The sequence below is a fragment of the Passer domesticus genome, chromosome 1 (genome assembly GCF_036417665.1).
Source record: "Passer domesticus isolate bPasDom1 chromosome 1, bPasDom1.hap1, whole genome shotgun sequence".
Taxonomy (NCBI): domain Eukaryota; kingdom Metazoa; phylum Chordata; class Aves; order Passeriformes; family Passeridae; genus Passer; species Passer domesticus.
In genome coordinates, this window is record NC_087474.1 from 110,475,485 (window position 1) to 110,528,291 (window position 52,807).

The 52,807-nt window shown below is 39.3% G+C and overlaps 1 protein-coding gene and 1 long non-coding RNA gene across 2 annotated transcripts; both read right to left on the minus strand.

Moving 5' to 3' along the window:
- Window positions 1–1,842: 1,842 nt before the first annotated feature.
- Window positions 1,843–9,697, minus strand: LOC135308655 (uncharacterized). Its single transcript, XR_010369034.1, has 2 exons — window positions 3,580–9,697; window positions 1,843–3,335 (listed from the first exon to the last, which is right to left on the minus strand). It is a non-coding gene; the product is annotated as an uncharacterized LOC135308655 (long non-coding RNA).
- Window positions 9,698–16,686: 6,989 nt separating this feature from the next.
- RAB12 (RAB12, member RAS oncogene family) lies at window positions 16,687–40,461 on the minus strand. The gene is made up of 6 exons (XM_064433883.1): window positions 40,071–40,461; window positions 28,513–28,573; window positions 20,694–20,832; window positions 20,103–20,192; window positions 19,080–19,184; window positions 16,687–18,798 (listed from the first exon to the last, which is right to left on the minus strand). The coding sequence occupies exons 1-6, from the start codon at window positions 40,312–40,314 to the stop codon at window positions 18,685–18,687; spliced, it is 753 nt and encodes a 250-aa protein (XP_064289953.1). The 5' UTR covers window positions 40,315–40,461; the 3' UTR covers window positions 16,687–18,684.
- Between the last annotated feature and the right edge of the window lie 12,346 nt (window positions 40,462–52,807).

Consider the following 52,807-nt stretch of genomic DNA (forward strand, 5'->3'; position numbering starts at 1 on the left):
GGACAGCAGTCACAGCCTTCCATGAAGGATACAAAATGTGGCGTCAATTTATCTTTTTTTTTCCTCCCTGAAATGACACATTTAAAGTGTTTATCCCTGAGGAACTTTCAAGAATACGTACCAATTAATACGTATATTTGAAATTTTACGTTGTATGAAATGTAGAATAGAGCCCAAGAAAAACTATCAAATATAAGGTTAAGAATTGAAATCTATATTGTTAACTCAAGGCTACCACACAGTAAAGAGCAAAGCCTTTTAAAGAATACCATACAATACATTACATATCTAAGCTTTTCAAAGCAGGATATGCAGGATTAAGGCTACATTTAAATCCAAACATGATAAAAGGGAAAAACCAAATAGGCAAAACAGGACTACTTTACAGTGTTACATAAGAACTCACATAGGAAAGTAATTCAACCCTTGATTCTGTTTTGTAATGGTACCAGGAGGAAAAACAATATTTAAATGCATGATTTTTTAAAAAATTTGTCCTTATCGGATCTGATGCCATAAATATCAAAATACTTTAATCCAAACTGTATGGATATTGCCATCACAGCGCAGAGCTTATTTTGTTTGTGAGACTCAGTCCTGTATTTTCTGTTTCAGCACATATCAGTGTCTGTTCAGTACCAGCTCAGCTCTGACATTTTGGGAGTTTGTGGCCACTGAAATACCCAGATTCGTGACGCTTTTCAAATAACCACAGCATTATCTACACTGTGTTCTATTTTCAAGCTTGTGACAGATATTCTCAGCACTGACTCAGTCTTGAAGTCCCTCGCATTTTCAGGAAAAAATGCTAAGATTACACTATCCTTTGGGACTATGTATACTGCCTACATAATATACATCTATTTTTTAAGCAGCTTAGGGTAGGAACCATGTATTATATAAAGTTGAGTGTATAGCCAATGCCCTTATTTAGTAATAACCCATGCTTCCACTCCTTCTGACTGCAGTGCCTGGTGGCAGACTGGGATTTGTTTGTGAGGAGATGAGTGGTAGCACAATAACATCCCCTAAAATGCACTTGTTATTCCTGCCTTTCTCATTCAAAGATGAAGAGGCAGCGAGCTGCCAGCGGCAAAACCTCCTCGGTAATTGATATGCGTAAGAGGCTCCTAGATCCTACCCATGCCATTCCAACTTCTACCTCCCCAGGAAAAAATGCTGTGATGGAGAGAGCAGCATTATCCTCAGGAGGGTACCACTTCTCCCTTCCTTCCCTGTCTCCCTCGCACTGTCCCCTGGGCTCTCAGAGAAATATGTTGCTTTTGAAACTTATGTGCCAGGATATTATTCAAAGATTTATGGTTCCTGATTCTTGCTACAGTCTGCTTTTGTGGCTTTGTTTACTTGGCAGGGTGAGGGAGGGAGGAGGGAACTGGATTAGCCTCAAAACCCCACAACAAAAGGCAGAAAAGCGCTGCTTTAGGCATTTAATAATCTGCATTTCTAGAGAATTACTGAATATGCTGGAATTATCTCTTGAAAATCTAGTGTATTTTAAAAGAGTTAAGAAACACTTCACATCAAAATAGATTTGAAATCAACAGGAGTTTTGTTCTGATCTGGTAACCACTGTCACATACCATAAGAAAAGAGCAAAACAAAATGTTCTGGTTTTACTTACTTTACCTTTAGAAGCATAAACATTACACCGATAAAAATAATCAGAACCACTGGGATCCAAGCACTGGGAAAAAGAAAGGCAAACAATTTCAGTTTTAGGTCAAGTGAAAAATTTTCTTCCCATTTTTAAAGACCTTTACAGCTGAGAGGAGACTACAGTATTTCCCTGAACATCCTGTGAGGAGAGAACTGGAGTATTGGTTTTGTTGACTTTTTTTTTTTTTTTTAGGAGTGGAAGAAAGCTACCTAGTCTTTGGTCATGGTATTGGACAGATATCATGCAGTGGCTGAAAATGCTAATTTGCTTAATTGCATTAGTCCACTCCCCTCCTGTTATGGGAATTCAAGCTTCAATGGCAAATTCAACCTCCTAATGAGATTATGGTGCCATTCCCAATATGAGGCTGTGGGGTGGCAAAGGAGCCCGGTGTTTCCGTGGTGACTGGCTGAGTGGTTAACCCTGGTAAGATGGGGTGGAGGGGAGAATCAGCCTGAGTGACAGTACTTCATCCTTTAAACTTCAGTTCATGGCTGAGCAAAGCAGAAATAGTGCCAAGCAATGACCATGGGGAAATTACCCTTGTTTTAATCTATGTCTCCTCCAGCTGATGTCAGTAGAAGGGGACAAGACAAAGGACCTCAAGCTGTGGTAAAGATCATTAAAACAGAAGAATATAAAGCCATGGACATGCCTGTGCCATCTATTAAATATTAATATTAGTTGAATGCAGATATTTTTCTTTGTTATGCTGTTTGATACTATCATTATTATTATACCTTTAATCCATTTCATGTCGTTTTACTCCTTTTTAAAGCCCCTTTGTAATGAAGGTGCCTTTTAGTCAGTTCCACCAGCTAATCAGATTGCTTTCCCTTCATTACTCACATTGAGCTTTTAAAGCCTGAAGCCTAAGCTAACTGGAATATATGGTCATGATTTAAGTAATGTGGAAGAGCTGAAGCTGTGCCAGAAACACAGCACATGGCTACGCTTTTATTGCCTTCATATTAAGAGCAGGTGAGATGCTTTTGAATCAGGGACTGTTCAATCAAAAACATGCCCAATTACTGTACAGGAGTATAACAGTGTGAGAAATGGATTTGTAAAGAATTCCCATATCTGTAAAGAATTCTCACATCTGTTCACATAACAGATGTGTTTATCACTCACATATTTCAGTGGAAACAACTAATACCCTTTTTTGCCATTTATCCAATAAATTTTGTGAAGACAAATGCAGGGCAATGTTAAAGAGATCAAGTCTGTGAATAAAGAACAACAATAATTTTTTGGGAGTATATTATTTTTTTCCCAAGGCAAAGATATTTCTGAGTCAGAGGACAATGCTGCCCACATGCAATTAAGGAGTCTATAACCCACACACACGGTTCCCCTGAGCCCAGTTTAGTTCACAGCAGTGCAAATCTAGAGAATTTCCATAGTGGTCAGTAAAGTTAAGCTGTTGTAAAAAACACCCACAAAGGCAAAACTGTTAACTCTTTTCCCAAGCCTGCGTATGTGAGAAAAGATTGGAGACATATGACCGTGGGCAAGGCTGAATGAAGGGATTCAAGGGCTAGATGAATTCAAAGGTGATAAAAAACTTACAGTGACCATCAAGCACCACTGGCATGTGATTTGCCTCTCTGGTATGTGGCTGCTGCCCAGGAGCGTGGTGGTGGGGAACAACAACCTGGTGCAAGGGCAAGAAGAAGAGGAGATACCATTACTACATGACACCACCAGCAGCAACTCCTAATTCCTCTACGCTCTAATTTAGTACAACTGAGAGTGTCATCAATTGCTGAAATATTTTCACTATTTTTAAACCTCAGGGACCAAATGGAAATCACATTTTAAAGATGGAAACTTAATTAGGGTTTTTGAGTAGTCATTTACCAAAGGAGAAGCGACAAGGGCAGCTCTACATTCCTTACCTCTCCTCAGGGAAGGTTTCTGATGTCTGCTGCCGCCGATCCATGTGGTGTTTCTTTTATTGTGGATTTGTTTGTGATGGCTCCCGGCAGATCAGTTTGATGTAGCTGGTCATCAGGGTTAAAATGGAAGAATCAATAAGTTTCTCAGTTTGCGTTTTTGTTTTCCTCAGCACTTTTAGGAAAGCCTGTAATTCTCATAGTCACGTCCTGACCTTGATTCCCAAGATCATCTATTTTTGAAGATACCTACACTGTAATCAAAGCTGCCATTATGGCATTGCTAGTTACACGTGTAACAGCTTTCATCTAGCTAGGCTCAGATTAAAGGTTCCTGCAACATTTAGGCTGCTGAAGCCAATGGGAGGAAGGCTGTTGCAGCAGTGGAGCCCTTATAGCCCCACAGGGGATGCTGGGCATCCACTTGTGAGGGCCAAGAGCTTGGTGGCCCTTCCAATGACAGGTCCTGCCTCTATGGCTCTGCTGGAGTCACACTTTTGCCTCCTAGAAAAACCTTGTTAGCCCCATCATGATCAATTGCCTGCAGTTAGGTCTTTAAAACATGACCTTCTTCAGCCCTTCAACCCAAGTATTTATTAAGTGCATGGACAATTTTGCTCATTAAGTTCTCACAGCCCATGTGGGGTGAGAACAGCAGCTACTGTTGTGGCTGTGACACACATTTGCAGCTCCTCCCCTTCATCTCTGGATTTTTTTTCTGAACATTTTTTTGTCTTGGCTTTCTTCAAGTTTCTTTGTTTCCTGTTGCTCTAGAGCTCCGGAGAAGCACTTCTGGTATATTTCTGAAAGTTCAGCAGGATCATTAAGTTAGCAGTTTAAGAGGCTGAGAGGCTGGGAAGAAGGCAAGATAATCAGAGCACATTTATAAGATATTTAACACATAATAAAGTACAATCAAATATTTTGATAAATAAATTAGGGGCCTAATCTCTCTTGGCTTTCCTAACAGTGACAGAGATGACTCGTTCTGATTCCACTTGGTGGAGGAACCTAATTTAAGCATCCAGATTTAGATGAGTTAGTACATGATGTGATGACTCCTTCCCACTCCTGTTCATTTTTCTACTGCTCACATGGGTAGGAAATTCAGATGTATGATACTTTTTTTTTTTACCCTGCCACATGATGTGACCCATTATTGTTGATGAGAAGAGATTAACCTTTCGAAATGTGAGGATGAAATTACATTCTTTTTCAGGACTAGAGACACAAGCTAATATAATAATGTAGAGCCTAGGAAAGAGCTACAGAGACACCCAAATCTCAGATCTGAAATTTGTTCCTATAATGAGAAAAACAGAACCAATAAATGGTTATTTAAAGAGGCTCAGGATCACAATCCCAACCAATTCTGCTTTGGCCAGGAATAAAGAACAGTTAAGAGAGTAAGGATGCAAACCCAAACCTCCACCCACAGTTTCACTGGGAAAAAAAAGACATCTTTCAGATGGATTTTGCCATTGACTAATCCTGCAACAGTAAGAATTTTTATTAGCATTAAGAGGCCTAGGAACTAAAATGATCTCTTAAAATGCAGCCCCAACACTGTCTGGAACTGAATTTTGGGTGTGTAACATGCACTCACAACAGACTTTGGCTGCACTATGTTTTGAACACAGCTGCGAGCACTCATGTAGTTATTCCCTTAGAAACATCCATCTTGGTTATGGAAATATTAGGAAATATGGTTCTGGAAATCTCTGAAAAATAACTACCAGTCCTTATGAGAGATCACTCTTATCTCATGAGATCATCTCATCTCTTCTCTTCATCAGACCAGAAGAACTGTGGAATATAGGCAATATTATGTAGAAATTAGCAAAATTTGGGTATGGAGGAAAAGAAATACCAGGATATACCTTTGTTATCCTGCATTATCATAAAATATAAACAAACGGGAGAAAATGCTTTCATTTTTCCAATTCAGAATTTGAGGGATTCCTAAGTTACAGCTCTGCCACGGGCAAGGGGTCAAGGACATTTGTCCCTTCTCAATGCCAGCAACATTTTCAGACTACCTGACATATGCTTAGGTTCTTGTGTATCCACAGGGGAGGAAGAAAAGGGTGTAATGCAATGGGCATTAAGTAGGTTCATCCAATTGTTGTGGTTTACCCCCAGCTGGCAACTAAGCATCACACAGCCTCTCAACCACTGCCCTCCCTATCAGTGGGGTGGAGGAGAGAGTAGGAAGACTCAGACTCATGGGTTGTGATAAAGACAATTTCATGGGGCAGAAAATTAAGAAAATAATAATTATAAAATATAATAATTTGAATATACAAATCAAGTGTTGCACAGTGTGATAGCTCACCACCAACTGGTACCAGTCAGTTCCTGAGCAGTGGCCCCCAGCCAGCTCCCCCCCAGCTCATATACAGAGCATGATGCCATATGGTATGGGATATCCCTTGGGTCAGCTGGGGTCAGCTGTCCAAGCTTTGTCCCCTCCCAGCATGTGCCTCTCCTGCCTTCTCACTGTCAGGGCACAAGAAGCTAAAAAGTGCTGTAAATTGCTCAGCAACAATGGGAAACAGCAATGTGTTTCAAAACTTAAATTTAAGTTACTGTCATACTAAATCCAAAACAGAACACTGGACCAGTTACTAGGAAAAAAATTAACTTTGTCCCAGATGAAACCAGGACAGAAAATGCAGAAAATACTTACCTACATTAATGCATCTCCCTTTTGGTTCTACTGTCTTGCACATCACTTGGAATGTCATATTAAATATTGCAATGCTAGAAAAAGAGGTTTTGCTGCTGAAGTTGACATAGTTTCAAGAAAAGATGAGGGCTGAAGTTTTCTGTCCACCACAAATGTAGCCTGACATATTGTATGTTTCAGAAACAAAGTACATACAGACCATTTCTAGTTGAAAGATGCTTCCACTCATACGCTAATGATTTTGTTGGCAAGATCTAGACTATGCTTTTAATATTGTCAACATTTGCTTCAGTTTCTCTCTTCCATTTCAACCTGTCTGCTTCTTTCTTACTTCCTTCATTTTCCATTCCTTCTAATTCTGCTCCCCCTGCAGTAGTGCTCTGGAGGCTCCTGGGAGTCCTGTCCAGTGGGTCCATGCATGGGATGGGACTTTCATATGACAGATCCTTGGATCCTGGTCCAAGGGTCTGAGCCCTGCTTGCTGGGGCTGCCAGAGGGGTGCTGATGTGCACAGTGCTCAGCCAGCTCCCTTCTGAGTGGCAAGAGGCTGCTTTGGTGGCTCATCTGACACACCAGGAGCTCAGCTTGGCTCAGCTAGAGCTGACAAGGCAGGCACTTCCCCCACTAAATCTGACAGCCTGACAATACAGGTTTACTCCTAAGGAGGACAATTTCCTTGCCAATATTTGCTTGACTAGTCTCATGGGTATGAGACTTCCTCCTTTTCCACTTTCACTCTCGCATGCAAGTCCAATCTACTTGTGACATACTCCCATCCATTTTCCATTTTCCATTTTCATTTTATCCATAACCACTCCTGTAATTCTCTTCCCTAAAGTAGCAGTGGCCAGGCACACGGAGTGGTTGAAGTCCTGAGTGGTTACTGAGCTCCTGAGCCCTCACTAACACAGATTTGCATGGGGTAAAATGAGTCAGAAGGGGACAATGGATGTCCCTCTCTCACTGAGGAGAGAGGTCAAGGTGCTAGCCATGGCTGAGACACTTTCTAATGAGGAGCTTTTAAGGGAGAGCAAAGATGAGGCTGTCCAGATGTGCTACTGCAGTGTGCCAGAGGAGGAAGGACACAGGCCCACCCTACTGAAACTCCTCACAGGAGAGTGAGGGGATCTGAGGAAAGGAGGAAAACTCCTCACAGGAGAGTGAGGGGATCTGAGGAAAGGAGGAAAGCATAAGGCACTGAGTGGCCCAAGCAAGGCAGGACAGATCTGACTCCCAGCTGAGTTACCACCTGGTGTGCAGCACTTGAGACATGAGGTCTGGCTGTCCCACACACCTACCCACATTTGCATTCACCTCTTATTAATCTTAATTACTCTTCTGTTTTGCTATAGGAGGGAGATGTGGACCTTTAAAGGCATACTGCTTTGAGAAAGCCATCACTGCAGCATAACCTCCTCCTCTTCTCAAGGAAGAGACCTGACAAGTTACTTTTCTCTGAAACCACTGACTTGCTAAAGTTTTTTGATAACTGAAGCATACAAAAGAGCTCCATATTAATTCAATAGGAATTCAGTTTCTGGATGGCAGCTGATTAGAACCGGATGACTGATTCAATTAAAGAACCCTGATGCCTGCAGATCAAACTGATAAGTGATTTACTGTAGGGATTGCTTTTTGAGAGATGGGCAGGCACCTGGAAGAAAATGTCTAATTTTAATTTAGACCACTTCATCAGACAAACCCCTCTTTTAGTTGTTTTTGTCTCTCAAACACTGATATTTACTTATGATGCCTACTTAGAATTGTGTAGTGCATAGCAAAAGTTGGTCTCATTGCAGAAAAACTGAAGTTCACTTTTTATTACTGGCCAAATTGCATGGTGTGTCCATTAGGAGGAAAAGGAGAAGTTGAACTGTTCAGAATAGCTCTCTTCCATCCTCCTTTGAGTTTCATTATCAGTGACATTTTCTATTTCAGCAGACACCTAAACTTTCTTTATGAGCTTCCAGTGCAGCCTGACACAACCACCACTATTTAAATCTCTCCTATACAAATACATTTTATCCATAATTTTTATCTTATGACCCAGGAAGACATAAAACTCAATTTACTCATTAACCTTAGCTTTCTGAAACTGCAATTACTGCCCTGTGCACAGTCAGTAATTGAATTGAAAAGAGGTAGCATGCAAATGCCAGCCAGTGCTAGCTACTGCTAAACAGATAATCCAGCATGCTCACTAAAATTGCATGTGGCACACGGACAGCAGGTAAAGAAGCAGAGCATTAGAAAGGAAAATGCACAAAGTAGCATGTGAAGGGATTAAGAAGATGCAAAAGACCAGACTCACAGTGAAATCACTCAGTGGGAATAAAAACAACATTATATTAGCTTAGGTTTACGATTACAGCTAATAGCATGCAGTTATTACTTTTGCATTGAAAAGCTTTTTCTGAGTGGATGGTTTCACCACAGAATCAGGTCTTTTCTCCCTGCCTTTTGTAATTCAAGATGCTGGCTAGCATTTTATATAGCCTAGTGTCTCCTGCCCCAGCTGTCATGAAAGAGATCAAGACATTACAAGTAAGGACTGGCCTAACAGAATGAGATTCAACTTGAAGTGTGCTTGTCTTTCAACATTGTTACTTTCCATTTTTTTCCTCCCACTGAAGCATGAGTGTATCCAGGCTTGCAGACAGTGCTTTTCCATTTTTCAGCTTGATCTATGTGTAGATGATCCTGGTCTCTTGCAGCTACATTTCATGTCTCGTCATGGCCCTTGCAGAAGTATCTCACTGGTTGTCTGAGTGCATTTATCATGGGACCTCATATCCCTCTCACATTTCACACATTTTGTTTAGCTTCCTGGTCCAGTCCTAATTCCTTAATTTCTTCCTTCACTACTGGGAAATGCTCCAGTAAGTAAAAAATGCCACTTAAAAGCTTGTCTCACCATGGTTCTGAACCGATACAAGGCATACCTGCATGAGTATTTTCATTCAGATCAGGACCATTCCCTCTTGCTGCACTTTGGTTCATGCCACAAAACTGTGCTGGAGGACACAAAGAGGACCTACTCAAGGAGTCTCAAGCAGAAGCTGTTCTTCAGGAGCACAGGCAGCAAATTCCGACTGCTATTGGCAGCCTCTGCCCAAGGCCAGACTACAACAAGCCCCAAGCAATCCCTTCCCTAGCAAGAACTCAGAATTTCAGCAGAACTGCTCATTTTGGATCACATCACTCTTAAAGACTGACATAGCACCCATAACATAAGCATACACAACTTTCTCCTGTTTCAATTTGGATCTACAGCTATGTATAGAAAACAGCAAGTTATTTTGCTAATCTTTTTGTTGTAAATGATGCCTCTTTAATCTGGTGGTTATTAGAGTAGTTTTATGGTTCTCCTCTTTGGCTGAACTTGTCTCAGCCTGACTGGTAACCTTGGTTTAGCTTGCTTAGCTGTAACAATTTTTTTCCCCCTAGTGATCTGACAGCTACTCCCCATTCTATGTACTTTTGCTTATTTTAATCACATGATGTAATAATTTTTGTAGAGGCAATGGTGGCAGCTGGTTATTCTACATAGAAAGATGCATTTGGGACTCACACATACAGCAGCCAGTGCAATTATACAGGAATAACAGTAAGGCCTTCAAAGTGGGAATACTGGATGTGGTCTAGACAAATACAGGCATGGGTTGATAAGAGGAAGGTTGGAATCACACTAAGGATGCAAATACTCATCAACAGTAAATTAAAGAAAGATATTCACTACTTGAAACTGGACAAAACTAGTGTTAGGAGCACAAGAGAGCAGACAGCATTATCCAACACAAGAAAAATGCACTGTATATTGTAAATGCAGACGAGATGCACTTGCAGACCAGTGAAAAAAGCAAGGTCCATTGAAGCATCAGCAAACATGAAAATAGCCCCAGGTGGAACCTAGAGTGAGGAAGAAGTTGCCAACATCACATTCCTCTTGGCAAGGAAGAGGAGGAAACCCAGTCAGAAACACCACACCCCACTCAGTGTGTGTGCATGTGCTTGTGTGCTTTTCTGTACAACAGTTTAAATTTGTTGTTTTTCATACAGTGAGAAGTATTAATTTAGTTGGATAATAGGGACTGTGAAACTTAGTAACTGGAGTAAAATCTCAGTAACCATGTATTGCATTTTATTTAAGTCTACTGAAGTTTCAGTTACATGAACATTAAATTCTTGGCTTCTCAAATAAGGCATGTCCTCATTTTTGCTTATAACAACACTTTGAGAATAACAAACTGATTTGAATTAAGATGTGTTTCGTTGCCAGTTTAATCCTTGTCTGGATGCAGAGTTCACAAAAACCTGCAAAAGGGAGTTATTTTGATATAGATTTGTATCCAGCACCAGTGGTGCTGGATGTAAAATGTAACCAAGCTTAAACTTTTAAATGTGTCAATGTGGAGATTTTCAAAGCTTTTGGACTGCTTTTAATCTGCACACAAGGTGACAGAAATAGTGTAACTTGCCTGTGCTTTCTTTGGTGTGGTGACTATACTTGTCTTGTACAAAAACCAACCATTTTTTCTTCCCCCTCTCACACACATTCTACTGAGGAGAATTCTCTAAGGGACATTGGAGAGACATCGATTCGGGATAGCTGTTAGATACTATAATCAAAGAACATAAGTCATGTAGAAAAATAATATTGTGGATCTAAGAATATCTGTTATAACCAGCCATCACAGACGGATTAAATCAGCTGGACTTTATTTACCTGGATTTATACAAAGCCATTCTACACATCTCTTGCTGAAGGTTCCTAGAGATACTAAGATGCCATGGAACAAAAGTCCTGTTCTGGATAAATTGCTGATTAAATGATAAGAAGGTATTGTGTAAACTGACGCTGAAACCACATTTTTTTTTAATGTAGTTCTGGCCCTCTTGAAAAGGGATGATAAAAAAAAAAAGGTGTACAAAGGAGGGCTGTAAGGATGTTTAAAGGTATGAAATGCCTTCAATAACAGGAACAACTGAAGATAACAGAACTTGCCAAGACTGCAAAGGATATGACTGATGGAAACACTTGATACAAGATCTTAAAATTATGGGAAGTTATTTTACCATAGAAATGGTAGAAAGGAAACAATTGTTCAGCTGTTTCTTCCTGTAAGAGAATGCTGGGGGAATGAAACAAATTAGTGGACGATAAATTCAAAATTAAAAAAAACTCCACTTTTTCCCATAGTCTATTTTTATGATGTAGCACTTACCACCACAGTATATTGAAGATATCAATAATCCACATGGGTCTAAAAAAATGCAAGCAATTGGACCAATTCCTGAGAAAAAAAAATTGCTATTATGATTCATCAGCTCAGGGACAGCAGTTTACCATCAAGACTTCCTGCCCAGCAGGGGAAAAACTTTATTTTCTGTAAATCCTTGTCTATTTTAGGATTGCAGTGGGGAAAAAGCCTCCATTTTATGTTTGTTGATAACACAGGGGATTAAGTTAATGAGGTTAGAGCAGCCCTTCCATCTCTCTGTTCTTAAAAATCAAAACTGCACTGGAACAAAAAAAGCAATGCCCTTATCCAGAGGTCATCTCTGGCTGCAAATGCATGTTCTGGTCTCCTCTTCTTGCCAGTGGTTGTTGGAGCTCTTTGGATTTTGTCCTTCTCCCCTGACATGCCACCAAAACCCCATTAGGGGCAGCTGCAGTATCCTGCAAGAAGGACTACAGTCAGAGGCCTGGAGCATAAAGTAATTTTATAATTTGGCAGTTAAAACATTTTGGCTTCCTTCCCTCTACTGCCTTCCACTACTGCCTTCCCTCTTTCCAGGCAAGCTTGGACAATTCCATAAAGCCTGTGTTTACATGGCTACTGTGAATCTGCATCACCATCCCTGAGGAAAAACCCTGACTTCTTTCTTCAGTGCTGGCCAGCTTTTAGGGACCCAAACTCTTACAGCAGCTAGGAAAGGTGTCTGTGGGATTGTGTGTATTAACATACTGAGACACACATGGCAGATTTTATAATCCTGAAATACAACATAAGGCAGCTTTATAGAACGTGATAAGGAACTTTGGGTTAGAAGAAAGCATAACAACTTTAATCTGAACAAGCAACTTAATTCCCTCATCACAACTAAAATCATAGCCAACACCAATTAGGATTCTTCTTTTCTAGGAGCCAAAATCATCTTCAGGAAAGGAAATAAAAATTAAAACTTTTAAACAAAATTTTAAAAAAATATTCCAAAACTATCTGTTAGGATCTACAGGGAGCTGGATTCTTTGGCAAGGGCTGGCACATGGCCAGACTGACATTAAATTTTATTTTAATAATATCAGTCCTGTAATCCTCTGTGACATAACAGTATCCTTAATTATTTAGTACCTAGCATTAAAATAAAAAGTTTACCTCTACAATTTTAAGGAAAACACCCTTGACAAGAGACAATTTACCTATATTTTGGCCAGAGTTAGAAGGAAAAATAGTTTCACTCCAGGCCATCTAATCAAGTACAGAAAACAGATTCCACAGGAAATTCTAAGAATAAAAAAATTGTTATGAGTCCTGAGCAAAAGCAAGGTAATAAATCATACTGAGGGTGGGGTTTTGGCTTTTGTGATGGCTTTTTTTGGTGCTTTTTGTTGTTTGTTTTTGCTTTTTGTTTGTTGTTTGGGTGGAGTTTGGTTTTTTCCCCCCCCACTTTGATTCATTTGTTAGGAAATTGAGAAGGCCCACCTGGATACTTACTGATTTTTGAATAAGTCACTGAAGGGGATCATCAAGAAGTACAACTGAACAGATTGTATCTATCATGCAATTAGCTAACTGGAAGTTAATTTAGAAGAGCTTTTCTGTCAGAAAACATACTTAAGAAAACAAAGTGTCTTTCTAATACTTCAGTACTTCCTTCCTTGCACCAAAACAACACACTCGTGCATTTCTTTGGCTATATTTCCAGTGCCCACAGCTAAGCACCGGTTTAGTTGCTGCTTTGGAAAAAGCAGGAGTTGTGCCGGAAGAGGCGTTTGCTCCGGAGGAAGCGGTGGGAAGGAATTGCTCATCCAGCAGGGCAGGGAACAGACTCCTCCAGTGGCAGAGCTCCACTGACCCCTAATGGACAGTCCCCAACAGTGCCTGCCCTGGCAGGAATTTCCAGCCGTGCCAGAACACCTCACATGGATCAGCACTCCTCCTCTCAGCCTAATACGAATTCTGACACCTCAGCTTTTCACTGTTTAGTGTCAACTTCTTTATTCCACCTTCGTATCTGACCGTCTGAATTGTTCTAAGAAGCCAGAAGGAAGAGGAAGGTGAACAGTGTTTAATGCAGCCATTCTGACACCTAGCTAGGACAGAGCAAATTCAACCTCAATTCAACAGCAAATTCAATTTCAAATTTAGTTTAAAAACTAAAGCAAACCGGTTTTACATCTTTAAACAAGAAATAAAAAACATTAAGGACTAACATCTCTAACTGACCCTTTTAAACTGCTTTAAAAGGAAGATGTGCAATCAGCACAATCAAGAACCTGTATAAACGATGGTAGTAATTTGAAAGGCGCAGTCCAAGTGTTTGTGCCTTTTCTCCCCAAGGAGTGACTACAGCTACCATCAGGAGAGCAATGAGACGTTTCCATTACAGGAAAAATCTCCCTGCTTCAGCAAAACTGCTACCATTTCCACTGAGTGAGAAACTGCCAGCACCAGAAGGGAGAATGAATCCATGCTGGCTGGTGCAGTTTCTTTTTGTCTTTCACAGGCTGCAGAGATGAACTCATGGCAATGAACTCCCAACACAGAAAAGTGACCAAGCTGGAAACAGGCTGAATTTCCTACTCCCTGTCCAGAAAAGGGTTTTGTTTACATTCTTTTTTTACTAGTTTGGTTGCTCTGTTGCCCTTTTCCTATGCACCTTGGTTTCCTTCCTACCCCAGAAATGTACCTGCTATAAATCTTCCAAACTAGAGAAATTTTGATGTGCAGAAGTAATGGCCAGTCAGCAGAACAGCCCTGTTTAGACAAATAGCACTAGTTTGGATGAACTAAAAATCTCTGCCTAAGTCAAAAAGACCCACCAAATTTCAAATCCTGCTTAAATCTAGCACTTGGAGTAATGATCACTTTATGGTATCACTTTCACAAACAAAAATGCTAAAAGGCAACCAATTCAGGCAAACCCTTTGCTGTCAGAAATTCCTGCCCCTTCAGTGTGGTGACATAAATTAACAGATTAAATGAAATTACATTAATCTGTGGTTAACAGAGCCTCTTGGGAGACAGTCTTAAAGGGTAAAGGAGTCCAAGAAGGCTGGACATGCTTCCAGAAGGAAATCTTAAAGCTGAAGTTGCAGGCCATCCCCTTGTGCTGAAAGATGAGCTGTCAGGGAAGAAGACCGGTCTGGCTGACCAGAGCTTTGGCTGAAACTCAGGAAAAAAAGGTTTGTGACCTTTGGAAGAATGGGCAGGCAACTAAGGAGGACTACATGGATGTGCTGAGGTTATATAAAGAGAAAATTAGAAGCAACAGGGCCCAGCTAGAACTTTATCTGGCAATTGCCATAGAAGACAATAAAAAACATTTCCATAAATACATCAGCAACAAAAGGAGGGCTAAGAATTACCACCCTTTATAAGATGCAGGAATAAACAGTGACAAAGGATGAGGAAAAGACTAAAGGACTTAATGCCCTCTTTGCCTCAGAGTTTAATAGTAAAGCCAGTTGTTCTTTGGGTACCCAGCCCCCTAAGCTGGAAGACAGGGATGGGGAACAGAATGAAGTCCTCACAATCCAGAGAGAAATAGTCAGTGACCTGCTACACCAGTTAAGACACACACAGGTCTAATGGGGCTGGATGGGATCCAAGGGTCAAAAGGGAGCTGCTCAGTGTTCAATGGGCCACTTTCTGTCATTTTGAATCCTGTGCTCAGTTTCACAACAAAACAGACATTGAGGCGCTGGAGTGACCAGGAAAGGGCAATGTAGCTGGTGGAGGGTCTGGAGCACAAGGCTTATGGGCTGAGGGACCAGCCCATACACTGGTTCTTTAGCCTGGAGAAAAGGTGCCTCAGGGGGATCTTAGTGTTCTCTAAAACTACCTGAAAGGAGTGGGGTCAGGTGGGGTCAGTCACTTCTTTGAAGTAACAAGTGACAGAAAAGGAGGAAATGGCCTCAAGTTTTGCTGAGGAGGTTTAATTTGGGTATTTTAACTTCGAGTCCTTTTTCCCCTACCTTCTTCTCATCCTTCTTCAACAGAAGTACCAAATCTTGACATTAGTTGTGTATCTCTGCTCTGAAGGAGCAGAGAAATCTATTGAAAGGTAGATTTGACTGTCACTATTTCTCTAGCACAGACAGGACAACAGTGCCTAATTCAAGATGTCCTGGTAAGCCAGTGGTTTCAGTTTTTTCTCTGTTGTGTCTATTAGACATGAGATACATTTCTGGTGTTCCTATTTTCTGCTCACTTGTGAAAAAATTATCAGTTAACTCAACCCACTGGCTGAACACCCATTACAGTAAGGTTAAAAAGTTTAGGGACACAATCAAATATTGTTTGAGTCTCCCAACAGATATGAGTTTTAGTTTTAATAAAAGACACAGTGCTAACTGGACGTAATACAGTATCAGGAATTTACTGTATTAAATCCTCCTCAGTGGTAAGCCACCCTTCAATGAACACAATCTATCTAATTTCAATATTTCATTATTTCTCTGATTCAAGAAAGTCAAGAACCCTCCACTATTTCAGAGCAGCTGACACTCCTGTGATTTATGCTTGCCATGCTCACACATTTATTTTGACCATCATGAAGAACCTGCTAGGGACTAAAGGACATCACAGCATCTCCTAAATTTAGTGTAAAAAGTTTTTGGGCTCAGTGTTAGAAGGAAACAATCCCCACACACTCCCTGAAGAGTGGGAATGGCCCCCCTCTAACCAGGGCTTCTAAAGAGCAGTGATGTGCAAACACGGTTGTGTCAGTGCTCATCTTCCCCTTTTTTTTCCATCCTCTGATCCTTGATGGTTGTGCAGACCATTCAAACAGTCCATCATCACATGCTAACATAGGTTGGGCTGACTGCTGAACTTCCATATGAGACAAGGAAGCAGCATGAATACCTTTTTTCCCTCCTCCCCTCTTCCCATATCCCACCACTAATGCCTGCTGGGTGGAGCAAGGGCATAAATAAACTGGTTTTGATTAATATAAAAGTTGTAGAGACAAAATCAGGAGACAAAACCCTCTTCATAGTATTCATAGTATAATGGATGGAAAGCAAACAGGTTTCCTGAAAATGTTATGATTTCCAATGAATAACAAAACACATTGAAGCACTCAAATAAATATGTCCTTCTTAAATGCAATAGTTTTTAATTTTTGGTACAAGAGACTGAGATCCCAATCTGCCTATATACAAACAGCACAGAATTACAAAAAGAAATTTATCTAAGTCAAATTTCTTAATTTTTATTAAATTCAAAAACTGCAGGAAAAAATCACAAGTTTCTAAGTACAAATAAAAACAAATCAGCTAAAATAAAATGGTTGTCAAGTTAAAACCCACTTTCCATAATTTTCCCTTCCTTGCTATTGCCCACAGTATCATCTGAACTCCTACAAGTGCTTTAGAAATTCATCTTATCTTACCAACAGGATAGTAAACTGTAAGTTTACTATTTAAAATAGCTAACTGTTTAGGCACAAGGTGGCAGAAGACATAAGCACAAATATCAACCATGCTTTCCTTAATTTTTCAGTAGAAATCCAGGTGTGCTACAGGCCTGCATGGCATTGAATTCAGAATGTCAGAGCTTGTTCAGTGAAATAAGGGCTTTTTTGTGTGTGTGTATTAACAGTTTGTTGTGTCTTTTCTTCTCCCATAAAACAGAGAGAATCTGTTTATGTCAGTGGTATACTTTAGTGTTCAGTGCCAGTTCTGGCTATAAGAGTGGCAAAGGTGACAAAATGGGTTCCAGCACCAGAGAATGCGAAGTAGAGAAGCTGTAGTGTGACAAAGACTGGTTCATACTTGTGTTGTCAGTGTAACTAATAGTCTGGCGACCACCTGCTAAGACAGCATGACAAGCAGTCACATGCTATTTGAAGATATCAGCTGGGCCAGGTCATCAGCTGCTCTCCCAACAGAGCAGCGACCAAGGTGAACAACTAATGTCTGCTGCTCTTCCCACTACACCTAAAGAACTGTCCAACAGAAAACTAAATCATAACAAAATTAACACAAGTGTTGTTCCATATTCCAGATTCTACCTTTTACCCATCACTTGATACTTGCCATTCTAATAACAGGTGCAGTTCCACTGTCATTCATAAATACAAAATTTTATTTGCACTTCATTAGTTTAGAAAGACCACAATGTTTTTCAATACCACAACATTCAGGACACACCAAGTTATTCAAATATGTATCTACTGATTTACCACAGCTAAACTAAACAGTGCATTTAATAAAAGATATACCAAAGATATAATTCACAAGTTCATTATCAGACAAAATCCTAACACAGTATTTGCTTGATGGGAATAATTTCCACCATTAGGAAAGAAAATAATTTTACCTTAGGTTCCCTTCCCCCATCCCTACAGATGTCCAGACAAAAATACACATATATATTCCTTAACACAGGAAAATGCATCATCTTTTTTTTTTTTCTCAAGAATTTGTCTAGGACAGCAGCATTGCTTTTTTATACCTTCTTTTAGAGCTTGATATATCTCCATTCTTTTATTGAAACTTAATGATTCTTGTAACCAAATTTATGTTTATGCAGAAAATGATGTATGCTTTTTCAAAGTGCAATCTTAGATCTGCACCAGGTGTGATGTCTCGGTACAGAAAGAAAGGGTGCAGCATTAAACAAAATAAATAAAAGACTGCCAGAAATTAAACTTAGCTTTTCAATAAATCCAGTCAGCAGAGGATGCTACAGCCAAAAATGTTGTCACTACATTAAAAGGAAACATAATGCTGATTATGGAAGCTTTGTACATAAAGTCCTCTGTTTTTAAAAAATTTGTCTTTAAAATAGTTAGCAAAGCACCATATACTTATCTTCATACCAGAAGAGCTTCTGCCTGCCTGTTTATAATAACAAAGAACTATTACAACATTTATGTCAAGAATAGGTATAGATTTAATTTCTCCTCCTCCTCAACTGGATGTGTGGTAAACCCCCACCGACTGTACAGTATTTATAACACTGGGGCAATGAATGAAACATCATTGTGAGGGAGAGGGGTAATAATTAAATGTTATAGTTGAATCCTACATAGGATTGCATATTTGCATATTTACAAGTTAGTGTGTAGCTCTGACTCGAATAACAAAGTGCAACGAGAAACTGCCAAATGATTGTAGTGCAGAGTAGTACAGATACTTTCTTTACCCTCCTGCTCATATTTTTCACTCTGGAGGAAGTAAAAAGTCAACAGCAACGGACATGTGGCCTTGGAGGAGGCAGTTCTGGTGGGATTTCTGGCTCTGGTTGCAGGGACAGGATACTGTTGGACAACTCATTTCTTATAACGTCCAGTGGCATCTTAAAGAAAAGAAAAATCACCTGTAAACAGTCATCTGCATAGAAAGAACTCGTTTCAAGAGTTCACTGACAGCCAAAGCCTCAATTTAAGGGTCTTTTGGGTCTTATTAGTGAAATGCAGTGGTCAGCAGTCTGTGAACTGCATCATGCCCACTATGTATTGTCCAAAATTTTCACCTGACAATCTGTACTTGCTCTCTGTCCTCCCAAGCACGTGCAGTCATTATATAAACACTGACCATTTGTGTGACCAGAGGAATACTACCACCTGAGTATTTTACCTTTTTCAGAATGTCATCAACAAGTTTTAGAAATATTTCATCCACATTAAAATTATCCTTGGCACTTGCTTCACAGAACCGCATCCCAGTTATTTGCTGTGCAAACTGATAGGAGAGAAAATAAAATAACTCCATGAAGATATGTGCAAACAACGACAGACAGCAAATATATCCTCCTCATAAAAACTTAAAAAAACCCCAAACACGCAACTTTCCCCAAATCTGAGATGGAAGTCTAATTCAACGAATAATCATGAATCTGCACGGTAGAGAAAATATTGCAACATATAGTTAATTTTTGCTTAAAATAGGTTTATTGGAAAAGTACTCTGCATTTTGCTGGACTTAATTCATGTATTCAGTTGACACGTACTGCTGCAGACTGCCAAAAAGGAAGAACTTCTCAGAACAGCTAATCTCAACTTTACTATTCAAAACGTAGAAAAGGGAAGTACAGATGCAAAACCTGCAGAAGTTTGGAATAAGCCTTCACTTCCAAATGTTTGTGTACGCCCATACTGACATAATTCTGGTCAAGACAGTGCTATCACACTACAGCAAACATACTCTCTTGCCAGCTTCCTTAACACTTTTGGGGTTGCAAAAGAACAAAAGGAACATGAAAACAAAGGTGAGCCAATAATCAAAGCAGGGCTGTTGCCTGCCAAAAATAGTACAGAGAAGCAAACATCTGAAAGAAGGCCCACAAAGATTTCCTGACTAGAGATCTCCATTTGTGCTTCAAGTCTTCACTACGTCCCCTTTCAGAGCCCAAGAAGGAGTATCCCCTACACTACTGGCACAGTGCAAGCTGAATTGCAGCTTACTCTTTCTTTACACCAAAGACACGCTAGTCCAGCAGGGACACTTACAACTGCACATTACATACAAATAAACACCACATGGACTTTGAGAGACCACCACCACTCCCAACATGCTCCCTGCATCCAACTCCTGAACAAGAGTAGCCACAGACCATCAGCAGCAATGCCACAGCAGCTTTGCCTCTAGGCCTGTCCTTACCTTCTCTCCCTGCTGCCGAGAGATCTCTCGATCAACTTCACAGTCCAGCTTATTTCCAACTAGTAGAAGCTCTGCATCTTCTGAAGCATACTGCAATTAAAACACTTCTAATTAACCAAACCTAGAAACTAAGATTTTGTAATGCAGACACAATACAAAAAAAGGGCAATTGCACTATCACATGACATAGTTTATAGGTAAATGTTCTTCCCAAACATTATTTCAAAAATTTTCAATTTAAAATTCCATTTTTAAAATGTGATTTGAGAACTAGCTGCTCTATTTTATCTAAGAACGCAATGACCTTATTTCACAGACAGGAAACAAACCCCCCTCCCCCCACTGCAAAGGTAAATGAGCAATGTTACAGATTTTCACTGACACTTCTAACTGGGACAATTCTAGTTCAAGAAAGAGGGAATGGACAACCATTTTGCAAGTAAAACACATCAATGTTAAATCCTGGCTAAAAGTAATCAGTGCAAAGTATGTGACAGTAGTTTATTAATCCTAAACACATGCTGTAAATTTGAGAGGAAAAAAAAAACTTGTTTAAAAAAAGCATGTTAAAAGAAAATACTTAAGGCATACCTTATCAATCATTTTCATCCATTTTGGTAAATCGTCAAATGTTTCCTTCTTGGTGATATCATACACCAAAATAATTCCCTTGGCACTTCTGTAATAAGCTGAGGTAATGCTGTTGAATCTCTCCTGACCTGCTGTGTCCCTAAGAAGCAGCAGCAAACAGTGGCACAAATATTTCACCAATTTGCAAAGTACAGCATAACTTTGTTTACATTTTAATAATAACACTCCCACATTCATTAGACACTACATTTCCTTCCATATGTGTGAATTTCAGAAAAAAGAAATGGAGCAGTACTTTCAATCATAAAACATTTTTATATTAAAACTATTTATCTCATACTAACTTCACCAAAATAGGCGACAAAACATTTCTACATGTGTCAGAGAGTGAAGCTATCCAAAGAAAATGTACCAGGAGATAAAGCTGGTTTTGCGTTTTTGGGGTTTGTTGTGTGTTTTGTGGACTTTTTTTTTTTTAACTGCCCTGAAAAAATGAAAAAAATAAAGAAAAAAATGGATACATGCTTATTAAACACATCCACACACCCAACTATAAAATGAACAATGCACTGCTCAGTATCATTTGAGCTTTCAGACTCTTTTTGGGTCAACCACAGCAATTCAGCCATGGTTCTAAAACTACTGCAAAATCTACTGGCACAGAAGTGAATGACAAGAGTGAGCAATCACTAAGTGGTACAACTTTTGCACTAGAGACCTGGCTTTCACCCTTACGTTTACTTATCTGAGGTGTGCAAGTAACATTTCCATGCTCACTGTCAGCACTGTAGGTATTTCAGACAGGGTGCATTCACACTGGAGAATAATTTCCAGCAACGACACTAAGTCACCTATACTAGCTATGGCTTCTGCTCCAAAGTAGATGAGACAGAAGAGTTGCTTTTTACTGAACCATGAAAACTTTTGAACTGCTTTTAATCACATCATCAAGCCTGCCTAGGGAGGATTTTTGGCAGTTATACTAAAAAAATAGCTGGTGCATATCCTAAGTCTTAAAATGTGACTGGCATCTCAATTGGAAAGTAGGTTATATGGTGCTCCAAAGTGATCAAGCATTTGCTGCTTGAGTTCAGCCCCCACAGTCAAGGGATAATTTTGAAATTGCACTGTTAGAACAAGTCCAAAGATGGATCAAAATTAAGAGCAGAGGGAGGAAGATTGTGTGCATGCGTGTCGGGACTTAAAACTTCAAAATGAATCCTCTTCAACAGTCACATTTTAGACAAAAGGAGGAGGAGAATGAATTTGGGAATGAGATTAACAATGGAGACCTGAAACACTTGTTACAAAAAAAAAAAAAAAAAGTCATGTTCACAAAATGCCACATTGATTGTCCTGGAGATTTATTCCCTTTAAGGTTGTATGCACAAGCAGTAGAATAGAGTATCACAAACCTATCTTACTTTGCATAAAAACTTTAAGAATTTCAAGCAAGTTTCAAAGCAAAGTATTTAACTTGCCCCTGAAATTGCCACAAGTGTACTTGATAGCAACAAATACTTGCTAGTGATTTTACAAAGTAAAGCAGAGCCTACTAGAAAAAGATTTGCAACCTCTGCTTCATAGTCTGTGGGAAAATAATGACTTATACTTTACTGCAAGCCAATGACACTGCAACACAGGGAAGAGAAGAACAAATTCCTATTGTGTCCATTTCTGTTTTATTTTTATTCAAATCCCACTCTCAGAACTTCAGAATTACATTCATATAAACCTCTGGGACCATACAGAAAATGAAAATAGGTAGTCTGTTTCAATAAGGTCAAGCACCAGTAGTATTGCAGACCAGTTCTGGATGGTTAATTGGTCGTTTTCTTTTCACTAATGAGGCATTTTTTGTAAAGCAATACAAGTTCTGGCAGCTGAAATTATATATATATATAATATTACTCAGAGCAAGTAGCTCCACATTCTTTTCCATTACTTCTTTGTTATGGTCAGATTCATTTTTTGGAAGGTGCTTTGGATGTTCAGTCTGTTAAAAAATTAGTAATTTTAGTATGAACCGTTGATTTTCCACATATGGATAACACATGCTCTAGTGCTTAAGAACAGAACTCTCAGAATTATGACCTCACAGAGCAGCCCATGTCATCTGTTGCTAATCCAGCCTACTGATGAAGTGTATTAGGGGTGGGGGACCTTAAATTCCATCATTCTGAGCACAAATAACTACATGGCAGGTGGAAGGGCAAATCTCATGTGGGAGAATACACCAATTCTATCTCTGTTCAGAGTAGTGAGAAAACTTGCTTTTTGGTTTTGTTTGTCAGATTGTTTTGCTGACCAGTCTTTTCCCTTTTTTCTGCGCCCCGAGTGGAAAACAGAAATAAAGAGGGGATTTCAGAGTCACCTGTCTGTGCCTTCAGGTGAGTGCTAAGGACCTTTAGCCACTGCATCACGGGGTACCAGACCACTGAGTATATACATTATAAAAACACTGATGTTCCACTACCCTCCCTGAAGGCAGTCCTCAGTGCACAGGGTAAGTAAGCCATGAAGGGAACTATGCAACATTACAAAACTCTCCCACTGCAGCTATCTCCAACCCCGTATTTCCCCAGCCCTGCTGAGTGCTCTGTCTCCAAGTCCACCTGGTACTATCAGCTTCTCCTCTCTCCACAACACCCTCAGGCTCTTGAAAAGTTTACAGCATTCCTAGATTGCTGCACCCTGTGCTCCTGGCTGTTTGGGACACACCACATGCTGTGGCCAGTTCAGAACAGCCATGGAGAGCCTGGCTGCCCACTACCTACAATAAATGGCCAGATGACCACTGACTGTCACCTGGTCATGCCAATTCCAGTGGATTATGGCTGACTTTCTTCGCCTTGCTTGAAGTCACTGACTCCCCCACACTTCACCTCTCCTCCTACAGCAGGTGGAAATGAAACCAGTCAGCAGCTGTCTGATTGTGAGCATGACATTCTAACCCTTATTTCCTTTGAAAAGTGGAAGAAAATAAGCTGAATTTGCTGTCTCTAAGCTTACCCTTACATTGTATTAGTCTTCAAACTGTAAGGTGAAAGTTGGAAAACTATTTCTGCTATAAGTAAGTTTAAAATGCAACCCCAGGCTACCTAAGTAAACTGCAGTTTGAGTATCAAGTTCATCTTTAGCATGGAAAATCTTGTCTTCTACTAGGTGCCATCATATTTTTCATGAAAATGTGCAGGAAATTCTTCCAGTGCTGAGGAGAAAATGACCACCCCTAATGTAGAGCTAACATTAAAAGCACATAAAACTTCAAATGCCTTCTTCTAATGCACAGGGCTGGAGCATTATTCTTGCTATACTATTTTCATGGATGAACTGCACTCCTGCAGTTGGAGCATTTTAGGAAGAATAGCTATTGAAGCACTAGTGGAAAACTGGAAGAAGAGATGACCACTGTTTAACTCTCATGACTTTCATGAGTGATACTAAGAGCTACTAGTTCTTTATTTGCTCTGGTCAAAATCAACACAATAGCAGAAGGGAGTTCAATTTAATTCCAATTAAATTAAACTCCAGAAGTTCAAATAAGTTATTACAACTTAAACAAGCACTTGGCATAACTGAAAAAAACCCCATCAGATTACTTTTTTAATGCTAAAAGCAGTTTTCTTCTGTTGATTTTTTTTCCAAGAAAGTTTTCTAAATGAAAAGTGTTGGTCTTTCTAATCTGTAATCAGAAACATGCAGTGTATGACTCCTCAACCAGCTATAATCTGCAATTACAGAATCCAACGGCTTGACTGTTTTTTGCTTCCTAAACAGAAACTAGACATCACTCCAAAATTACAAACATACAACAAACAAAAGCAAATTAAAAAATCACACAAAGCCCATTTTCAAGTGGTGGTTTGTTATGTTCTATGGCAGACTGCATAAAACACAATACAAATACAGTTAATCTTCATTAAAATATCTTTGGATAATTTCTCTTTTACATAAATGCTCTCTGTGTCTATCCAAACAAGTTGAAACAAACACATGGACAGACTTAAAACTGTCTCTGGCTCACTAGTTAAATTTATTTGTTATGAGTGGTGAGGTAAAGTGGCAATAGAAGTGAAAATATTTTGAAACTTACATAAAAACTTAACACCAATTTAGCACTTTCACATGCTCTATGCTTCTATGGAACCTACAGGAAGTATTTTAAAAAAATGCTTTAAGGTAATTTTAGAGGTCAATTCTAAAAACAGATTTTTTTTTGGTCCCATAGACCATAAATATATTTAAGATCTTTTATTATATAAATAATTTATTTCCGAGGTCCTGAACCAAAGAAACAACATTCTTATATATTCTAGAACAGGTACTTCCCAAGACAACCGTCTCTTAGAAAACAGAGCAGGCAGAATGTGAATTTTTAATGAGAATGCAGTGGTTTAAAACACCTTCAGAAGCCAATGAAGCTTGTTTTGTTCCCAGGTCGCTGGCTACCTTGAGCATTAAACCTGCAGAGGTAACAGAGCGCTCCCTTGGCTATCCAGGGAGGAGCCGGGTGCAGTGCAGGGCAGCACTGCTTCCCACAGCCAGCTCCTTCCTCTCAGAGGGGAAGCTGGAAGTGACTGTGTCAGCTGCTTGTGTCAGCGACTGCCCAGATTACTCAGCTGAGAGGGCACAGTCAGAAACCTTCCTGTCCTGCTTCAAAGCACCAGTGAGGGGCTCCTATTATTTGATCCAGTTTTCCAGCTTGGAAGAAGCGCTGATTCACAGATGCTTGGATTTACCTGGACACGTACACTATCCAGTAGTTCTGGTTACTCTACCTCATGACTTCAGCTGCATGCAGGTATTACTTCTCACAGGGCACAGGAGCTTGTGTCAGACTAGAACTGCAAGGCAGAAGCTGATTTACTGTATCCTAACACTTTTGGCAACCCAAGGGACGCTCCTAACTGTTCCAGGTGGCGCAGAACAGGTGGATACTACTCTGTGTCCCCAGTGAAGCTCTGTCATTGCATAATCTAAAGAGTAGAAGGTTGTTTCCTGACTGGAAATTGGGGAAATAAGGGAAGCAGGGACCAGACAGGAAGCTAGAGGTGAGAGCAGACTCAGGGCACAGTTCCCCATTATGAAAGGAACACAGGAGACCAGTCCTTTTGTATTCTACTCCTCTTACAGCAGCAGGCGTGAATGCTGCTTTCAAAAGGACGTCTTGCACACCTAATCGCTTGAAATATTCAATATTGTTTTAATGTATCTTTTGATAATCTCAAGTGGTAGAGCTTTGTGGAAAACACTCTACTGATAGTGGTTAGGAGAGAGACAGGTCAAGTGACCATAAAAATACCAAAGTAAACTTTTTGAAAACCATTCTTGACTCCAGAAGTAGAATCATGAGATTACTAAAAAAATAAGCAAAATTTCATGCTTTGAGATGTACCTTTAGCCATTAAAACAGATAAGTGTAAACTTCAAAAATTATCTGTTCACTGAACAAAACAGGTCTTTTTGTAGTAAAGTTACTGCAATCAATGTACACAACACTACCAGGAGCCTGTAACACTACCTGGAAGTATGAGGCAGCCTAAATTCTGTCACTGTGTAGGTATGAAAGGAGAGTGACTTATGATCAGCCATGCAATTGAAGTCTGCATTTCTAAACTTCCAAGTGTTTGACTTGGTAAACTGCCTTCCTCTTCAATCCAACAACTGGAAGTACAAGAAGGAGCTGAGGGAGCTGGGGGTGTTTAGCCTGGAGGAGGCTCAGGGGAGACTTTGGCACTCTCTACAACCCCCTGACAGTTGGCTGTAGCCAGGTGGGGATTGGTCTCTTCTCCCAAGTAACAGGGAACAGGACAAGAGGAAACAGTCTCGAGCTCCACTAGGGAAGGTTTAGATTGGCTATTAGGAATAAAAATCTCTTCACCAAAAGGACTGTCAAGCACTGGAACAGGCTGTCCAGGGCAATGGTTGTGTCACCTTAAGAGACATGCAGACATGACCCTTGCGGACAGGGTTTAGTGTCAGACTTAGCAGCACTGGGTTCATGGTTGGACTCATTGATCTTAAGGGTCTTTTTAAACCTAAATGATTCTGTGATAGTAAGAGTTTATAGGTAGGCTCAACAACATACACAACAGAATTTAGAGTTAATTAGCAAAAGTCACGCTTATCGAATTGCTTTTCTAAAAAACCTGGAAGCATGCCAAGGCAGTTTTAAAGATTAAGAACAACATTTTAACAGCCACTGGTGGAGAGAAAGTGACACTCGGAAGCAGGATGATAAATTTATGTTCATTAATTTTATCATATTTTAAAATATTATCTCTTTACACTGTGTTTTCCTTGCCACTTTAGTAAGGCTTCCCATAGGAGTAATTATCACATCTTAACAACCTATCAGCTTTTAAATTAAAGTTTTAAAGTGTCCTATATCTTACTAGCATATTCTCAATATGTGGAAAATAATGGTTTAAACATCTCTTTTCCAAAAATTTTCACTCCTATAATATATTTATTCAACATGAGAAATTTTTTCATAAGCTTAGTACATTTCACAGTAAGAATGTAAATTAGGTATACATCAGCATCTCCACATCAGAATTTTTTGTTACCTCTGTCAGCTCCAGCAGACCCTGGCTAACAATTGCTGGCTCAACTGCCAGTCTTGTGGTCATAGGTTTCCAAACAGGGACAGATGAATGAAGACATGCCACTAACATTCAAGTGTTAGGTGACGGATGAGACCAAAGATGAAGCAGCAGTTAACTCAGAGGGAAGCAAGACAGACACATGGTGTGACAGACAGAATTGATGGTGACCTGCCAAGAGGAGTTAGTAAACTGAATTCACTGCATCCATGTAGTTAAGAACGAAAAACTACCAGAATATCCCAGAAGTGTAATAAAAAGAGTATTTAGAGCTTTCCTCCCCCTCTATGGATTGTTAGCAGTTTAAACAGTTTAACTACAATGCTAATTATGCATCACACACTGTTAATAAACCAAAGCTAAGCTTCTACATAGTAGTATGTCAGATTAATGTATAGAACATAGCTGGTTTATTCTCTCATAGTTATGTTTATGTATTGTACTACTCTGCAAAACAAAGAAGCGTTTATCTCAATAATTTCTAAACAAAAAAGTAGTATTAATCACTAACATGGAGAACCATTACCAGAAATCATGTAGCCTACTGCAGAAAGGAGGAGTTTAGCTTAGACATTGAGCTTTCTGTAGTAGGACACCAGTACCAGTAAAGGCATAGTCTCATTTGCATGGGATTGCTTTATTTTTCCATGCTGTTTAGAGTGGATATGATTTACTTCAGTCTTGAATGCCCTTCACTTTGAAGTTATTTAAAAACAGTGTCAAAGAAACAGCACTGCCTATACCAAGTTTCAGAAAAACAGTTTAGAAAATACTTCACAATTGCTTTATAATTGCTGTTACAATGAAGGTCAGTTTTAATCAGTCCAGAAAAATAAAGAAAACAAAATATACTTTCTCTAGTGTCTATTTAACACAATCAACTTTTGTTGTTTGTAGAACTCCTGTTTCTTATGTAGGTGATGTCATTCTTGCAGGAAAAGGGGCTCAAGGCCTCTGTGATGCATTAATATTTCAGTAATGACATTCATGCCCTACTTCTAACTTCATCTCTCCTTCTCCTCCTTTTACCCTCACAAAAATCTAAGAGCTATTTGGTTTAGTTTAAGTCTTGTGGGAATGGAGGAGAGAAGTAATAGAGTAAGAGCTAAACCAGCTTATAACAGTTAATAGTAGTATTAGACAAGCATATTAATTCATGCTAGAACATAAAAATTAAAACATACTGCTGGTTGCACGTTTGTTTTACTTACCAGATTTGTAATCTAATTTTCTTTCCTCTTAGCTCTACTGTTTTGATTTTAAAATCAACACCTATAAATAAAATACAGTAAACAGAAAAGGAGGAATAAGAAGCAAAAGTAATGAGGGTGCAATTATTATTTTTTGATACTTTTTTTTAGATCAATTTGTAACACTCTGAACAAGCAGAAGGGTTTGCACCACTACAGTCAACTCAGGAACATCATGGGGATTTGACAACCACTATATAGCCTGTGAGCCATCCAACTGGGCAGCACCACAACATAAATCTTCCACTTAGTGCAAAATTTCCAGCAGCAGGTAAACCCAACACAACAGTAAAACAACAGGCACAGTATGATTGTTGCAAGGACAAGCCTGTTCTACTTCCAGCTGGCACAGACGCCCTGGAGGCATGGAGCAGAACCAATCCCTCCACATCAGTTTTGCTGTTTGTGAAGCAGGAACAGTATAGGTCTGGCTTCCAGGATGGATGCTTAGCATCTCTAAAGTGCTGTAGTAAAGTGCTGGAATTGAGGTTGGTTTATGAAGAAGTTTGTCAAGACTGTAATTTTTAAGTCCTGCAAATTAGAAAACTTCTTATATACAAAGAGGGTATTTGACTTTTAAAATTTATTTTATACCTGTATGGTACTTTTATTTGTCATCTCAAAACTCCAGGCACATTTTGAATGCATGCTAAATATCAAAGATAGAACCATGAAGACTTTGTTAAACAGAAAGATTTAACTTTTATAAAAAAATAATGCTGGCTAGCAACACATAAGACATACTGTGGTCAAACAATACCTAGACACAAAAGATTACCACCTTAACTACAAAAATGTATCAGGGAATAAATGTCCTAGAATATAAAAGATATGTAGATTGTGATCCTGTTCATTTTAGGATACATTTGTAAGAAGATTTTTGCTTCAGTTCATCCTTCTACACATCATCCCTCCTAACAGCTAAAATCAAAAAAGGAGAAATAAAAAGACATGAGAACATGGTTCAGACCCATACACTTAAAACTCACACAGAAGTGTAGAAGCATAATGTGTTAGAAACACTTTTGCCATTTCAAATACAATTGTAAACTAAGAACAGGGATGAAACTGAAGAGGAAAAATGGTTTTTATTTTCTCTAACAAAAACTACACATTTTCCCAAACACTACCCTTGGTAAAAGCTGAGTGTCCCTGCTGATATTAAGAATTGAACTGAATTTAAACTTTGACAGAAGGGACTGATATTGGCCATTATGTCCATATTTTTAGTTTGCAGAGCAGGTGGACATTTTTCAGCCAGATTAAATAAATGGAAGGATCACTGACCTTCATTCTCCTAAACAAATATCCCCTCTAACAGCCTGCAGTTGCACATTGCATATTGATAAAAGTAATGGCCATCACACCATGACATTTGTCCTCATTCTCCATGTCCTTAATAGTTTCTAGCACACTTAATCACCAATTCTTGGAGAGATATTCAGGACATGATGCACGTACTTCACTTACAAACACATATCTCTTTCAAACCCCAGGAGTTAATGTGTTAAACTCATTTGTACTAAAAAGTCAAAACCTTTAATGCAAATTTTCAAGTATTCATACGCAAATTGATAAAAATTAAAATTATTAAAATTTCAAAGAATTTATTAATCTTAAACTTCAAGAAATCTTTTTGTACAATTCTGAAAAGACAATTCTGTCTTAGTGCAAATGCAGAAGAGAAATGATCCAGCTATGTTCTAGTCTCCAAAGTGTGTGAAATGAGAATTCTTGTAATTCTATTCTAATAATATTTTTTGAAAATAAACACATATCCATTTCTACTGTTATAAGCTGTTTCTCAATATAAATGCATTTTAACTATAAAATGCAATTGTCTTAATAGTCATAGGTTTGTCTCCAAGATAGAACTTTACTTAATTAACTGGAATTGCTTGCCTCAAACCTCTCCTGTCCTCAAGGAAGTTTGAATGCAACTGCCCAGACATCTCAATCCCAACTCCCAAGCCTGCTATTCTGTCATACAAAACATAATATATGATTTGCCATTCATTTGATGTTGAAAAAAGTCTAAATCATCTCTGATCCCATGCTGAGTGTTAAAACCACCACAGGGATTTCATGTAAGTTTCAAAAATTACAAAACGAAAATATTTTTATAGAAGTGGTTTATACAAACCACTGCTGTCTTATACAAACAAACAAACAAAAAAAAAGGCAAAAAGCTTTTATTATATTTAAAAAAATGAAAATCATTAACTATGGAGAGAAAAATCCTACTGTTGTAATAAACCACATTTTCAACATGGGACTTCCTGGGACTACAAGGTCCAATATATGAATAAAACAAAGTAGAAAAAAGACTACATATTAAAGAGACAGTTTCAAAACCAGCATTCTCAGTTTAAAGGCAGATATTTCTATTAATCACCTTGAAGTCATACCATGAAATATTTCCCTACTGGGAAATTTTGCAAGGAATAATACAAACAAGTAACAGTTTTGGAAAAGCAGACAGGGTCTTCGATAGAATTCTTTGAATCATTTAACACTTAAGTCAGACAGAGTGCCAGAACTCTGCAAGGTTGCTCAATTACTTTTTATAATTAGTTCTGCTCTGCAAGCATCAACACAATACCAAAAGCTTCATGTCTGCCAATACTGAAGGAAAAAATCTGGCAGCTTTCCTTTTGCACACGAAGAAACAAATTCCTAAGCCTGTCAGGTTTCATTAGCCTGTTTCACCACAGACTGCCAAAGCCAGTGCTTCAAGTTTACATACAAATTAGTAATTCAATTAAAACAACACAATAATTTGTTTTCCACTTCAATTTCAAATATTGCATTGAGTTAAGAAAAAGGTCAATGCAAGAAATTATTTAGCTTGACATATGTTAATGGAAATAGCTAAATGAAAAGTTTTGCTATACAATTACTCTGGCATGGTTTTACATATAGTTCAGTAAAACAGAACAATCAACAATTACTGTTGACAATTGCTTTAAATCTGAATAACATATCTTATAAAAAGAAAGGATTTTCAAAAGTTCTCTTTAGCTCCTACAATACCAGCAAACTATCAGTGGTTTGCATGCTACCTAGCTTGCATTTAAACACTGCTGGGCTAATTGTCAGTGAATAAAGAAATATACACATGCCAGGAAATCTGACAAGTGCATGTGCTTATGACCATACTGAAGCATGCCATTTGCCAGGTCACAGTGATGTAAGGGGAACCAAAAGGCTTATTACAGTCTCCCCTCCCATTAAAAAGTCAGCCTTCTCTCTTATATATCAGGCTTGCATGGACAACAGGCAATCCGTAATATTCCAAAATTATTGCACTCAGACAACAAGTAAATCCAAATCACCATCTCTCTTTTTATGGATTTTACAGATTAAAATTGTATGTGTTTTGGATATCACATTTTGACCCTCATTTTTTGCTGGAAAGGCTTTTTTCAGGAGTCCAAACAAACATCCTACAAAAAACTAATGAAAAAAACACAAAAATACAGATCTCAGCCTCTGGATTGGGTTTTTGATTTTGCATCTATTTAAGTGTTTGAAGGGATATTAATTGAGTTTGCCCTACCACTTAAAACTGCAAAGGAGCATTTCTGCTCTCCCCACAGGCTAGACACATGTAAAACAAGGCATTAAGGACAGCAACACTAACCTGGTGTGTGTAACATAAGTTAAGGATTTTCAACATTTTATTTAATGTGCACCATGGTTGTTAGCAGCACATTCACTTTGGATGAAAAATTTACTCTGTGCAAAGAACATCTGTTACACCATGGGCTCAACTGAAGCTATGCTTCCTCCAGGAAAAACAAAGGGCTACCAGGACAGAAGGGTTTAAAAGTATATTAAACACACAGCCAAACAACCTGACTGCACTCTTTTTAAAACTAAACAGCCTTAAAAGAAAGAGAACAGAGACTCAAAATAGAAGCACACTAATGAAGTTCTAGATAAGGGCAAGTCACTGAGGATGACATCTCTGATTGTCAATGAACCAAACTTGAGACTGTTTCAAACTTGAGACAGAAATCCTACAAAAATGAATCCTAGCCCAGAACTGACTACATTACATTAATTTCTCATCCCAAACAGAACTAGAGATTATCTGCCAAAGCACAAACTGAAAGACATAACTGGGTGCAGCCTTTCTCTTTAAAGCTAAAAGTATTTGTATAGAAATAAAATAGTAAAGAAACTTCTTACTATGCATTTTATGTTTAAATTTGCAATCTTTAATTTCCCTTCATAAGAGACAGAAAAAGAAAGTGGAAACAGTTTTGCTTAATGCACACAGTGTGACCTTTCAGTGGACAAGATTTTCTGGTAACAAAATTAATGGAAGAGCTGGGAAAACAGATGTAAATAGAGCACAAAAAAACCCCCTCTAACTAAAATCAATGCCAATGGATTCAATTTTCAGAGGCCTATTTGTGATTTGCATCAAAGTAATTCAATCAGTGAAAGATAATCAGACCATGCTTAAAGAAACACAATCAGTTTAAAAATTCAGGTTATATACCAATTAATCCTTAAAACGGATATATAATTTGAAGACTATGAGAGGTTATTGAATCTGGACATCTGACACCATTATGCAAAACATTTTTCTTGCTTATGCTACATTGGATAACTGAGATCTGCATGAGTTTTGAGGTAAAAACCATATTTATTACATCCTGGTCTGTAACTAAAAAAAAATACTTACACCTATCCCAAAACTGCCAAAGTCAATGGAAAGATATTCAAGATCGTCCCTTCTGATTTCTATCATCCTGCTTGAGGGGGGAAAGCAATCAACAACAAAAGGCACATAGGGAGGAAAGGAAAAGGTTACAGAAACTGTTACCAGGAAAAAATACCCAAAACCATTTTGTCTTATTTTAACTGAGCTCTAGGGCAAGCAGTTTTTAAAACACACCAAAGTGGAAATGCCTCTTTCAAAATGCATGTTACAAATTAAAAAATTTCAAAGAAGAGATTTGTAATCATTTAGTGCTAAGTCAGATATAAGTATGTTTGGGGATTATTTTAGAAGCAGGTAAAGTACGTTGTCCATAGAGCTTCAAGCATGTAATTCTAGAACGATTAACATGCAGACATTTGAGACTGCTTGCCTAAAATAAAAGTGTACCCATACCTCAACTGGCAACTGGGCTACACACTAGAATGAAACAGATACCAATTTTCTTTTTTTCTGTGTAATATCCATGGAGTGAGTAAATGCTGAAGGTGTAATCAATTGATTTTTTTTTTTTGGAATGTCCAATATACAGCTTCTATAACATTTCAGATGCTGGTAGTTCCCAATCCAGTGAGAAAGGAGGAATTATAATTACTTTATTGTGGACAATAAATCATAGGGCCTTTCAGAAAACCTAGGCTTCCGATACTATTTAGGATATTAAGTTCAAAGCATGTACCAAAATGCTGTCAAACAGAATGAGGTGGAAGAGGAAATTGGAAGGAGTAAGTCTCTCTGTGGCTTCATGAACAAGATTTATTTTCAAACTTCTGATTATAAAGCAGAAAAGCACTGATACTGATCAACAACTAGCTGGCCTGAAGGGAAAACTGAATGGAAAAAGAAAGGTTATTTCATGAGCAACACTATCCAGATTTTTAGAAGATGGAACCTATAAGCATTTTGTTTTGGGTATCAAGTTTCCCTCTCCTTGGGATATCAGCAAAAATAAGCAGTAAAAGTGTTGCTAACCAACTTCCAGAAGTCCCTTAGAATCATATGGCCTTATTTTCTTTTTTTTCTTTGCTAATGACACGCTCAGCTGTTCACAGCAGAGACTGAGTCTGACAGCTGCATTCCAGTCTCCTTGCAAACCTAACTCCCCATTTGACATCATTCAAGTGGCCTCTTCACTCTGCCTGTTGTTTTATTTGTGTATTCTCATATATGTCCTGGCCAGGGACTACAAGGCTATCTGACAGTCCTGTAGTGTTGATATAACCCAGTGCCTGAATATTTCTGTCAGCTGAAGTTAACATCTAGTTTACAAACAAAAAAAACACAGTTCAACTTCAAATTTACTCTCTTGTAACCTCTTGTTAACTAAAAATGCCATACCTCCACAAAACCCTATTCCTAAACCCTAATAATTTATATTATCTACCTACCTTTTCCTGGTTTAAACTACAGTTTTGTTCATTTATGAGGATTCAAATGATTATGCATAGCAAACCATTGCTGACTATAGCAAATGCTGCAAAATACACTTAGCTGGCACATCTGGGGCAAACAACAACTGGCCAGGTGTTTTCACTTGCTAGAGTCTCTATGTTGTCCATTACAAGTAACTACACTGCTCCTAAAGGTAAAAGGCAGCTTCCAGGGGACACAGGCCTCTGTCATAATTTGCACCTCCAAAGACAAACAAGGAGGTTCATATATACTCCCTAATTATTTTAAGGTTTTCTGGAAGACAAAACTGTTTTTCTCTGCGAGTTTCCAGCCTCCTGCTCCTCTCTGTTTATAGTTTGGCAAGAAACTGCAGCACACCATTAACAAGGTATGGGTATGGTTTATTTACACTACACTGCACTAGTGAAAAAGCCAGTACATAAAACCAGATGTATTAGCATCCTGGATATGCAAAAGTAAGAACAGTCAATTCTCACAGAATTACTTATTCCTCATCAAAACTTCCTTCCTTTTTTTATGTAACAGCATAAATTTCTCACATTAAGAGCTATTTCTTGATTAAAGCAAGAACATATTACTGCTACTTTGTCATGATGTGGTAAACTAAGAAACATCTACTCTTTCTCCCCTCTCCCCACACCAAGTAAGCTTTCAGTGACATCTTACTGAAGGTGGGGGGAAATGTTTGAAGAATTAAAATGAATTATACTTGTCAGAAAGCTTACAGGCACACACAAGTGTATCAAAGAAAGGAATGTTATTTCAGTTGACTCAGGATGATTTTCTGAAAAATTTTTATAGGTTATTCTTCATCTCAGATTACATCAAACTACTAAATTTATTTTTAAGAGATATTTTTGATTTCCTGAAAAAAACAATCAAATTATTAGTAAGCCACATATTACGTTTAGAGTGTCTGTGAGAGTACAGATTAGATAACTAAAAAGATTGAGGAGTAACTTAGTGGGCAGTTCTGAAAAATGACAGATACTTTAAAAGTGGGTAGTCTGATACTTTTAAGTGAAAAAATCATTATGTTATATGACAAGCTTATGGGAATTAAACTGAACATTTATGTTGTTAGCCCCCATTTTTTAAGGACAAAGAGAATGAAGACAGGTTTGAATTGTGACAGAAACCCCAAACATATGTATATATACACATAAAAAGGTGTATATAAATATATTTGTATACCATATATAAATGTCTATATACTAAAGACAGAAGTTGCCTTACTTAAGAACATTCTGATAGAAGACAAAGCTAAAGTTTTCACTATTGATATTGTTTATTTGATGGACACTAGAAATTTTGCACAGACATGGGTATTTAAAAAATAAATAATAAGAAAAATACCACTTGGAAGGAAAAGCTATGGACCTCTGTAAATCTCAGGAGTTTCAGACTTCCATATCATTTCACATGAAGGTGAAACAAGGTCAAAGAGCATTTCTGTAAAGTCAAAGGAGTCTTGCATCACAATGCATTTACATGCCACTGATCTGGATCCCTCAGGCCCAGAACAGATCACTGGTCACTAATTTCCCATCTCGATCCACAACAACCCTTCCCATTACAAACTCCACTATTGCTTGTAAACAAGGACAGAAGGAAGCTTTAGTGTTTACTACATGCGATACTTTGGTTTCCTATGAACAGCTGCTAAACCAGCCAGCAATGCACAAGGCACATAAACTGCACTGGCATTACCAAGGGCAAGGCCTCTTTCCTGGGATGATTTTAGACCTGGTGGAAAAGAGCTGAAAGATAAGACGAGGCCTCAAGAGACTTCACATACTGAGCCAGCATGTAAAAGAAAAGCTGAGGAACCCAACTTAATTTGAGGGACCAGGACAATCAGCATCCTAAGAGGTGAGTCAGTGCAGGGCCTCACCTTTGGGAGAGCAGGAACCTCAGGTTCAGAGAAAAAAACCAAGAGAGAAGTGTAATGTCTGCAGAAAAATTAGATCGACAGGAAATACTGCTGAGTACAGGAATTCTGTCATGGAAGAAAAACAGCAGGGAGACTGGGAATGAACTAAGAATTGGTGGATTAGAACCATGAGACTGAGCAGCAGCTGGACAGATGGTGGGAAGAGTACAGAGGCTGTTGAATATTTAATAAAGGGACTCTGTTGAAAAAGAGTCCCTTTAAAAATATTTATATTAATATAGAAATTTTACATCACGACTATGGAGATCTGAATTATGATGTATTTCTTTCATGATAAGAACTAGTTGAGGTGAGGTAACAGGGTGGAAGAAGCAGAGGCAAACACTGTTTCTTCTCTCCCATGCTTGAATCTTCTAACAGATGTGGCAATGAGCATTTATCCACTACCCTTGGAAAGATCATTCTTCTTCACACCATATTTGGTGCATATTTTTTAAAATTCTCAATTCTGGAAAACCTTCAAGTGATAGCTTTGGATTCTGTTCCTGTGTGAATAATGCAGGCAACAAATAATAAATGAAGATCAAATTTTACTTAAAAAAACAGAAGTGTAGATTTATGTTTGTTGACAAAGCTAATATTACCCCAGAACAAGTTATTATCTCATTACAGAAAAACAGTGGATTTAACACTGGCATGGAGAGAGTAATTTTACCTTTTTCAAAAATCAGTAAATATTTGAGCATATTGGGTATTCTCAGTGCTATGTAAATACCAGATTTAAGGAGACACAATATTCCATGCAACTAATATAATGCCCAAAATAAATACATCAAAAGAATTTTAGATCAACAGCACATTGTGTGCTGTTATGAATAATGCGCTGAAATCTGCCAAGCTATTTTTGAACACTTTCAAAGAAGTTCCGTATCTGAGCAGAGACTGAAGACATGTTGATGTGTTTTCATTACAGATTTTTCTTTACCAATTTGGCAATGTAGTCTTCTTAAATTAGCATTTAAATAGTGTGTATTTCTCAATTTAATCCACACCTACTCCTTTCTGCAGAAATAATCCACTTTTCATTAACATGGCACTATTGTCAGCACTGAGGGGCAGAAGACAGAAAAGGTCTTTGGACATTTGCGGTTCTGCCACTGTCAGAGGAAGTCCTCTGAGTAGCCTCTGCTTTCATGCAAAAGCTTAAGGGGCTAAATGTTGTTCTTTGGGTCCTATACATCCACGGGTTTTAGTATAAAAGCATGAAAGTAAGGTTGAGACCATTAATACCAAGATAAGGAAGTAAAAATGTATTCCAGCATTCCGTTTTAAATACAGCTTTGTTAATACAAGGTACATACTACAAAATGCAGTTTTTTGGTTGGTTACGTGGCCGTTTCAAATTTAATCTCAAGGTATCTTCAGTTTATGAAACTTGATCAGTTACAGCATTTTCACTGATGTCTCAAAACACATTCTCCACTTGCAAATTCTTGAAAACCACTGCAGCTAAGTGATGACAAAGAAAGAGCTTTATGATTTCAACTGTGTATTAGAGGCTGAACTCAGATTGTTTTGGAGTGTGGGTTATTTTTAATCTATATGAAATGTAAACAGCAGAGGTTACTTTTTCTTACTTTATAGTGCAAAAAAATCAGAGTATGTGCTGACTGTGAAAAGTATGAAAAGCTCCTTCATTTAGCAGTCAAAGGATCTGGGGGAATCTCAACAGCTCTCAAGTTTAGTCTCAGGACCTTGAAAGAATGCCATTACTATCAAGTCCTTCTACATGTATTTTGGCACAAGTTGATTTCCCTATGCTGCTTTATGTTGGCACATTTTGTACAACAAACATTACGTAACCTTCTGTCTAGCAGCATATCACTACTTATTTCCTGTTTCTTCCCTAAAACAAGGAAGCTTCTCTGCTTAAATCACTGTCTCAGTTATTTAGGAAATCAGTTTTGTTGAAAAGGCACCAGCCTGGAAGTCTGGACCGGGTCTAGACCACCTCCCCTGACTTCCCAAGATTCACAGCAGGAAACTAACCCCAGTTAGAGAGACCAGCCCAGACCTGACGGAACCTTTAATGTGGGTCAACCTAAACTAACAACCTAAACTAGATGCAGTAGAGTTAACATCAATGTCTAGACCTGGAGAATTTATACGGAATGCATTCCTCTATTAATTGTACTTTAGGTGTACCATAAATTCAATCAGTTCATCCAGACAAGCCATCAACATTTCTTCATCACAACACATCCCTTGAGTATTAATGCCTCTGAAACTGTCTTTCTAACTTCTACAAGGTTAAGTTGCCAACTTCGAACTAAAAAAACTTATCAACATAACAGTGCTAATCTGCAGTACCAGATCTGGATTCTTAGCTTAGGAAAGAATTAAATAACTGGTAAAACACACATTGAAACAAAAGTATGAGTAACTGTGCATCATTTAGTTCACAGAAAGATAATTTTGGATATTAATAACTCAGCGTCTAAAAAGCAATACAATCACTTTTCATCAGATGCCTAAATTCCCTCACATTCCAAGCTACAATTAAGCTAAGCATACATATTTTCCAGTGACACAGACTTTAACAACCACCTTGCTGCAATACTCAAGAGTTCAACCCCAAGGATAGGACTCTAATAACAACGCAGAATAACTACCTTGTTTTCCTCCCTTTACACACTTGTGTATTAAAAGACAGCAGGCATTAAATTACCTCTGAGACTCGCAGAGATGACTAAATCATGAATAAGGCAGTACACTACAGAACTAGGAGCTTGCTCTCTAGTTAGCTGCATAAAGAGCCAAACACGCAGTGTCTCAAGACAAAAAAACATCAACCTCGGATCTAACATCACTGGGGGGTTCTTCACGAAGCCATAGCAGCCATCTGGAGTTCATCTGACTGCGGTCTGGAAGAGTACTTGAATAATACATTGGAAGAGTACACAAAATACACACTGCAACTTTCCAGCTCCTGAAATACTTGTGTCTCCTTTCACGCAACCTCTAAGACTTAAGCACAAAAACCTGCTTTGCCAACCATGCCTAATTTTTTCTTTAAACTGTTTGCCGTTAGCCAGGCTGAAACAGGAGAGCCCAGCAGCTTCTCAGAACTCGCAAAGGTAACCAGGACATCCACGATCTTTCCACGAAGAGCTGCTGAAGTCTGGCACCAACCATGCCCCTGAGCCTCCCGCGGCCGAGGAACCCACCCGGGGACCCCCAGCCCGGCTGCCCCGGGCAGGAAGCGGACAGGGACCACGGCGCGCCCCGGAGCGGGGCAAGGTCTGGGAGGGAATGCCAGGCAGGCGGGGAGCGGGCCCGCACTCGGGAAAAGGCGGGACAGGGGCCGGGGAAGGGCGGCCGCCGCACCGAGCCCCGCGTTCCCACGGCCGGGCCCCGGAGCAGCGCGGGGAGGAGCGCCCCCTCCCCCGGGACGGGACGGGACAGGACGCGCTCCCTTACCCACGGTGGACTTGCAGGCCTCGCAGAAGGTGTCGTCGGTGAATCGCTCCATAAGGCTGGTCTTGCCCACCCCCCGCGACCCGATGATGATCACCTGCAGCTTGAAGTCGGCCGGGCGCGGCGGCTGCTTCCTGCGGCGGGACTGCCCCCCCGAGAGCGCCGGCGACCCCGCCGCCGAGCCCGCCCCGAGGTCCAGCCCGCCGCCCCCCGCCCTGCGCTGCGGCAGCCCCGAGCCCGGCTCCATCAGCGATGCATGCGGCGGCGCCGCGCTCCCTCCCCGCCCTCCCCGCCACCGGCGCCGACCACTGCGAGGCACGGGGAGGAGGGGGCAGCGAGGACGAGACGCGGCCGCCGCCCGGCCCTGCCCGAGGGGAACGGGAACAGCCACAGGAACGGGAACTGCGCCGCCGCCGGGAGCGGCGCGCCCAGGCCCGCGCCCGCCCGCGCAGCGCCCTCTGCCGCGCCGGAGCCGCGCCGGGCCGAGCCGCGGGGCCGGGGGCGGGCGCTCCCGCTCGGCTTGTCCTGTCCCGGCTCGGTCTGTCCTGTCCTGTCCTGCCCCGGCCGGGCCGCTGAGGGACCGGCAGTGGCGTGCGGAGTGTGGCTCAGGGGGTCAGCCTTGCCCCGGCCCCCTCCTGGGGTGACCCGCAGCCAGATCTTGCTTCGAGCTGCCTCTGCCGGGACGGCGAGGTCTCCATCCTCCTTGAGGGATTGGAGCATTGCTCTTACGACGAAAGTTTGAGGGATCTGGGCTGTTTAGCCTCAAGAAGCGACGACTGAGAGGGTGTGTGTAAATATCTAGGGAGGGGTCCCAAGAAGATCAGGCTCTTCTCCGTGGTGCCGAGAAAAAGGACAAGAGGCAGCGAGGGGAGTGGACGCACAGAAAGTTTCACCTGAACATGAGGAAGAGCTTTTTCACATTGCAGTGACCGTGCACTGGAACAGGTTGCCCAGAGGGATGTGGAGTCTCCCTCAAAAGATAATCAAGAGCCCTCCGGATACAATCCTGTGCACTGTGCTCTGGCGTGACCCTGCTTGAGCAGGGAGGTTGGACTAGATGACCCACTGTGGACCTTCCCTGCGTGACCTGTTCTGTAATTCTTGATTTTGTGATTGTCTAATTTTGTCTCACCTAAATTTACCTTCAGGTAGTCAAGCAGAACTCAGCCCTGGTGGACTCCCTGTGTGTGTTCCCATAGCACACATGGGTCTGGGGTCATCCAGGGGTGGATTTCACGGTCAGATTTCTGAACCTGGTACCCACTTGATCCTGGACATCGACCTTTTCGTAACAACCATCTGTGCCAGCTCAGTTGTTCAAATTCCAAGCAAAGGAAATTACGGCTGTAGAGGAAGTAGTGTAATAAATCATATGAGGGACAAATGATAGGGATGAGTGTTGCTCATTGTAGCTTTCGAGGAACTTTCTGTCTCTCCAGGCTCTGAGGACCTAGAGTTCAGAGAATACAGATTTTTCAGATGCACCTGATGGCAAAGGGGGTGGAATCATAGAATGTCCTGGGTTGGAAGGGACCTTCAAGATAATCTAATTCCAATCACACTGTTATGTGCAGGGACAACTTTCACTAGACCAGGTTGCTCAGAGCTCCGTCAAACTTGGCCTCGACTACTTGCAGGGCTGAGGCATCTACAGCATCTCTTCCAGATATAGGAAGGATTAAAGTCTTAAGAGAATCTGAAATCTACATGTAGGTTAAGGTATTATGAACATGACAGTCAAAGCTGGTGGAGATGTGAGAATATTTGGTCCCATTTCCTAGATTCTCACTACTATTTGTAAGCTAAGAAAATTTGTCATGGGAATGTGAGATGGGGGGTATGTTTCAGAAACCATTACCCTACAGAAATTATTTTCTCAACAGCAAATTTTCTTGACCAAGTGAGGCTATTTGATATGAGGCTAAGTTTCCAAGAACAACAGAAACACAAAAATAGAAAAAAAACCCCAAACACAAACCCCCAAACAAGCAAATTTAAAAAAACCCACAAACAAAATGAGAACTAGAACCAATTTAGCACTTTTCTTAATTGCCACTAGTTTTCATTACAAGAAAAACTGGCAGTTCTTCAAACAAGTGGAATGGTCTAAACCTTAAAGCAAACAAACAAAAACCATATCAATCCCAACACTTCTTGTGCATTACACTCACCCCACCCTCTCCTTATTGATTATATGTAATACTATAATTGGGTATTTGAAGGGGCAATTCATCACTGAGAGTGAGTTAATCTAGCAAGTACGGCATCATAACAAGATAATTGTTTTGGTTTTAGTTGTTTTTTTTTTATCCCTTAGGTCCATCCTCTAGAATTACAATGTTTTTCCAAATCTCTAAATCTGATAGATCCTCAAGACCCCTCTGTTCCTCCTAGTATGTTATAGACTGTCCCTGCACATTCACTATTGGTCATTAGAGCAGCCTCACTTCCAGTTGTTATTTTGTGTGCTACCATTTCACTTTCAAGCAAGATAACTCAAGCAAATCTATGCTGACCACCCCATTCCTGTGCCTGCACTCAAATATTCAGCAACATTAATACCTTCAGTCCTTCATTAAATGAACTGAGCTGTGAATACCAGGCTTTAATTGCACAGCCTTGAGTGGTTTGCATAGTTTGTTCAGCATAAGAGCTTTTTCCTGATTAGTCCACAGCTGCAGAGAACCCACAAACATTAAGTGTATTCCTTTGTGCCTCCAGTCTGTTGCCAGCCATTGCCACTCTTCCTTTTTATCTCTTTTTATCTAATTTGGTGGGGTCATCTTGGTAAGCATGCATATATTTTCCATGTTAGCTAGTTCCTGGAATCCAGACCTTTCCTTCAGCATCTCTCACCATTCACTACGTAACTTCTCTTAGTTTTATAGAGATTTATTTTGGTATGGTTCATACGTTTTCCCTAAATGGGAGCCTGTATATATGAAGTATTAAGTGTATGTACATCAGTAGAATCTTACCGAGATATATACATACGAATATGCCAATATTACTACATAAAAAGTTTTGGTGAAGCTGTACAATTTTTATGGATATCTTGGCCTGCACTTCAACTCATTTATAAACAGAAATAAAAAATGAACATAGGGGAAAAAAACACCAATCAAAAACTAGCTCAAAAAACAGAGAAAGAGATGGGATTTTGATTTCCTTGTAATTGTTTGGTGAAAAATAATCGATGTGCTAGTAGGTAGTGTAGTCTGAGTTGCAATGTTTTCATTACAAATTAAATTGGTATTGGCCAGCAGAAAAAGAGTTGGAGCAGAACTCACAAGGTTGCTACAGCAGCAGGGATGAAATAGAAAAACAGCTTCTATCCTCTTGAAAAGGAAAGAAACAAAAGGGGAAAAATGTCCCCAAACCACCAAACCTTTCATTTGATTAATAAGCATATGTATGGAAAAAAGGCTATTTTAATACATGATTCAGCTGTGCTCTTAGGGCAAACTGTAGCTAAAATTTCCATCACTCCTCTGCATCCTAGACACTCTTAGGGCAGCCAACACATGTGTTTATGTTTAGAAATGTGAAGGGGGGCTTGGTTCAATGTGGGAAGCTGCCTGGAGATGTCACTTTGTGTCTGTTCATCGAATTTCCACTGTACAGCCTTTAGTACAGGTCCCCCCATCTGTTCTGTCATGCCCCAGGCCTAAACTCTTTCTTTTCATGCAGGTTGTTTTTGTCTTCTGCTATATCTTGTGCTCTTCAAGATGTGATCCAGGTGGAATTTATTTCAAGAGAATTATTTTAAAGAAAATACATGATGTATTCCTTTGGAGAGAGGTGGGGCAGAACAGGGCTGGTTGGATAGATCAGCTTCCCTGGCTGTCAAACCCAGTCTCTCTAAGCTTAAAGGATATCAATGGAATATTGACTGGCTGGTCACTGTTCCAGTGGAAGGAATCTTGCTACTCAACTGACTACAACAGTATAGTTAATTTGAATGTCTCTTTAATCAATCTTTCTCACAGGCTGTGCTGTGATACTTATGCCATCACATCTGAGTTATGTTACTATTATAATTTATCTTTTCAGTACACATCTGTTATGTCCACATTGCAGGTGGGAAAGTGAGGCCTTGGTAATTTTGACTGTGTAATCTTTGAGACCGATTGGAAAAATTTGAGATGGTTATCTCATGTGTTAAGTCTTGAGGATTTCCTTCAGAAACTGCTTGGAATATACTGTTTTGGAAAGGGTGGCAAGAAGATTTTTGAGACAATGGCAGTCAACATGAACACAAGACAGGGACTGGAAGCTTATGATGCCAGAATGGTCTAAAATTGAGATTTCAAAGGCTTTTGCTATAGTGCATTGGAAAATTTATAGCACTTCAGAAGAGTGATCCAAGAAATGGTAGTCCTGACATACACTGGAAGAAATGCTAAGCACAGGGGTATAGCTAACATCCAGACAGCTCAAAGTTGTATAGAGCTTCTTCAAGGTGCTTAGAATGCAAATTCTCCCTCCCAGATTAATATCCTAGGACAAGCTCTTATTTAATAAAGTCTGTGACTTTTGTTAGCTTAATTGCTCCTCTTTTTACCACATGAGCTTGTGAAAAGATATCTATCTGCAACTTCTTTTTTTCCTCTTCTATATTTTTTTTCAAAAAGAAGCAATAACATTTTCTCTCCTGTTTTCAGAAACTTCCTTAACTCTGAATATTTTTCCCTTGCAGTTCAGTGGTCCACTGTGATTCCCATGTGAGTTTTATATGTACTCTCTGAACAACTTTTATTCTGAGCAAGAAACCGCCTTTTTAATGTTTGTTCCTTTCTAGGCTGGAATATTTTATTTACGGTGTGAGTGAACTGAAAGAAACTTTTTCCTAGGCCAAGAACCCATTTTGAGACTTCAAAAATAGCAATTTTGAGTGATATCACACCCTGCTTTAGTTGCTTAGCATTTTTACCCTTTATAATTCAATATTAGCATTATTTCATTCATATTTGCCTCATTTTTGAGAAATTCCTTGCATGCATGGGATATTTATCATCCAGTGTATCCAACAAGAAAGCAAATAAAAATTAGGAAAAGTCCTACTGTAAACAACTTTGAAAATTCTTTTTAAGCAGGTATTCTCATTTATTTCAGCGCAGAGCTTGGCCTCCTGATTGTACATTTAAATTTGAACAAAGACAATAACAGGATTTTATGTGAGGGAGGGACTTTCTTACTAGCACCATTAGTGTGAGGGTTAATAGGCTGCATTCTGATCACTGTCACTTCTGAGTAGGTTTTCCTTTGACACATCTTGCACATAGAGAACAGCTTTACACATGCAATCCATGCCTTTCTTCAGGCAGGAGTGAACAGCTTTCCACATCTTCTTGGAAACCAAATTAACTTCTACATATGCAAGGACTCTTGGGAGAACTGGAAGGAAGTAAGCAGAAGAAGGTAGCACTCACTTAGCCTTCATTTGTTAACAAATTTGGGGAACAAAAGAACACCTTTACCCTTTAGCTATTGCTCCCCATCCCCAGTGGAAAGCTGTCTTAGGACTGTATTTTTGCTGAATTCCTTGGTTCACAGAAAAATGTTCATTGGACATCTATGAAATCAAACTGGTGCCTACTTTTTTTTTTCCTGTGGTTGAAGTTTCCAATAAAGTTCTGAAACACAAAAAATTTACAGAGCAATTTTCCTGATGCAAGCATATCTACCTCAGTCCTGTTTCTAGCAATGCCTCAAGTAAAATATATTTGCTATTGAAATGAGAAACTTGGTAAAGTGAAAAAATAAATCCGGAAGATAAATAGACATACAAACAAATTCTTAGGTTAAAATTAAAGCTAATGATCCAATAATCTCTGACTACTGTAATAAAATAAAATGTGAAACAAAGATTCAAATTATACAATCTTTTGGAGCTTAGGTTCTAATAAGTTTGACTGACCAGGTTTTCTCCTTACTTTTAATTATGCACTTTTTTGAGTGATTTCAGAGAGCTATTGTTAGATATTTTTCAAATTTTTGATTAATAAACTGAAACAAACTCTAAGGTTTGATAGTCAATCTTGCTAATTATTGTAATTAACTTGAAGGCCTAGATTTAAATATGGAAGGATTACAACTAGATGAAGACGTTGAAATACTTTGCTCACTATAAGGAGTAGCAGATTTTTTTAGAAAGCAAGAGGTCTGTATATGGGTTGCCGTTATTGTATGCAATGACTTTTAAAAACTCAAGAGTTTTTTCTTACTTATATTTTTCTGTGAAATACTAAAGGATAAATTCGCACTAGATAAAGATCTAGATGCCAGAGAAAGTCAGAATTTACTGTTAAGAAAGTGATCTGTTTATGTGCTTCAAGACCACTAGGTGCTGCCTATTCACTGCAGCAAATGTTACAGTCTCTTTTATAGTGTGTTAGAGCAATTATGTGAATTATTCATAGTATCAATCTGAATTTAAGGCCTTTTGCTTCCCACTGTAATCCAAATAACTGAGAATAAAGCTAAAAAAATATGGTAGAGGGCTTATGTTGTCTAGTTAAGGGACGCATTTCCTTGGCCACTTAGTTTTGAGCCCTCAATTACTGACATGCGGAATAAAAGGTATCAAGAAAATCCTGCAAAAAGCCTTTCCAGTGTTTTAAGAAAGGAGGACACCTAACAAGGCCTCGTATTCTAGTCTGACTGCCATAGGAGGGATTTACTGTCAGGCAATTACTGAAAATTGAAAAATTTAATTAAGGTTCACTTAAAAGTTTGTAATCTCACTTTAGCTCTGATGCTCATTCTCATCTTAAATGTGACAACTATTGTTTTATAAACAACATGGGAAGAGCTGGTTTCTTACAGTTAACAGTCAATCCTTCCTAATATATTTCATTACCTGCTAATTCTGTACATGCAACTGCAGATTAAGGACAGACAGGACCAGAAGAATAGATTTTTCTGCTTAGTTATAATAGAAAAAAAAAAAATAATGCAGATCTCTAAGTTTAAACAAGCCTGTCCAGGATAGTTGTAAATAATGCCTAAGAATGAAATGCCAAGAGCAATCACAGCATGTGAGTCACCTATCCACAGACAAATGGAAGCTCATGGCTGCATCAAATTTCACAGAAACAGCCGTGGTTTCACTGTGTTTGGCAAACCTGGATTTCTGTGTTCTACAAGATGGACTGCTGTATGAAGTTCAACACCAACTGTATGAAGTTAAACAAGGACAAGTGCTAGATTCTGCAGCTGGAGCAGAGCAATGCTGGATGAATGTACAGCCTGGGGAATGAGAACAGTGCCATGGAAAGGAACTTGGAATTCTTGGTCATTGGCAGGTTGAACATGAGTCAGCAGTGCCCTGGCAGCAAGGAGGGCCAACCCTGTCCTGGGGGCCATCACCAGTGGGGCAAGGGAGGGCATTGTCACACTCTGCTGTGTACTGGGGCAACCTCACCTCCAGTCCTGTATGCAGCTTTGGGAGCTACAATGTAGGAAAGAGATTGAGCTCTTAGAGAGCATCCAAAGGAGGGTCAAAGGGATAGTGAAGGGCTTTGAGGGGAAGCTGTATGAGGAGTGGCTGAGCTCACTTGGTCTGTTCAGCCTGGAGAAGAGGAGGCTGAGGGGAGGCCTCATTGCAGCATACAGCTTCTTCACGGGTGGAAGAGGAGGGGCAGGCACTGATCTCTGCTCTGTGCTGACCAGTGACACAATCTGAGGGAATGGCCTGAAGTTGTGCCAGGAGAGGTTTAGATTGGATACCAGGAAAAAGTTCTTCACAGAGAGGGTGGCTGGGCACTGGAACAGGCTCCCCAGGGAAGTGGTCGCAGCACCAGCCAGCCAGAGTTCAAGAAGCATTTGGACAGTGCTCTCATACACATGGTGTCACTCTTGGGTTGTCTTGTGCAGGGCAGGAGCTGGTCTTTGATGATTCCTGTGGGCCACTTCCAACTCAGGATATTCTGTGATTCTGTGACTAGTTCAGAAATAAATAAGGGACAAGAAATAGAATTAAAGAGCATTGATAATTTGCCTATATTAAGATATTATGATAAATGAAACATTGAAATAAAATATGCAGTATGCAGAAAGCCAGGTTATTATTACTATGTGTGTTTGATACCACTTTCTCTTTTCTAATGAAGAAGATATGAAATTTCATTTTTCCTTTGACTCAAGCAGACCATTTTTTCAGTAGGAAGAATAATAAAGATGTGAAACTAATGTTGAAAAGCAGAACTAAGCATTATCAAAAATTTTGGAAAGACTTAGATTAAAATTGCAAAAGTGCAATTGTTCTCTTCATGTCAGTGAAATGACTCTAAGAATGAAGCTGTATGCACATTATTTTCAAGGTCTGGAAAAAAAGTAATGCTTGAATAAACAGTGACATAAAGAAAATTAGTAGTCTAGATGAAGAGATTCATCACTTCTATAAAATATCTCCCTAGTAATACTTAATGTAAAGATTGTCATAAGTGAACGTATATTTACGTGATGGAGAGCCCAAGGGAGCAATGTCATGGTAAGAACACAGGTAAGATTCTGAAGCAAAGTTTAGAAACCACGAATCCCCTGCATGTTCAGCTTTTGCTTTCTCCTCTCTTTATTTGCAAGGTGCAAGTCATATATCCCAGAACAATGTTATGATCCAGAAAATTTAACATGAATCAAAACACTCTCAGTACTCTATTTTCAGTGGTAAATCCCAAATCCATTTAAACTAATGGGAAGTTAGTTTTTTCCACCTCTAACTTCAGCACAGTGAAAATCCATGAGTGTATTATTTTAACCACCAGCTGGGAAGTACAGGTTGCTACCAGTTGTGTGGAACAGGCACAGGATATTCCCATCCATGTTTCTGAAACCCTTGTTTTTCACAGCCACTGCCAAGTATGGGGCCATCCAGTCAGTCTTCTCTGCTGCAGATTTCCTCTCCTTTTTCAGAGCAAGAGACTTGGCATATTCATACTGGCAGCACTGTGCAATCTTCATTAAATAGAGTCAAAACAAAAATGTTACGTACTGGAGGTGGGAAGTGTTAAGCTCATCCAGTCCATGTCAGCACATTTTGTTTCCCCGCAGTAAAAATGAGAGTGATTTGGGGAACATTGTAATGGCTTGCACCATTTCCTTCTCTAAAGAAAAACAGCTTTTAATTGTGTCTGGGGTACAGAAGAGACACTGACATAGCTGGTCACTGTTCACTGGGACAGGCTGTGTGGGGGTCAAAGCTTTAATTTCTAAATTCCTGAAAACCATCAGTTATTTAATGGTGTTATTTTCAGCTATGCATGGCAAGCCTGACCAAAGGAACTGCTTAGTGAATGCCACTGTTTAGAAATTTGTGTGCAAATAGCAGACTTGTGTCTGATCACACAGTTGTCCAAGTTACAAGGCAGAGACCTTTATTTGTAGGGAAGGCGTCTTCTTTATGGCAATAATAAGATCACCACCACAAGCATCTGATAGTTTTCCAGATGGAACAGAACATTTACTTTACCTGAGTGTTGCCATTTTATTGCAAAGGTTTCATACCTTCTTGGTGATTTTCATGAGCAGCTCCTCACAGCCACAGTACTGACTCCTTCTCCTCTGCACAGCCAACAAACTCCACCTTACATCTCGACCAGCCAACCTGCTCTTTTACAATACCCCTCCTAATTGGATCCAGCTGTGGCCTATTAAGGGCAGGCTTGTTCTTAATGTTGCTAATTAGCACAGCTGCAACTCCTTAGGAGTGTGATTACCTCTATCTCTATTCTCCTACATTTTATCTATCCACACCTGAGGAAGGTAGAGAGGAGAATATAGGGTAGCATCTTTTAAAATTAAATATATTTATATCAATAATTAATGTGCTGGTAAAGTTCTTGAAATAATATTAAATAACACTAATTTTCAAATTAACTTGGAAACCAGAGGACATGCCAGTGAGGATTTCCAGCATTGTTTTAGAGAAAGGGATGGAAACTTGAGGATCTACTTATCTGCTTAAATCACATGCAAAGCATAAAAAAAGCCATACAGAGTAAAAATTAATTTTGTTAACAATAACATCATAAACTGTCAATAAATGTTATTTCATGAAAAATAGAACTTTCCAAACAGTCATGTTTATTTCATAGTGAACTGTGGTTCTGATGGAACAAGACAGTTGCATTGATATAATAGTGTGGGAATTATCCAGAGGATTTGATATAATAAAGCACATTCTGAAAAAAAAAAAAAAAGTTATGAGTCCTATGGGATGACCAGTGTACACACCATGTAGAATTAAAGTTGGATTGAAGAGGTCTTGAAATGCAGCTGATACCATGCTGTCAGAGCTGGGTGCCTTGAGCAGGTTCCAAAGGGGTCATTAAAGTACTTCAGTGCTCTTTTTAAAATCAATTGTGTAGATGATGATACAGAATCTTTGCCTGGATGGTTTAAAGATGACATAAAGATCGACCAGGGAGTATAATGAATACAAGTTGCTTTACAGAGGGGGCCTCATTACCTAATTAAATGCAATTACAGAGTCCAAAGAACTGTGATTCAGAAGAGACACATCTATAACTAGGAGTCATTACGTTCACAACAGTCTTTGCCAGCACTGAGTATTTTTCAGCAGGGCTACATAGTCTTGGCATGTGGTTTTGGCTGTGCTGTCCACTGTATTCTCATTAACCATTCAGGGGCCATCTCAGGCATGTCTGAATTGGATTGGATCCAATTGGATTGGATCTTGCTTACTCCCTGTCTTGGTAGATGAGTGGTGTACAGAATAGCTGAAAGTTCTGTGTAGGTGATAATCTCAAAATCAAACATTAAGCCTGTGTTTTAGGAAGAAGGAGCAAAGGGAAACAGGGAAGTGACTTTATCAATAGGAACAGCATTACATTAGTCTTATTTTTTCGTAGCTGTACTATGAAAACCATGTGTAGATATGATTGAAAGATGCAGAAAGGTACAGGGCAATGACAGCATGAGGTCTGTAGATATCCCTGCTTGGTTTATAACTCCTAACTCTTAGGGAATTTGAAAGAAAGGAGAATACCTTTCCAGCTGTAGCCAGTGTTCATAGTTTCACTTCCAAGTTCATTACTTGCTTAGAGAAAATCTGAAAGCATTCAGCATTGTTCTGAGACTCACACCTGCCCTCTCTCCAGTCTGTGCACTGAAACAGTTTCTCTTGATAGGCAGATAGACTAGGTGATCATTGTAGATCCCTTCCAAATGAAATATTCTAATCTAGTACAGACTATCCTGTTCTTTAGGGTTAACTCTGTAATTGACTCCTTTTCCTTGGGCTTGCCCCTGCTCCCAGCTTGATTTTAAGTAGTCCATATCCTGTGACTTTTTTTAGTGAAAGCCAGTTGGCCACCTGGAACAAATATCAGATAAGACGAGCAAAGGAAATTAACTAAATAAGTTCTGCAGAAGCAATTGCATAATACTGTGGGCTTTTTAAAAAAAGTTAAACCTGAATGATTTTAGAAAAGATGTTAGTCATTATATACTACTCTATAGACCCTCTATAATTACCTTTTCATTTGCACTGACTTCACTGATAGCAGAGGGTGGACCACTAATGATCTTTGGCTACATGGTGATTTTTTCCTTTCAATGAAAGGACAATAGATAATTACAGCTTATTAATGGACAAGAGAACAGTTATATAGATACAGGAAAAAATGTTAGGGTCTCATTCAAAGATGCAGGGAGGAATTTTCAATGCATAGAGGCATTCTGTTTTATCAAAGGACTTGGTTTTTTCTTTCCTCTAAACACTGATTCTTTGGAAGCTCAGTGATATTTTGCATGCTGCATTATTTTTTTATGCAGCAGTATGCAAGGATTTGTGTCTTACGGAAGGAGGAATCTGTCAAATTCAAAGATGTTTCTGATTTTGTTTATTGACTCTAGTTCAATTGTGTTGATCTTTTTCAGTTAACTGCAGATGGGAACTTGAAGTGTGTTGTCAAATGTCCCTGCCACTGAAAAACTCTTGTAATCTGTCAGCATCCTGGATGACATTTCAATTTGTACTTTTGCTATTTTTAAAAATCAATTTTTTATATAACTTCAGTGACAACAAATTTTATTTGAATTTAAATTCTTTCCAGGATAATTTATAAATCTTGTGGCTGCAAAAAATCATTTATCTCATTAATAGAGCTAGACCACCTGCCCTCTGCTTTGATCAGTACATTGGGTGTTAGGAAGGGATAAAACTGTGCTGTAAATTGTAGCTATTTTTTGCACTCCAAACCCTTTTAATTTTTTTTTAAGGAAGAGAAATATGTCCTTTTCCCCAGTCCCTAACAAATACTGCTATGACTCAGAAGTGCAATTTGAGATTAGGTTATTCCCATTTCAAAAGGATCTTTGACAAGAGTGGATACATGGAAGATGCAAAACCACTGGAATCTTTATAAACAACAATTTCTGAACTGTAATACCCTGGGGTTTTTTAGAACTTATTTTATTACCTATTACTAATAAGATGCACCACAAGATGGCTCTCTAACAACAAAAATAGTCACGTAATCCAGCGCTCATTCTAAAAATAGTTACTGAGCTCTGAGTGGGAGCAAATTCACCGGCACAAACCTGTGTGTGGTGCTGTTGCAACTGAGGAAAAACATTTTAAGCACACGGACAATGCCACATGGATCCTTGGTTTTTTCCTGCATGTTGGTATTTGCTTACAGGAAGCAAGTAGAATATAATAGCACTGTCTTAAAAGTTCAACAGCAAATAGCCATGGCTACCTGGGACAAGTC

Excerpts from the sequence above, each read along its gene's own strand:
- RAB12 (XM_064433883.1), bottom strand. The coding sequence starts at position 40,314 with ATGGAGCCGGGCTCGGGGCTGCCGCAGCGCAGGGCGGGGGGCGGCGGG. Across the intron at positions 20,833-28,512 it reads AAAATTAGATTACAAATCTG|GGACACAGCAGGTCAGGAGA; the intron begins GTAAGTAAAACA and ends GCTGCTTCTTAG. Across the intron at positions 20,193-20,693 it reads GGATGAAAATGATTGATAAG|TATGCTTCAGAAGATGCAGA; the intron begins GTATGCCTTAAG and ends TTTTAATTGCAG.